We start from the raw sequence: 72,089 nt of genomic DNA, 5'->3' as shown, positions 1-72,089 counted from the left end.
CTCTCTCTTTTTGAACTAAATTAGTCTCCTTTCCTGGAGACCAAGGAGCACAGAGAATATTTTTCAGGAAGTATTAGAGAGTGAAGCTTGCCTCTTGCAAAATCTCTAATGGTTGCGGTTTGCTTTCTCTTCCATAAAACTTCCTTTTGCCACAATGGATACTAAGAGACAGTGCAGCAAAATGGGTAGAGCAACGTGATGTCCAGTCCCAGCTTCATCCCTTATTAGAGGTGCGGCTTTACTCTGGGCCTCCTTTTTGCTTTCCGTGCGCTGGAAATCTAGGCTCTTACAGGTCTGCTCTGAAGGCGAAAGAGAATGAACAGAAAAGGTGCGTACGTGATCTTGCCCAAAGAAGGTCAGCAGCTGGCGATCATTCTGGTCTTAAAAATGACTGAGAACTCAAAGAGCTTCTGTTCATGTAGTTCTATCTAACAATAGTTACCACACCTGAAGCTAAAATTCATTTCTCAATTAAATTTCTGATTGAAATACTTGGTTAGTAAAAAAAATCTGTATGTCATGCTAACACACACAGAAAGGTTCTTAAGAAAGATAACTATTTTCAAACTAACAACTCTTTAGTTAGAGTGACAGCGACAGTGTTTTCCATTTTTGCAAATCTCTTTAATGTCTGGCTTAAGAAAAGACAGTTGGGTTTATGGATCTGTCTCTGCATTCAGCCTGTTGTGATATCACACATCATGTAGCCTCTAGAAAACTCTGCCGTACACTGTAAAAAAATGGGAGTGAAAAATGCCAATAACATCTTAGTAGATTACCTAAATATTTTCATGTAGGCACTCCATAGCCTGTAGTGATATTGTTGTTTCCTGTGGACTTTTAAGTGGGAAGTTGGGGCCAGGCTATAGCAGCGTCTCATCCCAAATTTCTGGGTGACAAGTACAGCCTGAACCCAGGACACTCTAAGAGTTACCCTGGTCCTTGAGGAAAGTGTCTCACATGAGGATATGAGAGGTTTTACTCAGCTTTCCAATAACCTGATGACAAATTGTGTAATTGATGAAGGGAATCAAACGTGAAGTGAATCACAGCTGGAACAAGCCTAAGATCACAGGCCTCCTAATGTACGTCAGGGTGATGTCTGCCTCCAAATACCAAATAAAGAAGTCTTCAGAGAGCAGTTGGTTAAGCAAACATTTTATTTCAAATTAACATAAAACCTGCCTTTCAATGACTTTCAAAATGTTTCATTTCCTTCCTGTTTTTGATGAGGAGATGCACTGACTGTGTTTCCATCTCCTCCCCGGCAGGTGCCCGAGCCTGATGAATTCCCGTGCTAACAAACTGCTGCCTCCTGCAGAGACCTGTGTGTCTCCCTGGGGCTGAATTGCCCCGTGTCTGCCCAGCACAGCTCTGGGCACCCAGGTGGCTCCTCCCTGGGCCTCAGCAGCAGCACAAGATGGGCTGTATCCCTGCGTCTCTGTCAAGGGTCTACATTACATTGGTTGCTGGTTTCGTCTTCTTCCTCTTCCTACACTGCCCATCCTTGATTCTTTACAAAGCTCCCTCTCCTTGATGCTTTGAACTCCCTCAGACCTCTTTTTAATCCTTGTTTTCTCTCCACTAGCTTCCTCTGTCCACTTACCCTGCATCCTCCTGTCCACTGATTCAGTGCTTAAGCCTGGTCTAAACGCACCTCTCCACTTAGGTCCTTCTTCCTTCCGTCTCTCTTCTCCATATGGTTTGTCATGTGTCAGGGCCATGGTGCTAAATTGGTATATAATTAAGATATAATCTATAAAGTAAGTACCATTACACCCATTTTTCAGGTAAGAAAAATAAGGCACAAAAGAGTTAAGTTACTTGCCCAGGTTCCCCTAGCCAGTGATAGATGGAACCAGGGTGTGACCCCATTGTTGCCTGACTTTCCACCTCATCCCTGATGTCTCTTTTAAGTAGCTTTAAGCACCTTCCTTACTTGTCACTGTCCAAGTTCACTTGCTTTCCAATGTGCCTCCTTTGCTGGTCTCAACCCCACATCTCCCTACAATGTGCCTCCCCATGGCCTGAGCACCTGCCCTGGGTGCTGGGCAAGAGCAGTGAGCAAGCCTTACTTCACGGGGCTTTCCATCTTGTCCTTTTTGCATTGATATTTGGGCTGGTTGGGGCTCTGCTGCTTTGTCTGTAGAGGCATCTGCCTTTTTCCCAGAAACAGTTTCGTCTCGGGCAGATACGGCCTGGATAGAATTTCACTTAGTGTTTTGTCTTTGGCAACCCCTTCCTACCCTGTTCCCCTTCAAGGCCACGTTGCCTGCCATACCCTATTGTATTCCGAGCCTTTAAGAAGTGAGCTGGCCATGAGCCACTCTGTTTTTTCCTCATCCATACTCTCCATGCTATTACACGAGGAAGCCACATCTCTTCAGAGAAGCTGACCTCTCTGGCATCACTCACATACCCACACAGCCTCGCCCCTCACTATCTGCTGAACGCAGAGAACTGGCAAGGGTGTGCAAACAGCAGGGTGGGTGGCACCTTGGGGCTCTGCCTGAGATGCCAGGGCCCATTGAGGCCAAGAGCAGGCCAGGGGCCCCTGAGGGATGGACCTGAGCAAGGAAGAGCCAAGTTGTAGAAGGGGAAACTGAGACCAAGTGCCCCGTTCATTCATAGTCATTCCTTCAGTTCAGTCAAAATATTTATTGAGTGCTTTCTTCGTTTCAGGGACTATTCTAAGCATGGGATGCAGCAGTGAATGAAACTAATAAACCTGCCCTGAAGAAGCCTGCAATATATTGGGAAAGACAAACTATAAACAAATAAATATATAAATGGTCCCCAAGTTAAGATAGTTCAGCTTACGACTCTTTCACTTTACAATGGTGTGAAAGCAATTAGCGTTCAGTAGAAACTATACTTCAAGTACCCATACTGCCATTCTGCTTTTCACTTTCAGTAAAGTGATGAACAAATATATGAGATATTCAGCATGTTACCGTAGAATAGGCTTTGTGTTAGATGATTGTGCCCAACTGTACGGTAAGTTTCTGAGCACTTTTAAGATAGACCAGGCTGAGCTGTGAGGTTCAGGGGGTCAGATGTATTCAATGTATTTTTGACTTACGATATTTTCAACTTACAATAGGTTTATTGGGATATAACCCCATCATAAATTGAGGAGCATCTGTATGCAGTAATGTCAGATAGTGATAAATACTATAAAGAAAAATAAAGCACTGTCTGGGATGTTGAGGTGTCTGATGGAGATGGAGGGTGAGAACTGCTGTAGATAGCATGGTCAGAGAAGGAACTTTCTAGAGGGGTGGCATTTAATTAAAATATTAAATGCAATAAGGAAGTAGTCCTAGTGTATATTTAAAGGAAAGCATTCTGGGCAGAGGTAATAGCCCTTGCCAAGTCCCTGGGATGGGAGCATGCTTTCTGGTTTCGAGTAGAGGCAGGAAACCAGTATTGCTGGAGGGAGTAAGAGATATCATGGGGTTGGGGAACAGTGTCCTGGTCACATAGGAATGTATGAGCCATGGAAAGCAGTTAGGATTTGAATCCAGGACTTCTGACTCCACATATAGTGCTCTTTTCATTGTACCATGCTGTCTCTTCAATAGATTATCATACAAAAGAGTCCAATTTTGAAGGTGGGCAAAAATGGTGGCTTGGACTCTCGATGTTTGTGTTCACTTCCGTTTACTTGCAACCAACAAGCAGAGCAAAAATTATAAGATCAAGAATAGAGACAAAGTGAAGTTTGAGTCAGTGCAACCCATGGGGAGTGAGGGATCATCCTGCCATCAAGAGGAGCTCCAAACCATGGGCAGAGGAGGGTCCTGTTGCCCTCCAGGACTCAGGCTCCCAGGTATTGGTGCACTCTCTTTTGGGCTGAGTTGTGTTCCCCCAATTCACATTAAAACCCTTATTCCCAGTGTGACTGTATTTGGATATAGAGCCTTTAGGGAGGTAATTAAGGTCAAATGAAGTCACAGGGATGAAGCCCTAAAGTGATAGGACTGATGTCCTTATAAGAAGAGGAAGAGATACCAGAGAATGCTCTCTGTTGCCAAGTGTGTCCACAGAGAAAAGATCATGTGAAGACACAGCGAGAAGCTGCCATCTAAGAGTCAGACCGAGGCCTCACCAGAAACCAACCCTGTCAGCACCTTGATCTTGGACTTCTAGCCACCAAAACTGTGAGAACATAAACTTCTGCTGTTTAAGCCACCTAGTCATGTTATGATGTTGTAGCAACCTGAGAAAAGTGATATACGCTCCAGTGAGTCCCTTCTGAGGTCCATTTCTTATTGCACCCTTGGGCCTCTAGCAAGCCTGGCCTTGGCCTACCTCACCATCAAATTGGGGAGGGGATTCCCTCTGACTTCTAAGAGGGGTAGTCTTGTCTGCAGCAATGCTGGGTAGGGGTTGGTTTGGAATCCAAGATGCTTTAAATTGTTTATGCCTGAGCTTTTCATCTGCAATGCAGGAAATATAATATCAGTGCTTTTGAAGAAAGTTCTAAATATACAATTATATTCAATAAATAATTGCTGACATCATCTATGCACAAAATATTGTACTGGGAAGGATGCAATACAATTTATCCCTCAAGATACATTTTTCTCAGTAATAACGTATGTGTGCAAAATAGTTGTGAAAGCATTTTAGGCATGTGCCATTTTAAACTGAGTTTTAAAAATAATATTAACTGCTTCCCAGAACCCTTAGCCTTACATACTTTATGTTAAAGTGATCATAGACTTGTCCTCACAATTCCGTGACTTTCTCTTTCCTGCAGCTTTGTGGTGCAATGGAAACAAACAACATAAAATAAAATTCCAAACTTTTCATTTAAGGAAAGCGGATTTCAACCATCCCTAAAGAGCAGGAGGTCAGGACTGAATTCAACCAAGTTTGAGTTACTCATTATTTCCAGCACACAGTTTTGATAGTCTAATCATTCTCTTTTGAGATTATGGCTTTATTCCCGGATTTCTAGAAGTGCAAATATATTTATGGAAGAAGTTGTTTATAAATGTCTGCATTTGAGAGGAGATTACGGAGACCCAGAGTTGCTTTAACTCTGGGTCTCCTTAACCTGCTTTGAGTCGTAACAAGTTTGGTTTCCATGACACCACTTTTTAAGCAGAGAGGATTAAAGTCATTTGTTGCATGAACCCCAAGGGGCCATCTGGAGGAGTTTCAGAAGGCCTGCTTCTCCCTTATCACAAGGGCAGGTCTGACTTCTGAGCTTCCTTCTGTCCAGGGCTGCATTATGCTCAGCGTAATTAGTGCAAATCTTTTAAATAGGAACATGAGTATGCCTTATTTTCAGAACACACAAAATAGCAAAATTCAAACACAAAGAACAGACAAATTAGAGAATGACTTTAAGCACAAAATAATAATTTGCTTAAAATAATGATTCACTGATTACTTCATTTGTGTGGCAAACTCCCCAAGGGCATTTAAAATGTAGTTTGAATAATAAAAATCTTATTTGTATAACATGTCAAGTAGCATATGATAGTTTGCATTTCTGTAGAGTTTTATTGATGTGTTTCACAATTTATTTTGTCCTCATGACACTTTGCAAGATGGGGCCTGTAGTGTTATTGCCATGTGACATGGTTGAGAGGCTAAGTCAAGTCCTTTGCCCAAGGTTACACAACTGGAACACGTCAGAGGTGAGGCTAGACTTCAGTCCCTTGACTCCTTGTCAAATTACACTTTCCTCTAGATGCATACTTCTTTTTCAGATGTATGTTTTTGCTTGAAACAGAAGTCAGACATTTGAAAACTATTTTGGAGTATATTCAAATTTGAAATGGAAAACTATGTATAAAAATAATTTGACTTCCAAAGAGAGTAGTTGGAGATCTATAATGTTCTAAGAAGAAGATATAAAAATATACTTCATCAGAATCGCCAGTGACGTCTTTTGTATTAGTCAGGATTCTCTAGAAAAGCAGAATCAATAGGATATACATCTGTTTCAGTATTTATGTCTGTATTTATCTATGCATATAAAGAGATTCATTATGAGGAATTGGTTCATGCAATTATGGGGGCAGAGAAGTCCCATGGTACGCTGTTTGCAAGCTAGAGATCCAGAAAAGCTGGCAGGATAGTTTTAGTGTGAGTCTGATGGCCTGAGAACCAGGAGAAATGGTGGTATAAGTTCCAGTCTGAGGGCAGGACAAGACCAGCATTCCAGCTCAAGTAGTCAGATAAAGAGAGAGGGAATTCTCCCTTCCTCTGTCTTTTTGTTCTGTTCAAGACGCCAACAGTTTGGATGAAGCCCACTTACTTTGAAGTGGACCATGGGTTTTACTCAGTCCACTGATACAGATGTTAGTCTCTTCCAGAAAAAACCTCATAGATACACTCAGAAATAATATTTAACCAGACATCTGGGCATCCTGTGGCCTAGGGCCCAGTCAAGTTGACACACACAAAATCAACCATAACACTTAAAAAAACAAAACAAGACAAAACAAAAGCCCCAAAACAGATGGCCAGGCCAGACTACAAATATATTCAATAAGAATTTCCAGGTGTAGCTTTTGTTGTTTGCTTAAAATTTTTAAAAAAATTTTTTATTTTTCCATAGGTTGTTGGGGTACAGGTGGTATTTAGTTATATGAGTAAGTTCTTTAGTGGTGATTTGTGAGATTTTGGTGCACCCATCACCCGGGCAGTATACACTGCACCCTATTTGTAACCTTTTATCCCTTGCTCCCCCACTCTTCCCCTGAAGTCCTCAAAGTTCACTATATCATTCTTATACCTTTGCATCCTCATAGCTTAGCTCCCACATATCAGTGAGAACATATGATGTTTGATTTTCCATTCCTGAGTTACTTCACTTAGAATAATAGTCTCCAATCTCTTCCAGGTCACTGCAAATGCTGTTAATTCATTCCTTTTTATGGCTGAGTGTATTCCATGTGTGTGTGTATATATATATACACACACCACAGTTTCTTTATCCACTCATTGAATGATGGGTATTTGGGTTGGTTCCACTATTTTGTGTTGTTTTCTTTTTGCAAAACTAGCGAGTTGACAGCCCAAACTGAAAAGCATGAGCCCAAATGTGGCCAGACTGAGGCATGCTGAGAGAGTTGTAGATTTTCAAAGTGATTGTCTTCTGTGCTCAAACATTGTTCCATTTCCTTGCAGGCAAACCTTATAAAATCAACGTGTGCTCATCTCCTCTAACAGAGAAGAAAAAATGAATTATATGCAATTAAAGACAGTCAAGAATAAATTATGTTTAGCTTGAGGGCATGGTCATATATTTTTATTGAAAATACGGTCCATATGTTCCTTCCAGAGTCATGTTCCTTATACACAGCTCTAGTCATTATACTATTCCCCTAAGAAATCTCCCATGGCTCCCCATTGCCCCCTGAATTACAGTGTGTTCCTTAGCATGGCATCCACATCCTCCATGACCCCACCTAACCTACTCTTACAGCATCTTTGTGCTATGACTCTCCCTCTAGGGTCCTGCATGTCTGCCAGTCCACATCAGTGTGCTTACAACTTAAACAAAGTGCTAGATTTTATTTGTGTCTTTATGTATGTCCCTCAACTGAAATATCTTTCTCTCTCTCTTTTTTCCCTCATTCCTTAATTTCTGTCTGCTAACTTATACCTGTTCTTTAGGGGTTAAGCCAAATACCCGTTTTTTTCACAAAGCCATCACTTGAGTGAGAATTATTCCTTTTCCACACTCTGCTTATACTTTGTCTTCACTTCCTGAATTACACCTTGGTGTTTTATGTACATACTTTAAGTACTTTGCTAGGCCATATGTTAGCCATCCTTATACCCCTAAGGTGGCCAGCACAGTGCCTGACACATAATTGGCAGGTACACAGCAAAATAACTTGTGGAATTGAATTGAAAGGTAGTTCTTGTATTTTGGAAGTTCATTTCAAATAAAATTATGAAGGCATTCCCTGGAAGCATGACTTGGGAGAAGATGAAATTCTTTTCAATTTCTCTATTTTGTAGTCAAAAGAAGGCTGTGTCTAAATAGACAAATGTGACATATAGACTACTGTGGGTGACTTGGTAAACTGACTGAGCTGCTAAGGTTGGCAAAGAAAGAGGCAGCAGGGGAGACACAATCTTTATTGTAACTACAGATCAGTTGATACCTAGATATTCAAGTTTGCAGAGAGGACAAACCAGTGGTGGTGAAATTCTAAGAAAATATGTTCCTATCACTAGGATCCTTGGTTACTTGATGAGTGAAATTAGGCAGAATTGAGCTGCCAAAATGGGAGTTAGCAAAAAGTAAGCAAGGTATGGGATCTCAAAGAATAGACTCCAAACCAGCTTATGGTCCTCACTGATAAATGGACTGAACACACACACAGAAACACACACACATGCAGAGATGTGTAAGTCAGAGCCTGTTTGAAGGAGTAGATGAGGAAATAGGAGAAAAAACAAGAGATTGTTGTGTCACAAAGCCCAAGAAGAAAATGTGTTATAAGAATAATTAGTGGGCAACTGTGTCTAATGCAATACAGATTGTGTAAATTGAGACTAGGGAAAAGACCATTAGATTTGACAACATGGCGATCATTGGTGACTTTAGCAAGGCCACTTTGAGCACAGTGTTAGAAACAAAATCTGGATTGGGGGGATCAAAGAGTGAATGGAGCTAGGCATTCTCACTAGGAAAGCATGCCACAGATTCATATGAAATTCATATTAAAATCCCAAATAATTCAGAACCTTACTTCCTTTTGTACAAAGAAGCTAAAAAGCTTTAATTTATGATCATATGGAGTACAATATCCTCTAAATTTCTGACCTTATAAAAGCTATGTAATCTTAATTTTTAAGTGCACTACAGAGTGCAAAATGAAAAAAATAGAGAGAGGTGGAAAAGCAACATAAAAGTTTGAACCCTGAGAAATAGTGGAGGGCCAACAAATGCTTTCTTTATGAAATTACTTTCTAAACCCTAGTGAACTTAGGTGTTGTTATTTTTGATGACCTCATAGGATGAGGGAAACTGGACATAACGTTTAGATCCCACCCCAAATGGAAAGGCTAACAGAAGAGCTCTTGTTGTGTAACACACCACCCCAATACTTAGTAACCTAAATCAACAATGTGTTATTACATTATATGAGTTCACTAGGCTCAGCTGGTAAGTTCTCACTTGGGGAGTATCATGGGATTACAACCAGTGGAGGTTGAGGCAAGAGTCATCTGAAGACTTGGTGTCTACTCAGGAGGGCTCATTTACAGTTGAGCAGTTGATGGTGGCTGTTGGCTGGGAGCTCAGCAGGGGCTGCCAACCTAATCATCTTTACATTACTTATCCAGATAGCTTGATCTTCTTGCAGAATGATTGTTGAATTTCAAGAAGAAACATCTCAAGAGTTACTTTGAAAAGGCCCAGGCAGAAACCACAAGTCTCAATATGACCTAGCCATGGAAGTCCCAGAATGTCACTTCTGCTGTATCCCATTGACTAAACATACCATTAAGCCCAGCCCACATTCAAGAGGAGGGAAATCAGATTCTACTTCTTGATGTGACAACTGGCATGCACTTACAGGTAGGGGAAGAATCAATGGTAGCCATTTTTGGACAAGATCTTCTATACCCCCTAAGTAAACTAGAATACTGTAGACTTCACTCTTAGTATAAGGGCATATGAGAAACAAACCTATTATACAGAAGAAAGCAACAATGCACCTTGCCTGTCTGGACCCCTTTGTTGGGTAAGGGGAGAAAAATACCTGTCTTGGAAATTTTGAATCACAATCTGATTATTGGAAAAGTTATGGCCAGAATTTACAATTCCTATGTGATATTAAAAAATCAAGTGGTGAATTTAATTTAATGTAGCCCCAGGATTTTAATGCATCCCAAAACCTGGCAGAAATAAATGCAAAACCTCTCTGGAGGAAAGTCAAGATAAACCTTAAAAATTCCACTGATAGAGTTCCAAAGAACAGGGACTCATAGTTTAAAATGGCAAAATATACCAAGTCAGCATGGGCGAGAGACAGCAAAAATGATATACAGCAGGATCAGATTGACAAAGACTTTAAGATGAAATTATTAGACATGATCATAAAGTAAGCATATTTCAGTAAATAAAGATGAGACATGAAGAGATTAACAAGTACAAGAAACGATGAATTACAACCATTCCATTTGGAAAAAAATTATTTCTGGAAATGAAAAGTAAAATTATTGAAATTTAAAATGCAAAACATGGGTTTAACATTGGATTAGACACAGCTAAATCTAACTCAGGTTAATGGAAAAGAAATCTATACCTCCACATGTCACAGAAATCTTTTAGAACACAAAAGACAAAGAGAAAATCTTAAGACCAATCAGAACAAGAAGCATCTCATCTATGAGGCAGCGTTGCACTAAAGTTTAGTGTAGTAGATAAGAGGATAAGGGAGTTTAGTGTTAGGTGTGGTTGGTGAGAATTTGAGCTGTGGAACTGTACTGACTGGGTTTCCATTCTATTATTTACAAGTTCATCTTGGCAAATTGCTTCACTGCTATATGACTCAGTTTCCTCATATGCAAAATTTCAATTTCTTTTATTAATGAAAAAGGCACACATATTTTCGGAAAAGTGTCTAGCATTAATAAATGCTAGCTACTATTATGGAAGTAATGGTACTTGAATAGCTGACATCTTATCAGCAACAACAAAAAGTGGAAGATGGTTAATCTAGCTATCAACCCCAATCCTACATTTACACATATATTTATGCATATCTTTGTTCACTGTTTCTTCTTGCATTTCAGACTGTTAATCTATTAACATTTTTCTTTTGCCAAAAATACAACCTTTGTTATTTTCTTTTGTGAGGATTTATTTGTGTTTAATTCCTTAAATTTTATTTATATAAAGACCACAGTGAAGTCACTTGAAACCCGCCAGGTTTCAACAGGCTAAATGTCTGGCCATCTCAAATGTTTCCAAAAAGGTGAATCTGTAGGATTTTACATACATTGCTGGTAGAAGTATGAATTGGTGAAACCAATTTGAGAAAGACCTAGAAATGCTGATTGTGAACACATTCCTAACTGTATAGTATGGAAAAGGTTTTACATGTGTGCATTGAGAGACATGTGTGAAAATATTCATGGCAGCATTGTTCCTAATAGCAAAAAAGGAAAATAACTTAAGTCATCATGAACAGATATATGGATAATTAAGCTGTTACCATCACACAGGCTGCAGTATCATGATGAAATCTCAAAAAGATAAAGCTGAATAGAAATAGTTATATTATTCCATTTATGGAAAGTGCAAAAGCAGGCAAAGCTGAATAATACTTAGCTTGCAAATACATTTTTGTAGCAAAATTATAAATAAAAACAAAAGAATAACATAAAATTCAGAATAATACCTATCTCTAAGATCAAGAACACATAAATGATTGTGGCATGTGAGACAACGTAACAAGCACAAGAAGCCATGTTTGCTCATTTCTGCTTGCCAGCAGAATTTCACAAAGCCCCTGGCTCTGTGATGACATGCAGCTCCCCAGAGGGATGTTTTGAAGACAAAACAGGATAGAGCACATTCCCCCCTCGCATGTCTCTTGCCTGAGTCACTATATTCCTTAAGGAATAAATGACCCTAACCCTTGCCTTTTCCTACACATAAGGTAACATCTGACAGGGATAGGAATTATGACTGTAATCTATAACTAGATGTACTCTTACACTCAAACCTTGATGGGATTCTGCTTTAATGTAACATCAGGCAAGTTTGATGTGATTTTGCATGCACTAAACCTCCACAACCCATATGTAAACTGTGAGCTAAAAACACTGTTCTGGAGCACTCTGTCAAAACCTTTCTGAAAGGCTTCTCCCAGGCTCTAATTCTCAGGCTATAGTTCTCAGCAAGATCTCTGAATGAAACAAAGTTTAATTCCTTAAATGCTTGATTTGTTTTAAGTCAATAATCATGGCAACCATGAAAGAACTCAGAGAGTAGACTTTCCAGGGTCCATTGAAAGGACCTGGCACCTCAGTACCAGCATGAACACTCTGAGCCCCTCCAGCTCCTCCATGGTTGCAAATAACTGAGTGAGCCTCTCCTAAGTCTCAGAACTTTGATTTGATTGGTGGTTCTAAGTTTTATTCAGCAAGTTGCTTTTACCCCTTGAGGAAGGGGCAAATTCTTCCTTGAGACTTTTTATTTCTCAAGAAGGGGGAATTCTTCCAGTTAAAATATACTAGGAATAAATGGATATGTGAGGCTGTCTGATAGGCTAGGTTAAGCCAGTGTTTTCCCTTTCAATTTGATTCTATAAACAAGGTTCAGCAGGGAAGAAACTACTAAAAAATCTGTGAAGGATTGACCCGAGTTAACTCCAAAGACAAGGAACGCTTGCTCCTTCTAGCCGGGTTCTGATTTGGCATCTCTGGGTGACTGGAGATATCATGGAAATGTCAGAGTACAGTCTTCATGACATGCAGTGGTCCCATAGGAAATTCTTCATTACAAGTAATTAAAAATTGGCTCATTCAGGGACACAGACATAAGAGTCAGTCACCCAGTGCTCCTAGCCCCCACAATTGCTTTAGGCAACCAGAAGAAACAACCAAGATGTATAAGACAAGTAACAGCATTGGCAATGCTTGAAGCACCACACTTGACTCATTACACTTATCACTAGTGTTTCTGCTTTGCTGAGCTCTCACAATGGAACGTAAATCATCCCAGACTGAAAGAACAGGGAACTAAGCACCCAAGATCCAGCAGACTTCGTGACTTCATGTTTAATACATACAGAGCCTATATTTTCAAGCATCTCCCTAGATGGGAGACTTTACTAAGGGAATTTAACATTGAGACTTTTACACACAAAGGTATAGTATAGTAGTTTTTCTGGGACTCCAGTTAGCTCCATATTAGGGCTCGTTCTTATGCACATTTTAAATGGATGGGCAAATTACATCAAGAAAAATTCAGAACTCAAATATTAATTATCTCTGCAACTATAGAGTTAACATGTAAAGCCTTCTAAATTCTCTATGTTTTTCCTGTCTACTTTGAATCTGCTGACTTTTCTACTGATGTTGAGATAAAACACACTGTTTATGGTATTGCTAATTCAAAGTTACTTGTAGATTTTGTTTTTCTTATACAATTCAGCCATGTGAACGTTGAAAATTTAACCATAAACTCATTTGAAACTGGAAAAAAAAGGTTCAAAGAGGTTTTAAAAATCAAACTACCATGAAAATTGTTTTACCCAAAATTTTGTTCACTGCCCTCATCAGATTACCCATTGGGGCAAATAAAGTTTAGCCATATGAAAAGGTCCCAAATGTAATTTGGACCCAACCATCTTTTATAATCCAGTGAGTTTGTATTACTACCTCATGGCTCAAATTCTAAAATGAAAGCAATGATCTTTATTTGTGTGTGTGTATGTTTAGATGTGTTTATGTATGCATACATGTATTATGTTATAGGTGGTTGTCTAAATGGTACCAAATTGATTTGTAAACAAATGAGCTAATAAATTAGCCCAAATATTTTCAAACTTCATTGATTTAAGTAAAACTTTAATAAATAAGCTTGTTTTAAAATTATTGAGAAAAGTAAAATAGAAATGTCTTCAAAATCTTTAGCACACTTTTTTGCTTGGGTTTCCTGATGAGACAATTTTATATTTGTTCTTCTATAGATTTTAAAGTGCCATGGTTTGGCATGAAGTTTATAAACCCAGCCAAAACCAGAATGACATTCATTTGTGTAATTTTTTTTATAATTAAAGAACTAGTATAATATTGTTGGTTTTGTGGAACCAAAAAAGAGTACGAATAGCTGAAGCAACCCTAAGCAAAAGGACAAAGCTGGAGGCATCACATTACCTGACCTCAAATTATAAGGCTACAGTAACCAAAACAGCATGGTACTGGTATAAAAATAGACACATAGATCAATGGAACAGAAAAGAGAACCCGGAAATAAAGCCACATATTTGCAGCCAATGGATCTTTAACAAAGCTAGCAAGAACATACATTGGGAAAAGGATGCCCTTTTCAATAAATGGTGCTGGGATAATTGGATTGTCATATACAGAAGAATGAAATTGGATTCGTATCTCTCATCATATACAAAAATAAACTCAAGATGGAGTGAAAACTTAAACATAAAACCCCAAACTATACAAATACCAGAAAAAAAACTAGGGAAAACTCTTCTGAACATTGGTCTAGGCAAAAAATTTATGACTAAGACCTCAAAAGCACAGGCAACAAAAACAAAAATAGACAAATGAGACTTAAACTAAAAAGCGTCAGTACAGTAAAAGAAATAATAAACAGAGTGAACAGACAACCTGTAGAATGGGAGAAAATGTTTGCAAACTATGCATCTAACAGGGGACTAGTATCCAAACTATACAAGAATTCAACTCAACAACAACAACAAAAGATGAAATAATTTTACTAAAAAGTAGCCAAAGATCATGAATAGACATTTTTCCAAAGGAGAGGTAGAAATGGCCAAGTATATGAAAAAGTGCTCAACATCACTAATCATCATCAACTGCAAATTAAAACCACAATTAGGTCGGGTGTGGTGGCTGATACCTGTAATCCCAGCACTTTGGGAGGCGGATGGAAAAAGATTGCTTGAGCACAGGAGTTCAAGACCAGCTTGGGCCACACAGCAATACCTCATTGTCACGAAAAAGAAAAATAGAAATTTGAGCTTCCCTCATTGCTACCTGCCCCTTAAAAAAAAAGCACGCACAACAAAGATATCATCTTATCCCAGTCAGAATTGCTATTATTAAAAAAACAAAAAATAACAAATGTTGGCAAGGATGTGGAGAAAAGAAAACTCTTATATACTGTTGGTGGGAATTTAAATTAGTACAATGTCTATAGAAAACAGTATGAAGGTTCTGCAAAGAACTAAAATAGAATTATCATTCAATCTAACAATCCCACTACTGGGTATCTACCAAAAGGAAAATAAATCAGTATATAAAAAAGATATCCACATTCATATGTTTATGACAGTGCTATTTACAATAGCAAAAATATGGAGTTAACTTGTGTCTACCAATGGATGATTGGATAAAGAAGATGTGGTATATGTATACAATGGAATACTATTCAGTCATAAAAAGAATGAAATCATGTCTTTTGCGCAACATGGATAGAACTAGATATCACTATCTTAAGTGAAACAAGGTAGACACAGGAAGTCAAATACTGCTTGTTCTCAGTCATAAGTGGGTGCTAAAAATGGACAGAAGAGAGTAGAGATAGACAATGGAGACTCAGAAGAGTGAGAGGGTGGAGTGGAATGGATGATTAGAAATTACTTAATAAGTACAATGCATGTTATTTGGGTGATGGATAACCTAAAAGCCCTGACTTGACCACTATGCAATCTATGTATGCAAGAAAATTGCACATGTACCCCATATAGTTATATAAATTAATAATAATAAAAATATTGGTTTAGTGAAAACAGCCAAATCTTCTGAGTTACAAAGAAAATGCCCATATATTTCACTTTAAGGTTCTTACTTAGGTAAACACCTGATGTTCACAGACTATAAAATGATTAACAGGGGAATATCTTGTAATGATGACTAGCTTTGTCTAATATTTCAGTTTTTATAAGTAATGTAGATAAACTCCTGAAAACTAAGTAAATTAAATAAATGTAAATGAGATAAATGCTTGTAATGACCTTTTCATGTAGTTTAAAATCTTAATGTTATGCTAAATTAAATAGTAGATACTCATTAAATGTTTGGGTCATTTCCAATTAAGAAAAACTTATAAAGAAAGGTGTTTCTAAAAAATTATAAAATGTTTCTCATCTATAAAATACTGACATTAGGTTACTAAGAATAAAAATTATAATATATATAATTCTGTTCATAAAATGTACCCCCAAAATACGATGTTTTTAAGAACAAAGGTTATAAGAAAGGCATAAAAATGTGCACTTTATTGAGAAAAATAATAATTTTGTCTAATTTGTAGATTATTTATGAAGCAAGATAAAAAGGAAGCAGTCACTAGGGGAGAGATATGGGAAGAAAGTTATGGATATGAAAGATGTAATTTTGGTAAGGAAGGTAAAAAATAAGAGAATAATTTTGTATGAGAAAGGATCTTGTATGGTAAATTTTTATTCTAAAACAAAATGACTGGTTATTTAAGAAAGAGAAAGGATTAGACAAAGCAGAAAGTCCAAGCATGTTATAAATGGTTTGTGTAAGTCATAATAAAGTTTGTGAAAAGAGAATTTATAAAAGGAATTTTGTATGTGATTAACTTGGCTCTAATTTAAAAAATAACAGTTTTTCTAAAGATTGAGCTTTAATATTAAAAATACATTAATACAAAACTAACAATTTTGACCTTATATGTTAGAACAAGGTTTTCTTAAAGTATTGATTTGCTCTTTGTAAAATTACATGAGGTTTTGATTTTTAATCCTGAAATTTGTTTCTTTTTGAAACTTCTCAAACTTGTACCACAGAAGTTTTAACTTTTATTGTACCTCACTGCACATGATTTGCAGGTCATATATAATTGCCTCCTATTTTTGTACCCCTTGAGAAGGTATGTCTTTTTGCTTGGCTGGAATAACCCTCTCTTTTAACCTTTTCATCAACTCCTGTAACATTTTTTTCTCCCATTCTACCTCTGCTGCTGTGGCCTGATGCTAAAATGTTTAACTTGAAGGTCTAGAAAACCAAGGTTTTCCTCCACTATAACTTGATTTTGGGCTTTTGACCTTTTTTGATATGTCTAACTTGTTCCATATAACCAGGGAACTTCCCATGCAGTTACTAAGAGCATGTATTCCCTTGCTCAAGGTACTAGTTTCCTTGTTTACATTCTTCTAAAATATAGTGTTTACTCATTACCCTGGACACACTCTTCCTGTGTCTGATTAAATTCAAGTACTCTTTTCATCAGATTTGACTTCCAGGTTTTCTAAATGGGCTTCCCATAAGGAGAAGCAATCACACTGTAGGAGGTTTTTCTTTACCTTTTTGGGAACTGGCCTAACAACAAAGATTTTATATTCCATCAAGATAATTCCTACATTGTTTTTACTATGTTTTTGGTTACATGAGAAAACACAGCTTTAAAAGGATTAAGGTTTTTACATCCATGAAACTTTATGTATTACTTTTGAAGCCTTTTGATTATTTCTCTGGTTAAAAGAATACCTTATTTTACAATGCCTTGTGATTCTGTTTTGATTAAATGTTTTAAATCTTATGACCTCTGAGTCAGGTTCCCCAGGATGAAAATCATAAATTAAATCTTTTTTGGATGAAATGATGAGAATTATTTGGTAAATTGTATGAGAGGCATTATCAAATGATACTAGATTTTCTTTCAATTATATTTATAAGTGTGTTATAAATATAAATGTTCCAACAATTATATAAATTCATAAAAGTCTGTTTTCAGTCATAAGTTTGGTTATCATGTTAAATCTTTTCTAAAGTTATATTTGTATGAATGTTATTAATGTGATAAGCTCTATTCCAAAATTGTTTTTTTTTTTTTTTTGTGAAAAAAAGACTTTAATAAAGATGGGTACAAAAAGAGAAAATAGAACAATTAAAAAAATTCAAATGTATGTTCCAGTTTTGTTAATTGGTTATCATATTTTTTTCTGTCTGTACCTCACTTTAATGCTATTAAGTATACACTGCTATGCATAATCTGTAGTGTCCTTGTAATAGTTCTTTTGAGGTGTTGTGTTAGGCACAGGAAAAGGCAATGCCAGAAAAAAACAAGGATCATATTAATTAGAAAAATAGATGCAACCCAAAGTGTTTTCCAATAAATAGGCAAGTATGCATGTTGGGCCTAATGCTCATTTCTTACAACTGCAACTGAGGGATTAGTGACCTTCTCAGGAAAGAGGCTTTCTAGCTATGTGGGACAACCGATGTTGGTCCTATAAATGTAACTAGACAGTTGATTTATGAACAAAAGCAGAAATTTGTGGGATTGTGGGATCAAGTAGCAAATGTAAGAAGCCATGTTTGCTCATTTCTGCTTGCTAGCATAATTTCATAAAGCCCATGGCCCTGTGACAACATGCAGGTCTCTGGATGGATGCTTTGAAGACAAAACAGCTTACAGCACACAACCTCCCATGTCTCCTGCCTGCCTACATTCCTTAAAAAATAAATGACCCTAGTCCTTGCCTTTTCCCACATGTAAGATAATGTCTAACAGGGTGATATGGTTTGGCTGTGTCCCCACCAAAATTTCATCTTGAATTGAAACTCCCACAATTCCCACATGTTGTGGGAGGAATCTGGTGGAAAGTAATTGAATCATGGGTCGGGTCTCTCCAGTGCTGTTCTTGTGACAGTGAATAGGTCTCAGGAGATCTGATGGTTTTAAAAATGGAAGTTTCCCTGCACAAGCTCTCTTCTCTTGTCTGCTGCCATGTGAGACGTGCCTTTCACCTTTCACCATGATTGTGAGGCCTCCCCAGTCATGTGGAACTGTAAGTGCCATAAACCTTTTTCTTTTGTAAATTGGCCAGTCTTGGGTATGTCTTTATTAGCAGCATGAAAATGGACTGGCCAGGCACAGTGGCTCATGCCTGTAGTCCCAGCACTTTGGAAGCCCAAGTTGGGTAGATCATCTAAGGTCAGAAGTTTAAGACCAGCCTGGCCAATGTGGTGAAACCCTGTCTCTACTAAAAGTACAAAAACTATCCGGGCATAGTGGCAGGCAACTGCAATCCCAACTACTCGGGAGGCTGAGGCAGGAGAATCACTTGAACCTGGGAGGTGGATGCTGCAGTGAGTTGTGATCATGCCATTGCACTCCAGCCTGGGTGACAATAGTGAAACTCTGCCTCAAAAAATAAAAAAATAAATAAAAGAAAATGGACTAATACACAGGGTTAATGATTATGACTCTGTAATCTATAACCAGGTGCTCTTACACATAAACATTCATGTGATTCTGCTTTGATATAACTTCTGAGCAAGTTTGATGTGATCTTCCGCATACTAAATCTCCATAGTCCACATATGAACTGTGAGCTGAAACACTGTGCTGGAGCAGTCAGACAGAATCTCCCTGAAAAACTTCTCCAGGGTCATAGGCCCAGAATAAATAGAAACTTCTCATCCAGGCATCATACTTAATATTAAGAACATTAGTTTACATCAATTTATATAAAATTTTAAGCACCTGTCCCATTAAGCTAACGGGGAAATTCAGTCTTGGTTGTTACAATGGCTTTCAAATTTGTGAGCAATATGATGGTTTGTTTTTCCCTAACTTGAAGGTTATGCAAAGATCCTGAGGCCATACATGAGCCAGCTCATTAGGGAGACTCCTCTGATAGGCAACCACCAGTACACACTGGTCCACTGACCTAAGCTGCAGGTTCTCCCTGCTGTCACCCCACACTTGGGATGTAGGGGTCTTCAGGGGTTGGGGATGGAGGTTCTGGGGCTTAGAATTTAGCCTCCTCAGCACATCATGCAGCTACCTCTTCTGAGGCTTTTCAAACTCCCCAGAAAAATTAGCATCTGTGTCCAAGCTATTTATTTAATCTCTCTGTGGATTCTTATGCCAATGCTATACTTTAAGGAAACTTATTAGAGCTTTAAAATACATATTAACATTCTAACAAGTCTTTTTCTCATTATATTTCTCTTGGTGGCTTTTATTAGCCCCAAGCAGTTGCCTTCATCTGCTTGGGGATGAGATGTCTTCAGAGTAAGGATCTTCCATCAACCCATCCCTAGAGTTACCCCTGTGCCCACTCCCCACTCTCATTTTCCCCTGATTGGGTCTCTATTTTCAAATTCTTTTCAAAACAGAAAAATAAATTATCTATAGAAAGCCATGTCCTCTCCTAACCCATCTTTGGCCAGTTTGACATAATCTCTACTTCAGAATAAACTGAAAATCAGCTTAATCAAATCCAAAATAAAGAATTTAACACAGTTACAAAATATAATGGCATTTGCTTCTTAGGTCCCCATTGAGAAAGCACAGTTTCAGTCTCATAATTCCACCAAAGTTTACACGACAAAAATCCTTTCTCCCAGTTGAACAATGTATGTATTTGCTTGAGGAAATACCCACTCTCTTAAACAAAAAGAGCTGTGTCCAAAACCCCAGGACACTTTTGGCTTTTGCTATGGTAAATAAAGACTTCCATTTTGTTTCCTTTCCAAGGACATATCTCAACAAATAGGAGGCTTCACTCTGGCTGGAAAAAGGAAAAGCAAGTCATTACATCTCTCTCTGTCTCTCTCTCACACACACACCTTAGACACTAATAATTCACAACCCTCCCTTATTGCTCATCCTAAGGACCTTGTTTGCTCTGTTACTCCCAGCTTTATTTAGGCCACTTTGCCCTTGGAAAATTGTTAAGGTTTCTCATTGATAATTGAACATCCCTATGACTTCACATTCGAAATTCAAAATTTAACTTTTGCCCTTCTTCCTAGAGCCCACATTTACCCCCACCCTCCAAAGCTGCCCGGCTGCCTGCTCAGGTATAGGCCACACCCGGCATGGATGCCTGGCTGGTTGGCAGCTCTATCTCCACCTCATTTGCAGTACATATGTGGCCACTGCAAGCCCCATTTTACCCCTTTCCCAGCTGAGATTTCAGTGGGTTTCACCCCAACTACTTTAGGTGTGTACTGTCATCATCCTCATTCAGAGTAATCCATTCTTCATTAGTTTGTTTTAGAAACAAATAAGGAAGTAGCCTCAGGCTGCTTGCAGTCAGCTTGTTTCCATGAGGGGATTCACCCACATGGCAGAGCCAACATCTGGGGAAGAAGGCCCACAGAGGCCCTGGTTGAACAGGGCCTGAAGTCCAACTTCCCTTAGTATATTTCAGTTATATGAGATAATCAAATTCCTTTATTATGTAAGCCACTTGGGGTTGGGTTTTCTGTTACTTGCAACTGAAAATATCCCAAGTAACACATCAGATCTCCTCTAATCCCAGAAAGTGACTTTCCTCACCCCAAGAAAGGACTTGTCTCCCATGGCAGGACTAGATGGGCTTCTCTCAAGAATCGAAATCCAACTCTAGTCCTTTCCTGCTTTCCTTTTTTCTGCCAATGTTCAGTTTCCATTTCTGATGGCCTTTCCTGTCTTTTTTGTTTTTAAAAAACAACTCAGAATTAGTTTGAATGTTAAAATTTAATTTTAACTTAATTTTAATTTTACTTCAGAAATACATATTCACAAGTTAGGCAATTACACAGTTTTCAAAATGAGAAGTCCCCACCCTATCCTCCCACCCCCAACTTCTCCATAGAGGTAATCCCTGCCCATTCTTTCTTCTGCTTCTACCTGTATTTACCTCCTATTGCTAAATAATATGGTTGTACAGCTATTCATCATTTTCCAGCTTTAGTTATTATGCATTTTCTGTGATGGAATATGGCAACTTAGGTTTCTTATGCTTCTCCCACACATGTGCACATCTTGTCCCTTCATTTCCTGAAAAACAGGTTATATCACAGTATTTCACTCCAACAGCGCCCCCTTATCTGTGGGAGTTGCATTCCAAGACCCCCAATAGATTCCTGAAATCACAAATAGTACCAAACCCGATTGCTGTCAATTGGAACACATTTCTCTTCATGTCTTCCACCCATAAATGTAATACTTTTTCATCTTAACTAAGCATTTATTACACACCGTGGGGTGTAATAAATAATTTTTGCAACTTGAGGTACAATAGCAAAACTAGCACAAATTTCTTTTGCCTTCTTCACAATTTTACAGATGGATTTGTTCTTATTGTAGATCTTAGCAACTTCAGCATGTGTTTTTTTTTAGTCATGCTAAAAAAAGCATGACTTTTATTAAGTCAAGAACTTTCACCTTTTCTGTTAGAGGAAGCACTTTACAGCTTCTCTTTGGTGTATCTTATTTGCCAGCATCACTACTCTTATGCTTTGGGGACATTATTAAGTAAAATAAGAGTGACTTTGACACAAGCACTGCTATACCACAACAGTTGGTCTGATCAACTGGATAATGACTAAGTGACTCATGGGTGGGTAGCATATACATTGTGGATCCACTGGAGAAATCTCACACCATCCCACTTTGCCATGCCCAGAACATGGGTGGAGTGGGATTGTGTGAGATTTCAACATGCTACTCAAAAACAGTACATGTTTTAAAACTTAAGAATTATTTCTGGAATTTTCCATTTAATATTTTCAGACTGGTTGGCTGTAACTGAACTGCAGAAAGCAAAACCACAGATAATGGGGAACTACTATATTCACATTATCCTCTATGTAAATATTATTCACAGCTGAGCCATGTAGTGTACTATGGTTATATTTCCTCTCTAATACAAAAGTTTCTTTTCCTCTATCATTTAAAAACTGTATTGTGTTTTCACTTGCTTATTTTTCTATGTATTTGTCACTAGTTTATCTCAATCTCTGCAAGAGAAATCTAAATCCCTCTCAATGTGCATGAATCAATTAATTTCTTTTTTTTCTGGGAGACGTCTCTCCTAGAGTCCCTTAAGAGTCCTGCTCCAACATGAATGAGTTGCTTTCTAAGCCTGCTACACACCAACATCCTGGGAATTCCCTTCACTCTCACCTGTGTCAGATTCCTTATTTCCTACTTACTGTGTTTTTCTCTATCTTGGTTTAATCTCTTATTTCGGAGGACCTGTTACACTCAAAAGGTCTCTATCTACTCTCACATTTATTTGTTGGTGCCTTTCGTGTTAGGGCCTTTCCCTCTAATGTATTGTGTTCATTGACTGTTGTTCATAATTAAGAATGAGGCTCTGACAGGTTGACCAAATGCTGTGAGTGGAAGGGATTTGTTGCATTGTGGGCTTCATTGTCAGGTGAGTAACAGGGCAGATACCCAGTTTTTGTGTTGAAGGATCCTCAACTGTTCGTATCTGTCAGCCATTTTTTCAGATAATGCAGTTTCCCCATAGGTGGATCCTCCAGGGTCCTGTCTTGACAGGGTTTGAGTCTGTCATCATTCTGGTAGCTAAATAAGGAAAAGGTACTGGGATTTGTGCTTAGTATGAAGACTGACTTAGTCCCTCCCTACCTTCAGAATGCCATATCCCCTCCACCCTTTACTGTACTATGAGTCAACAACTCTAAAGAGAAACGCTTGGTTTTCTTGTGAGAGTGAGGAGGGGGAGGAAACTGGTAGGAGAGGAGACACTTTATTCAGACTTTCAACCAATCTTCCTGGAAGTTTACAAGGATAGCAGTGGGGAGAGCACCCAGCCTACACTTCTGCACAGAGATTTTTAAAACTCTTACTAGCTGTGTAAACTTAAAAAAGCTTCTTAATTTCTCTGAGCTTCAATTTCTTCAGCTGTAACATGGAACTCAGAGTTTTGGTGTGAATGTCAAATGGGATCAAAGAATGTAAAGTGCCTGGCATAATCTGCCCTGCAGGGGGACTGCATTCAATTGTTGGCAGTACAGTGGTCATGGTGGTAGTAGTTGGTAGTACCCTTAGTCTTGTTTCAGTGGACAGAAAGGAACCTCTCACACTATCTAGTGTTTTTCTATACTATCTCAAAAGGGAAGGCAGCATCACCCTGCTCATCTTCTGCCGAAATGTTAATAGAATTTCAGGAGTGCAACAACTTTTGCAATTTGCCCTCTACTCTATCCTTCCCTTGAGTGCCCAATCCTAACCCTCAGGGGCACCTCTTTTATTTTTGGCTTCCATCCCAATGAATTAATGGGAAGGAGAACTGCAGCAAGGACAGAAAGAAAATTTGAGATACACGTCCTTGATGCTCCCCCTTCCATTCTATACACAATTCTTTCATTTCCCAGGGCAATGCCTCCTCCTACTTTTCCTGTCCTTCCTAATACCCTGGCAAGAGAGAAACAATAGAAATAGTGTTGCCTTCAGTGTGTTAGAACCTCTCTCCCAGTGCAAAATGAAATTATTCCTTCCCCCACTTATCGCCAGTTCTCTTTTGCTCCAATCCTTCTCCCCTCTTTTCTCTCACTGTCCTTACTTGGGACTTGAAGTTGCTTTGTTATAGGACAGCCTTCCTCTTCTTTCCCTGAATCTTAGGATGTGCTTCTTGTCTGCTCTGGGGCTTCCAGTAGCGTCGTTAGTTGGCTATATCTCAGGGAATTGAAGAGGGCAGGGGAGCTGGGGAAGCTGGGGAAGTTGTGGCTGTTTTGAAGAATTCAGAAAGCCTGATGGGCCAGATATCTGGTTCAATATCTGGAGAAAAGTAGGATCCAATGTGCTTTGCATTTTTTCCCAGTCTGATATTTCAGCCCACAGGACTTTAGTAGGGATTTTTCCTCCTGTATCCCTCATTAAGACTCAACAACTGAAAATATACTGAATAAAATTTTTGAAGTCATTCTTATTAACAAAAGTCATGGTCAACTAAATATTAAGAATCAACATTTGTTGGGAATGATGTAAATACAAAGTCATTTGGCGACTATGCGTGAATGAAGATGGACACAATGATACAAGAACAAGTCTCATCTAAGAACTCCTTATACTTTTGTTTCCTTTCTCAATCACACACTAACAGGGAAACCACGCTTTGTCTTTGCCTTCTATGGATGGCCTTTTCGGAGTGCAGACCTTAGTCTGTCCTTAAAATTCTCCCCAGCAAAGTAATAGAGCAGAGGATTGAAGCACGTATTGGCTGCCGCCAAGGCCAGTGTGATAACCACAGCTTTATGCAGCCTGTCTTTGCATATATCCACTTTCCATGTCACCAAGTGAAGGGTCCTCAGTGTGTGATAGGGCAGGAAGCACAAGAAGAAGATGATCAAGGTGATGATGATGGTGGTCAGTGCCTTCCTGTGAGAAACCCGCAGCCCCGATTCTGGGACCTCCACTTTTAACAGAGCCCGAATGATCAGCAGATAACAGATGCTGAGTGTGAAAAACGGCAGCAGGAAGCCCACCACTAAGGCAATATAGTTCATGGTCTGCAGCTTAGTAATTGTGTAGAGATTCAGCTCTAAGCATGATATGACACTGCCCTTCTGCTCAGAGCCATTGTTGAGGAGCATTACTGAGGAAGCCATGGTAAAGATCCATATGATCCCACATAGGATCCAGGCACTCCTGATGCTGGTGACATGCAGAAGCCGAAAGGGGTGAACAGTTGCCAGGAAACGCACAACACTCAGCACGGTCAGGAAATAAATACTGCTGTACATGTTGACATACAAGGAATAAGACATAATCCTGCAGGCCAGGTCTCCAAATATCCAGTCGGAGCCTCTAAGATAATAGTCAGCCCTGAAGGGAAGTGTGCTTATGAACAGGAGATCGGAAATGGCCAGATTTAGCATGAAAACATTCACAGATGTGGACTTCTTATAAGGCTGCAGGAAAACATATACAGACAAGCCATTTCCCAAGACTCCCCAGACAAATATTATCAGATATACAACTGGGAAAAATTCTCTCTTGAAGTTTTCAATTGTGCAGTTTGTGCTGTTGTTGTTACTGCTGAAGGTGCCATTTGGTTCCATTTCTGATACGGAGATGGATGGATGCAAGGACATAAATTTTCTTTCCATGCTGGGTTAAAAAGAAACAGACATAAAAAGTTACTTTGTGAATTTCCCTTTTTCCTTCTTGCTTACCAATTACATCTCTCTAGGTTTTAATGAAACAGGGAGCAATACTATCTTTTCTTTGAAAGTTGAGTTTTAAAACGCTGGTTAAGTCTTTAATATATGCTGCATTACACTTCATAATAAATTTAAACTTCCTGCTTTTTGAATATAGAATAGCCATTAATTTGTTTGGTCGAAGTTGACACTTCAAACTTAGGGAACTTGTGACCTGGTGCCCATGTTGACATTAATACCTCCCTGTGATATTGCAGCCTAAAACTACTGAATAGCAGATTTCTCATCAGAAACTGTGGAGGACAGAAGGAAATGGCACATTTCTCAAATGCTGAAAGAAAAGACCTGCCAACCTAGCATTCTATGTCCAGCAAAAACATCCTTCAAGTACAAAGAGAAAATCAAGACTTTTTCAGACAGAAAACTGAGACTTTGTTGTCAGCAGATCTATCTTAAAAGAATGACCAGGCTGGGCATGGTAGCTCACATCTGTAATTCCAGCACTTTGGGAGGCTGAGGCTGGTGGATCACTTGAGGTCAGGAGTTCAAGACCGGTCTGGCCAACATGGTGAAACTCCATCTCTACTAAAAATACAAAAATTAGCTGGGCCTAGTGGCAGGTGCCTGTAATCCCAGCTACCTGGGAGGCTGAGGCAGGAGAATCGCTTGAATCTGGGAGGCAGAAGTTGCAATGAGCTGAGATCATAACATTGCACTCCAGCTTGGGCAACTAGAGTGAAACTCCATCTAAAAACAACAACAACAACAACAACAAAAAATAATGACTAAAGGAAGTTATCTAAGCAGAAAGGAATTCATACAAGAAGGAATCTTAGAATATTAGAAAATAAGAAAGAACATGGTAAGCCAAAATATGTGTAAATACAATAGGCTGTCCTTCTTTTTTAGAGTCTAAGTTACATTTAATGTTTTGAAATAAAAACGTTAATGCTGCCTGATGTGGTTTTAAATGGATGTAGAGGAATTATTAAGACAATTATATTATAAATGAGGGAAGGTAAAGAGATGTAAGAGGAAATAAGTTTTCTATACTTCACTTGAATTGGTAGAATGATGATGCTAATAGACTATCATAAGATATATATACACATATATATCTTTATATATATATCTTTATATATATATCTTTATGTATATACATATAGATCTTTATATATATACATATATATCTTTATATATATATAGAGAGAGAAAATACCTAGAGCATCCACTAAAATGATATACAAAGGGATACACTCAAAAACATTACAGATAAATAAAAATGGAATTCTAAAAAGCATTCAGATAACCAACAACAAGGCAGGAAAAAGAAGAGAGACAATAAAAACAGAAAACAAAAAATAAAATGGCAGACATCCCTGATTCATCAATAATTACATTAAATATAAGTAATCTAAATATACCAATTAAAAGATAGAGGAATGGAATATATTTTTTAAATGACCCAATTATGTACTGCCTACAACAAACACTTCAAATAGCAGTATTGGCTGGTTGAAAGTAAAAGGATGGAAAAATGCTTGCTATTCAAATCAAAGGAAATAAGGGATAGCTCTTTTAGTATCAAATAAAATGGACTTCAAAGCAAAGGACATTGCCAGAGACAGTGAGGGACACTATATAATAATAACAGGGTTTAACCACTAAGAAGACATACCAATTCTAAATGGGTATGCACCAAACAACAGAGTGGCAAAACTGAAGCAAAACTGATAAAACTGAAAGGAGAGATACTTGGTGACTTCAAGGACCTCTCTCAGCAATTGATGAAGCAAATAGACAAAAACTCAACAAAGGTATAGAAAAACTAAAAACACCATCAGCAAACAGGATCAAATTGACATGTATAAAACACTTCACCCAACAAGAGCAAAATACTTAAGCTTTTAAGTGTTCACAAAACATATACCAAGATAAACCACATCCTGGGACATAAAACAAGCCTCGATAGATTTCAAATAATTGAAATAATATAGAATGTATTTTCTAACCACAAGGGAATCAAACTAGAAATCAGCAGCAGAAAGATAACAGGAAACCCTCAAAACACTTGAAAACTAAACAACACACTTCTAAATAATCCATGGGTCAAAGAGGAAGTCTCAAGGGAAACAAAAAATATATTGAACTGAATAAAAGTGAAAATATAAATTTGTGAGATGTAGCAAATGCAGTATTAGGACAAAACTGTATAACACTAAATGCATACATTACAAAAAGGAAAAGTCACGAAATAAGAATATAAGCTCCATCCTCAAGAAAAAAAAAAGCAAGCAAAACGAAGGAAATAGTAAAGAGCAGAAATCAAGAAACTGAAAACAGAAAAAAATAGGGAAAAAAATGAAATGAAAAACTGGTTATTTGAAAACAATCAATACAATTGATTACAGGTGCATGCCACCATGCCCAGCTATTTTTCTTTTTTGTAGAGATGCTGTCTCTCCATGTTGCACAGGTTGGTCTTGAACTCCTGAGCTCAAGTGATCCTACCACCTTGGCCTTCAAAGTGTGAGATTACAGGCGTGAGCCACCATGCCTGGCCAGGTAACTTTCTTATAGTAGCAGAACAGATGAAGACAATAATGAACTAAAAATTGCATATATTAAATAAAATATTACATCTCCTGACAAATCTTTAGCAAGAGGTACAAAAAAAATAGAACAGACATAAAGTTCCATTGTCAGGAATAAAACAGGAGATAACACTATCGATAGATACCTGAGGCATCAAAAGAATAATGAGAAAAACTTTGAATAACCCTACAAACATAAATTTCACAACTTAGAGGAACTAGACTAATTCCTCATAAAATGAAAAATAACTCACTCAACATTAAGTAGATAATTTGAATATCCCCATAACTATTAAGGAAATTAAATTCTTAATTGAAAAACTCTAAAAAAAGAAACCTCCAGATTCAGATGGCTTCACTGGAGAATTCTACCAACTATTTAAATAAGAATTAACATCAATTCCATGCAGTGTCTTCCAGAAAATAGAAGAGAAAGGTGTTTCTCAATTTATTTTATTGAAGCTAAGTATTACCCTGATACCAAAATGAGGCAAAGATAATACAGAACAAAACAAAAGACTATGGATGAATATCCCCTGTGAATATAGGTGCAAAATATCCTTAGCAAAATACCATCAACTACAATTTAGCAATATATGAAAAGAATTATACACCATGACCAAGTAATCATATCAATTAATATTTTAAAAAGTGCATGACAAAATTCAATATCCATTCACAATCAAAACTCTCAGAAATATAGGAGTAAAGAGGAACTTCCTCAACCTGATAAAGAGCATATACAAAAAAACCTATAGATAACATTATACTTCACAGTAAAAGACTGAGTGTCTCCCCCATAAGATCAGGAGCAATGCAAGGATGTCCATTCTCACTGATCTTATTCAACATAGTGCTGTAAGTTCTAACCAGTGGAATGAGGCAAAAACACAAACAGGAAATAAATATCATATAGATTAGAAAGGAAGAAATAAAATACTTCCTATTTGTAGATGACATAATTACATAGAAAACCCCAAGAGACCTACAAACATACACACACATGCACACACACAAAACGAAAATCTCATAGAGCTAATAAGTGAATTTTGCAAAGTGGCAGAATACAAAATAAACAGAAAATCGATTATATTTTATATACTAGTAACACACATAGGAACACACTGAAGTTAACAATGCAATACTGTTTATATTCATTCAAAATTAAAATGAAAGACAGGTGTAAATCTCACAAGACATGTACAGGACTTGAATGCTGAAAACTACAAATTACTGGTGAAAAAAATTAAAGTTGTAAAGAAACATGCCATGTCATAGATTAGAAGGCAATGGAATAAAGATATCAATTCTCCCCCAGATTTATACACAAAATTATGCAATTCCCAGTAAAATCCTTGTAAGTTTTTTTTGTAGATATTGATAGGATTATTCTAAATCTTAAATGAAAAGGCAGAGGAACTAGAATAGCTAAAACATTTTGAAAAAGAAGATTGAAGTGGGAAGAATCAATCCATCTAATTTCAAGACTTATTTTATAGCTAAAGTGATTAAGATTGTATGGTATTGGCTGAAGGACAAACACATAGATCAACAGAAAAGAATACAAACCCAGAAACAAACTCACATAACTATGCTCAACTAATTGTTTACAAAAGTGCAAAAACAATACAGTGGAGGAAAGACAGGCTTTTCAGAGGCGCTGGAGCAATTGGATAGCCACAGGCAAAAAAACAAACCTTGAACCAAATCTCACACCTTATACAAAAATTAACTAAAATGCAGCACGGACTTCATGTAGAATGCAAATTTTAAAAAATTATTATTATACTTTAAATTCTAGGGTACATGTGCACAACGTGCAGGTTTGTTACATATGTATACATGTGCCATGTTTGTGTGTGCACCCATTAACTCATCATTTACATTAAGTATATCTCCTAATGCTATCCCTCCCCTCTCCCCCCACCCCATGACAGGCCCCAATGTGTGATGTTCCCCATCCTGTGTCCAAGTGTTCTCATTGTTCAGTTCCCACCTATGAGTGAGAACAAGTGGTGTTTGGTTTTCTGTTCTTGTGATAGTTTGCTGAGAATGATCGTTTCCAGCTTCCTCCATGTCCCTACAAAGGACATGAACTCGTCCTTTTTGATGGCTGCATAGTATTTCATGGTGTATACATGCCACATTTTCTTAATCTAATCTGTCATTGATGGACATTTGGGTTGTTTCCAAGTCTTTGCTATTGTGAATAGTGCTGCAATAAACATATGTGTGCATGTGTCTTTATAGTAGCATGATTTATAATCCTTTGGGTATATACCCAGTAATGGGATGGCTGGGTCAAATGGTATTTCTAGTTCTAGATCCTTGAGGAATCACCACACTGTCTTCCACAATGGTTGAACTAGTTTACACCAAGAGTGTAAAAGCATTCCTATTTCTCCACATCCTCTCCAGCACCTGTTGTTTCCTGACTTTTTAAAGATTGCCATTCTAACTAGTGTGAGATGGTACCTCATTGTGGTTTTGATTTGCTACCTCTCAGTTCAATCTCAGACTGTTGTGCTAGCAGTGAGCCAGGTGGGTCAGAGGGATATAATCTCTTGGTGTGCCATTTGCTAAGGCCATTGGAAAAGCGCAGTATTAGGGTGGGAGTGTCTCGATTTTCCAGGTACCGTCTGTCCGGCCTCCCTTTGCTAGGAAAGGGAATTCCCCGACCCCTTGTGCTTCCCAGGTGAGGCGATGCCCTGCCCTGCTCCGTGGGCTGCACTCACTGTCTGACAAGCCCCAGTGAGATGAACCTGGTACCTCAGTTGGAAATGCAGAAATCGCCCATCTTCTTCATTGCTCACACTGGGAGCTGCAGACTGGAGCTGTTCCTATTCAGCCATCTTAGAACCTAGTTTTCCCTAGAATGTAAAATTATAAAATTTTCGGAAAAAAAATTTTGGGATCTAGGACTGGCAAAGAGTTCTTTGACTTGACACCAAAAACATGATCCATAAAAGAAAAAGCTGATAAATTGGAGCTCATCAAGATGATAAATTTTTGCTCCACAAAATACTCTGCTAAGAGGATGAAAATATAAGCTACAGACTGGGACAGAATATTTGCAAATCACTTATCAAAACAGGATTATTTAGAATATATAAAGAACTCTTGAAAATCAACAGTAAAACAAGCAAACAAATAAAAAAACCAATTAGAAAATGGGCAAAAGATAGAAACAAACATTTCAGGAGATATACAGGTAGCATATAAGCACATAAAAAATTGTTCAACCTTATTGGCCATTAGGGAAATGCAAATTAAAACCACAATGAGATATTACTACATACTTATTAGAATGGCTAAATAAAAAATAGTGACTACACCAAATACAGAGAAACTGGATCACTCAGACATTGCTGGTGAGAGTGTAAAATGATATGGTCATTCTGGAAACCAATTTGGCTGTTTCCTAAAAAACTAAACATGCAATTACCATGCATTCCAGTAATTATACTCCTGGGCATTTATCCCAGGGAAATGAAAACTTATGGTAACATAAAAACCTATAAGTCAGTGATTACTGCAGTTTTATTTGTGATAGCCTCAAACTGGAAATAACTCAGTTAGCCTTCAATAGTTAAACAGTGGTACACGCATACCATGGAGTTCTACTCGGCAGCGAAAGGAGTGAACCATTAATACATTTGGTAACTTGAATAAATCTCTAGGGAGCTATGCTATATGAAAATAAAAACTAATCATACAGTGTGATCCCATTTATATAACATCCTTCAATTGACAAAATTATAGAAATGGAGAACACAGATTTGTAATTGCCAGAGATTAAGAAGGCAGTGGGTGTGGGAGGGAAGTAGAGGTAGCTAAAAAGTGAAGTTTGAGGCACCTTTGTGGTGACAGAAATGTTCTACATCATAACTGTATTAACGTCAATATTTGGGCTGTGCAGGAGTTTGAGATGAGCCTAGGCACCGTAGTGAGACCCTATCTCTATGAGAGAGAGAGAGAGAGAGAAAGAGAAAGAAAGAAAAGAAAGAAAGAAGAACGAAAAAGAAAGAAAGAAGAAAGAGAAAGAAAGAAAAAAGAAAGAGAAAAAAAGAGAAAGAAAAGAAAGAGAAAGAAAAAGAAAGAAGAAAAAGAAAGAAAGAAGAAAAAGAGGAAAGAAAGAAAGAAGGAAAGAAAGAAGGAAGGAAGGAAGGAAAGAAAGAGAGAGAGAAAGAAAGAAAGAAAGAAAGAAAGAAAGAAAGAAAGAAAGAAAGAAAGAAAGAAAGAAAGAAAGAAAGAAAGAAAGGAAAGAAAGGAAAGAAAATGAAAAAGATTAGCCAGGTGTGGTGGTGCATGCCTGCAGTCCCAGCTCCTCAGGAGGCTGAGATGAGAGGATCACTTGAACCCAGGAGATCAAGGCTAAGTGAACTGTGATCACACAGTTGCACTCCGGCCTGGTTGATGGAGCGAGACTCTGACACACACACACACACACACACACACACACCACACACACACACACAAACAAAGCCGAGTTCTGATATACCATGGTCTTGCAAGATGTTACCATTGGGGGAAAGGATACAAGAGATTTTTCTATTTTTTTTTTACATCTGCATGGGAATTTTTAATTATCTCAAAATGGAGGGAAAAAAAGGTGTGGCTTGAACAGAATACCCTGCAATTTTGATTGCAAAATTCCATCCACAAACTGCTCAGTGGTGCTTGTGTTTAGGAAAACACTTAGGTTTTCACTTAGGGAAGCTCTCCTTCCTCTCCCTTTCCTGACAACCTACCCACACTGTCTCTGTACACCTGGAGAGGTGATTCCTCAGGAAGATGAGAGAAGACTTTCAAAAGCTTTGTTGCTATTAGTAATAAAGCCAACTTGTTCCATTACAGGAGTGTTTTTGGTGGTCTTGGGCTCTGAAGGACTGACAAAAATGGAGTGTCATGAGATTCTTCTGAAGTCCTTGCTGCCTTAAGCAAGTACCCTTGACTCAGTAATGATGCATACATGTGGGACCCTGTTCATGGCTAGGCTCTGATATTTTGTTGAGAACTGTCAGCAATGTGTTTATTTTGTTTTCCTAGGAATAGATCCTCAGAGTCTTTCTAGTCTGTAAAACTTGTTGCAAATCTAGTCAGTCGGAAATATTGTTTTCTAGCCTCTAACATCTGTTCTATGATTTGTCTATTGTCCTGAGTGTTGTTCGTTTATACAAGGAAAAGCCCAAAAGGCAAGGACAAGCCAAGTCCCCATAAGTCTGTCCTCTGGCTCCAGGGACTGAGAATTCAGGACTCACATGCTTTGGACAAACTTTGGCCTTTGGATAAACTTTGTGTCAGGTCACCATTTAAAAACTTGTAAGGACTTCCTCTGTCTTATCTTTTTTTCGTTTCTCAGCCCTCATTGTAGACACTTGACTTTTGCCCAAATTCTGGAGACTCAAGATCGGAGAATCAAGGTCAGACAAGTTCACCTCTGATGGGCTCCACTCAATCTAAAACTGCACTTCTTCCAGACACCTGTTTCTTTCAGATTTCCGCACTGTAACACAAACGTGCATGTTTATCTCTACAGCAGGCACAGTTTCACCAAGGACAATCTGGAATCGCAATGGCCACGCTGAGGAACTTTGAATACAAACACGATGGTTTACTTTAGAGGCACTTTAGAAAAGTGAAGAAATCTTCAAGAGAAGACTGTTCTGTTTCACTAACAGTGATTCTTTTGTTCAAAGTTGGTGATAGCCCCTTCTTTTATTTCCATACTTTAGGAATTAATAAGTGCTGGTTAATTGATAAAATCGCCAAGGGCTTAAACCAATTTTAATGTCACTCTTTTTTTATTTCAAAATCTATTCTTTTACATAAAAACCTTCCTCCCTCTCTTTTCAGAGGGAACATAATTAGCCTTTTTTTGGGTGTTGATTTCATATTCATCTGCAGCAGATTCCCTTTACTTTCTTTTTTTCCCTCTATTCCCCCTCCTCTCTTTCTCTTTTCCCCCTCTTCAGAAATTAATCTTTACCTTATCAAATGAGCCATTCACTTTTTGTGTGCACATTCAAGGGATATCTAGTTCAGATAAATAGTCAAAATGTCTGAAAAAAAAAAGGGAAAAAATGTTATTAAACTGCATTTCTTTCTGTGGACACTAACAGTATATTTACATAGTAGCCTTTATTATAATTATGAGAAAAGAAGAACAAGCATTATATATAAGTTAAAAGATTACATGTTTGACGTGATTCAGAGTCTTCAAAAAATTACTTTAATACAAAAACTAGTGTCACTGCAATATTTTGGTTCCTACAAGGCCTGAGTTAAATTTTTTTTATTAAACTGAATTTTCTACATTGGTTGTATGAGTTCAACAAGATTCCACTATTTCTATAACTTGTCTAAATTTAGAATTTTAGTTTAATATATATAAAATTGTATTAAACTAAAGTGAATGATAATAATAAATGCCTTTATAATTTTTATAAAATTCTTACAATGCTACAAATCATAAGATTTCATTTGTTAACTAAAATTATAATTTCCTGATCCTTAGCAAACTTTAAGGACTTAGACAAATGGTTAATTGATAATAATCCTTTGGATTCCTAGACAATTTCTAAATAAGAAACATAAAAACAGTAGTCATTAAATACAATTACCTTTACTTCTTAAAATGACAATAGATTAACAAAATATGCAAATTCCTTTGAATGACATCATATATTTACATATTGAAACTGTTTAAATTGTATGCAATAAATACTAGTAGACCAAAAAAATATCTAAGTAAGTTATGTTTTCTCTCCTTTTTCTTTTGTGCCTAAAGAAAAGGAAAGTTGATTACTTTGGTTAAAGATGATAATTAATATAAATGCTTAATACAGAGAAACACAAATATGTATACAGGATAATAAATATCCTGCTGATTTTCTGTTTATTAGGAAAGTTGAAACCATTTATTCAGAGGGTAAATTTTATTTTGACATATATATTATTTTATCTAATAGATTTAATTTTAAAACTATAGTTAAAATGTAAAATTTAACGCGTATTATCTATTTGTATATTTACATATCTGTGTATGCCTAAATGTATACATGTAAAGGCACATTAATAAATTCTCTACTGTAGAATGTTACATGAATGATGTATAAAAAGAGTAAAGTTAGAATTGGAGTCTTTTTAATATACAAAAATTAAGTTATGCTATGCCCATATTAGTAAATATTTCTTTTTGTTAATAAAATATTCTGTTAACTTTCAGTGCTTTTTGGCACTTTTAAATCATTTTTAAAAAGACTCCTTGCTTTAATAAAATGTTGTTTCTAATGACTATTGTTAATTGCTATGTGTTTTTACAATGTTGTCTATTATTTATGGACCCTAGATACTTATGACTTACATCTTGTCTCCTGGAACAACTATTCTTGATTCCTTCCAAAATTCAGGCCCCAAATTCAGAATAATCAAGCTATTAATATGTCTTTTGTGCCTACACTATCTTTGGTTTTACTGTAATGGCTATTAGGTAACACAAGATTTGTTTTGTCATTCTATGAAAGGAAAGACAATGGGAATAATTAGATTTTCAAATATCCTTTGAATTTAAATTAATTTAAAATTAGTATGAGAGCTCTTTTATTTACCAAACTTACTAATAAAAGCTGATAAAAATATTTTTATTTTTTCTAAGTTAATTATATTTAAGTAAAATATGCTAATATAAACATCTTCTAAGGACTGTACCCTTTTTTGAGTTAAAAAAAGAATGCTCATGTTTAAGCACAAAGATTACTGTAATAACTGTGTATCAAAATATCTTTTTCCAAGATTCTCAATTAGCAACCCCACTTTACTTTTTTGTCATGAGAAGTCTGAAAAAAACACTAGGGGCTTTGACTCAATGACATGGGACTCATCAAAAATCTATTATTTATTTCAGTCTTTCATTAGCTCCAGTAGTCACAGCATAATTGTCTTGTCTAAGAGTTCTAGCAGCTGCAGCAAAGCTTGTGGAAGCTGGAGTGACTCAGTCAAACTAGTTCTAGGGTCTACACTAAACCTAATAATTCCCCTGTTTTATTGATAGATATAACTCAAGATTTTTCAGCTAGTCACTTAATCTCTGAGGAAATTGTTGGTTTCCCTTCAAATATCACTGTTCATCACTGTAACACTCTAAACCCAGTGACCCTCTCTCCTTCATCTGTAGAAAAAGAAGCTGATGATTGATTACCTCTGTTGAGGAACTCTCCATACCTTGCATGGACCTTCTATAGACTCCCTTGGATATCCATAATTTAACTTTGCTTGTTGTTGGTTCAGACTGAAAAAACAAACAAACGAACAAAAAGTAAAAATTGACTAGTAGGATATGCTGTCACTGACTTTGTGATAGCAAGTCTAGGTAAAGCTAGACTTAAATAAGTTCAGATGACAAAGTAAATTGCCCTCATTCAGACCTGCTGACAAAAGAAAAAAGAATACTTATACACTGATATTGGCATTTGATTTGGGATTAGTCCTGAATTCAAAATGCATTGAAAAAGAAGAGGTCTCCAATAACAAGTTCTGAAATTGAGGCAGTAATTAATAACCTACCAACCAAAAAAAAAAAGCCCAGGAGCAGATGGATTCACAGCCAAATTCTACCAGAGGTACAAAGAGGAGCTGATACTATTTCTTCTGAACCTATTCCAAACAATAGAAAAAGAGGGACTCCTCTCTAACTCATTTTATGAGGCCAGCATCATCCTGATGCCAAAACCTGACAGAGACATAACAAAAAAAAAAAAAAAAGAAAATTTCAGGCCAATTTCCCTGATGAGCATCAGTGTAAAAATCCTCAATAAAATACTGGCAAACTTAATCCAGCAGCACATCAAAAAGCTTATACACTACAATCCAGTTGGCTTCATCCCTGGGATGCAAGGCTGGTTCAACACACACAAATCAATAAATGTAATCCACCACAGAAACAGAACCAATGACAAAAATCACATGATTATCTCAATAGATGCAGAAAAGGCCTTTGACATAATTCAACACCCTTTTATGCTAAAAACTCTCAATAAACTAGATATTGATGAAACATAATTTCAAAATAATAAGAGCTATTTATGACAAAACCACAGCCAATATCATACTGAATGGGCAAAGGCGGGAAGCATTCGCTTTGAAAATACACAGAAGACAAGGATGCCCTCTCTCACCACTCCTATTCAACATAGCATTGGAAGTTCTGGCCAGGGCAATCAGGCAAGAGAAAGAAATAAAGCATATTCGAATAGGAAAAGAGGAAGTCAAATTGTCTCTGTTTGCAGATGACATGATTGTATATTTACAAAACCCCATAATCTCAGCCTAAAACCTCCTTCAGCAAACAACTTCAGCAAAGTCTCAGGATACAAAATCAATGTGCAAAAATTACAAGCATTCCTATACACCAATAATAGACAAGAAGAGAACTAAATCATGAGTGAACTCCCATTCACAATTGTTACAAAGAGAATAAAATACCTAGGAATACAACTTACAAGGGATATGAAGGACCTCTTCAAGGAGAACTACAAACCACTGCTTAAGGAAATAAGAGAGGACACAAACAAATGGAAAAACATTCCATGTTCATGGATAGGAAGAATCAATATCACGAAAATGGCCATACTGCCTAAAGTAATTTACACATTCAATGCTATCCCCATCTAGCTACCATTGAGTTTCTTCACAGAATTAGAAAAAAAACTACTTTAAATTTCATATGGAACCAAAAAAGAGGCCATATAGCCAAGACAATCCTAAGCAAAAAGAACAAAGCTGGAGGCATCATGCTATCTTACTTCAAACTATACTACAAGGCTACAGTAACCAAAACAGTGTGGTACTGGTACCAAAACAGATATATAGACCAATGGAACAGAACCAAGGCTGCAGAAATAACACCACACATCTGCAACCATCTGATCTTTGACAACCTGACAAAAACAAGAAATGGGGAAAGGATTCCCTATTTAATAAATGGTGCTGGGGAAACTGGCTAGCCATATACAGAAAACTGAACCTGGACTCCTTCCTTATACATTATGCAAAAATTAACTCAAGATAGGTTAAAGACTTAAACATAAAACGTAAAATAATAAAAACCCTAGAAGAAAACCTAGGCAATACCATTCAGGACACAGGCATGGACAACGACTTCATGACTGAAACACAAAAGCAATGGCAACAAAAGCCAAAATTGACAAATGAGATCTAATTAAACTAAAAAGCTTCTGCACAGCAAAAGAAACTATCATCAGAGTGAACAGGCAACCTACAGAATGGGAGAAAATTTTTGCAATTTATCCATCTGACAAAGGGCTAATATCCAGAATCTACAAGGAACTTAAACAAATTTACGAGAATAAGCAAACAACCCCATCAAAAGTGGGCAAAGGATACGAACAGACACTTGTCAAAAGAAGACATTTATGTGGCCAACAAACATATGAAGAAAAGCTCATCATCACTGGTCATTAGAAAAATGTAAATCAAAACCACAGTGAGGTACCATCTCATGCCAGTTAGAATGGCAATCATTAAAAAGTCAGGAAACAACAGATGCTGGAGAGGACATGGAGAAATAGGAATGCTTTTACACTGTTGGTGGGAATGTAAATTAGTTCAGCCATTGTGGAAGGCAGTGTGGTGATTCCTCAAGTATTTAGAACCAGAAATACCTTTTGACCCAGCAATCCCATCACTGGGTATATACCCAAGGGATTATAAATCATTGCACTATAAAGACACATTCACAAGTATGTTTATTGCAGCACTACTCAAAATAGCAAAGACTTGGAACCAACCCAAATGTCCATCAATGATAGACTGGATAAAGAAAATGTGACACATATACACCATGGAATACTATGCAGCCATAAAAAAGGATGAGTTCATGTCCTTTGCAGGGACGTGGATAAAGCTGGAAACCATCACTCTCAGCAAACTGACACAGGAACAGAAAAGGAAACACCATAGGTTCTCACTTACAAGTGGGAGTTGAACAATGAGAACACATGGACACAGGGAGGGGAATATCACACACCAGGGCCTATTGGCAGGTGGGCAGCTAGAGGACAGATAGCATTAGAAGAAATACCTAATGTACATGACGGTTTGTTGGGTGTAGCAAACCACCATGGCCCTTGCATACCTATGTAACAAACCTGCACATTCTGCACATGTATCCCATAACTTAAAGTATAACCAAAAAAAAAAAAAAAAAAAGAAGAAGAAGAAGAGGTCTCCTGACACTACAAGAACACCTATAAAATAGATGAAGTCTCAGATACTTGGGAAGCTGAGGCAGGAGGATTGCTTGAACTCAGGAAGTCGAGGCTACAGTGAGCCGTGATTGCACCACTGGACTCCGGAAAAATACATCTGCTGAGGTCCTTACAAGTCTATCAACAAACTCTAATCCTTGAGGAGTGAGAACAAAGATTGGGCCTATTCTGGGTAAAAATAGTTACTTGAGAGACACTCCAGCCTGCTTAGCAGGACTTGTTTGACTTCACTGAAGGAATTTTCCCATCTCTAGTGACACTGCCTCCACCACGACCAAATAAAGAAAATGGTGAATTCCTGTTGTAATTAACAATTTTTAAATTGCCAATATTAATACAGTTTCTGCTTCACCAGGACAGTCCTTCTTATGTGGACATAAGGCTTACGGTCACCTGCCACACACTAACTTTCCTGTGTATTCAGGAAAATTGTTAGAGAATTTCAGTTGTTTAAAACTACCACCCCTCCAGTGGATGTTGTTTCCCTAAAAAGAATGCAAAGAAATCTCAAAAAAACTCAAGCACAGTCTACTTGAGATAACTCTTCAGACAGAGGGCTGCATTCTTGTGTTGCATACTATGTGTTTTGGTCAGGGTTCTTCAGACAGACAGAACCAATAGGATATTATGGAATTATAGATGATAGATAGATGATAGATAATTGATAGATAATCGATAGATAATAGATGATTGATAGATAAATGATAGATTATAGATAACTGATAGATGATAGATACATGATAGATATTTGATAGATGATGGGTAATTGATAGATGATAATTGATAGATAATAGATGATTGATAGATGATTGACAGATGATAATCGGTAGATACATAATAGATAGATAGATAGATAGATAGATAGATAGATAGATAGATAGATATTTAGATGAGAGGAGATTTATTAGGGGAATTGGCTCACACAATTATGGAGGTTAAGAAGTCCCACAACAGGCAATCTGCAAGCTAGAGACCCTGGAATGCTAACAGCGTGCTTCAGTTGGCCTCAGAACTAGGTGTAATTCTCAGGCTGAGTTTGAAGGCCTGAGAACCCGGGGACCCACTGGTGAAAGTCCTGGAGTCCTAAGGCCAGAGAGCCTGGAGTTCTAATGTCTAAGGGCAGAAGGAGAAGAATGTCCCAGCTCCAGGAGCAAGAGAGCAAATCCCTTTCTCTTATTTTTTGCTCTATTCTGGCCCCAAGCCAATTAGACAGTGCCCACCGATTGAGAGCAGAGGTTCCCCACACAGTCCACTGATTCACACAATAATCTCCTCTGGAAACACCCTCACAGACATACGCAGAAGTCATGCTTTACAAGTTATTCAGGTATTCCTTAATCCAGTCAAGTTGACACTTAAAAATGACACTATACAAGCAATGACAGCTACAGCTGGAAAGTATCACCTAAAACTTGTCTCTGAGCCTGAAAAAAAGTCATAAATTATACTACTTCTGCTCTGGAAGCCTAGGTTTAAATTTAAATTTGTAAGGCAGAGTTGTCATGGATTATCACGTAGCCTTAAATCTCTTCTTAGCTAGCTAAAGAGAAATTTGTGCTAACCACTTCTTGCTGCACATGTATAAATACTACGGAGCAGCCCATGACTGTGGGAGGAAAGCCTATTGGACAGCTAGAAAAGAACACACAAATTTGGGGGGACATATTTTCATTGCTTGGGTACGATAATCTGGGTCCCTGTTTTCAGAGTCTGTTAGAAGAACTAAAAACCACATTTGCTTCTGCAAAGCCCTACTTCCTGGAATATTATCCTCAAATTACCTAACATGAGCACAAATCTTATAGTATATATAATTCCTGACTAACAACCTTTCCTGAGACACCGCAGTTTCCAATGGTGTGCATTTTCTCTGGATACAAGAAGTCCATGAACCCAATTTTGTTAACGACAGCCATGTCCCTAATGGCCTTTGACTAGAAGACCTTGACCCTGAGAATCCATATAATGATCTAAAGAATAAAGGGGGTATGGTAAAGCAGTAGTTAATTTAACCTATCCCAAAAGGTGGTTTGTCAACATATTTCTGATGCAGCAAGAATATTTTTCAATTCTTCTTTAGACATCTATGTGAAGATAATACTCAAAAAACATGGTTGGCATGTAAATGATGTCAAAAAAAGAAAAGAAAAGAGTTATTAATCCTTCAAGTTAGCACTTCCCACAGTATCTCCCACTAAACACGAATCCACGAGATGCTCTGTAAAGAAAAGACTTTCTTGGTCAAATCAGCCTGAGAAACACGGCAAGCTCTAATATGCCCCTTTTAGAGATTCGCAGTACATTTTGAAGTTTCTATGAGGTCCTACAGAAAAAAAACAAACAAAAAAGCCTGATTTACACAGAATTTCGCTGTCTCTTTTTTTCAACCTTGAAAACTTTTTTTTTTTTTTTTTGCATGCTAACAGTCTAACATCTCATAGAACTAATGTTCTGCACAATCAGACTTGGGAGAATGCTGATGTTGTTATGTAATTTATCTTGAAGATGTTGTCATTTGTCTAGAATATGATGTTAACAGAAGAGAAAGGGAACCAGCACCTAATAGGCTAGATCAACCAGCAAGGGAGTAAAGGAGCATGTGGTTCAAGAGTTTGCAGTCAGGGAGCTCTAAGAAATTGCAATTGGGTAAAGCAGCATTTCCGAGCATACCTTACTTCATTTGGAAAATGGAGGTTGTACTAGTTTCCTAGGGCTATCTTAACAAAGTATCACAAACAGGGTAGCTTAAAACAACAGAAATTTATTCTCTCTCACACAATTCTGGAGGCCAGAAGTCTGTAATCAAGGTGTCAGCAGGGGATATGGTTTGGATCTGTGTTCACCCAAATCTTATGTTCCATTGTAATCTCCAGTGTTGGAGGTGAGGCCTGGTGGGAGGTAATTGGATCATGGGAATAATTTCACATGATTGGTTTAGCACCATCCCCTCGGTGCTGTTCTCGTGATAGTGAGTGAGTTCTCATGAGTGTTTAAAAGTGTGTAGCACCGGCCGGGCGCGGTGGCTCAAGCCTGTAATCCCAGCACTTTGGGAGGCCAAGATGGGCGGATCACGAGGTCAGGAGATCGAGACCATCCTAGCTAACACGGTGAAACCCCGTCTCTACTAAAAAATACAAAAAAACTAGCCGGGTGAGGTGGCCGGCATCTGTAGTCCCAGCTACTCGGGAGGCTGAGGCAGGAGAACGGGGTAAACCCGGGAGGCAGAGCTTGCAGTGAGCCGAGATCTGGCCACTGCACTCTAGCCTGGGTGACTCCGTCTCAAAAAAAAAAAAAAAAAAAAAAAGTGTGTAGTACCTCCCCCTTCTCTCTTCCTCCTGCTCCTGCCATGTAAGACAACTGCTCCTGCTTCATCTTACGCCAGGAGTTAAAGTTCCCCGAGGCCTCCCCAGAAGCAGAAGCGGCCATGCTTCTTGTATAGCCTATGTAACCATGAGCCCATTAAAGCCTCTTTTCTTTATAAATTACCCAGTCTCAGGTCTTTCTTTATAGCAGTGTGACAGTGTACTAATACAGCAGGGCTGTGCTTCCTTAGAAGGCTCTGGGGAAGAATCCATCCTTGTCTCTTCTAGCTTCGGGTGGTTACCAGCAATCCTTGGCATTTCTTGCCTTACAGACATGTGATTCCGATCTCTTGACTCTGTCATTATTGGCATTTTCCTTGTGTCTCTTCACATTGTCTTTTCTCTGTGTCTCTGTGTCGTTTCCTTTTCTTATAAGGACACCAGTCATATTGGACTTAGGGTCCACCATATTCAGTATGATTTCATCTTAACATTACATCTGCAAAGACCTTATTTCCAAATCAGGCCACTTTCACAGGTACCTGGGGTTAGGACTTGGACATACCGTTTGGGAGTGCATAACTCAACCACAACAAGGATATGTAAGATCTATTTCATAGAGTTGCTGTATTATATGAGAGGTAGAGAGACAGTGTGTGCTTCTCAGGGTACTTGGCACTAAGTGCTCCCTCATTGTTCCAACTTTGTGAATGAATGTAGGGATGATCTAACTTCAACACCTGTCTTCTCATTAGCTACCAAGGATGAGTTGATGGCATCAACTCTCACGTTCACATAAGGTATAACAAGTAAACTCTTGATGCTTGCTAGAAAGACATCAAGAGGAGTTTACTTTTTACACCTTATGTGAATGTAAGAGTTGATGCCATCTCTCTATAGAAACACGGATTACTCTGATTATTCTGACATGCTCATAATGAGAATCTCTCAAGTTTACTCCACTCCTTTACTCAAAGCCTGTTTCTTCCATGGAACCCTCTGATAACTCATCTGCTCAGGGAAGTTTCTCTGGAAGAGGGACTATGGACCTGTCATCCCAACATTTTGGGAGGCCAAGGTGGGAGGATCACTTGAGGCCCAGAGTTCAAGATCAGCCTGGTCAACATAGTGAGATCCCCCCATCTCTACAAAAAGTAATTTTTAAAAATTAGCCAGGCATGGTATTGTGTACCTATCGTCCTGGCTACTCAGGAGGCTGAGGCAAGAGGATTGCTTGAGCCCAGGAGTTTGAGGTTGCAGTGAGTTATGATCATGCCACTGTACTCTAGTCTGGATGACAGAGTGAGACTCTCTGTCTGTAAAATAAATGTTTTAAAAAAGTGACTATGGATTGTGAACTGTAAGAATGCAATAAAAGGAAAGTTGGATACCCCATTATAATCCCCATTCTAAATTTACCAAACAGAATTCTGGGTTAAAAATTAGTTCCCTGTCTGGCAAAGATTTCATGATGAAGATGCCAAAAGCAATTACAACAAAAGCAAAAATTGATAAATGGGATGTAATTAAACTTAAAAGCTTCTGCACAGCAAAAGAAACTCAACAGAGTAACAGACAACCTACGAATTGGAGAAAATTTTTGCAAACTATGCATCTGACAAAGGTCTAATATCCAGCACTTATAAAGAACTTAAACCAACCTATAAGAAAGAAAACTCCATTAAAAAGTAGACAAAGGACATGAACAGAAACTTTTAAAAAAGAAGACATATTATACATGTGGCCAATAAGCATATGAAAAAAAGCTCAATATCACTGATCATTAGATAAATGCAAATCAAAAACACAATGAGATAACATTTCACACCAGTCAGAATGGCTATGATTAAAAAGTCAAAGAAAACAGATGCTGGAGAGGTTGCAGAAAAAAGAAAATGCTTATACACTATTTGTGAGAGTGTAAATTAGTTCAGACATTGTGGAAAGTTGTCTGAGGATTCTTCAAAGAGCTAAAAACAGAACTACCATTTGACCCAGCAATTCCACTACTGGGTATATGCCCAAAGGAATATAAATCGTTCTATCATAAAGACACATGCACGCACATGTTCATTGCGGCACTATTCACAATAGCAAAGACATGGAATCAACCTACGTGTCCATCAATGGTAGACTAGATAAAGAAAATGTGGTACATATACACCATAGAATACTATATAACCATAAAAGAGAACGAGATCTTGTCCTTCGCAGGAACATGGATGGAGCTGGGGGCCATCATCCTTAGCAAACTTACGTAGGAAGAGAAAACCAAATACCACAAGTTCTCACTTATAAGTGGGAGCTACATTATGAAAACAGATGGACACAAAGAGAAGAACAACAAACGCTGGGATCTACTTGAGATCTGGATGGGGGAGAAGGGAGAGAATCAGAAAAAATAGTTATTGGGTACTAAGCTAGGTACTTGAGTGACAAAATAATCCATACAAGAAATCCCTGTGACACGAATATACCTATATAACAAACCTGCACATGTACCCCAAATCTATAACAAAAGTTAAAAAAAATTAGTTCCCTATTAGTTCTGTGGGTGTAGTTCCCTATGAGTTCTATGGGTGTAAGCTGATTTCTTGAGAAGTGATATGATGCAATTTCTCATGTGCAGAGCTAAGCATCCAATCCTATTTCTGAGTTGACTGCTGGGGCCTTAGTTCTGATTACATGGATAATGGCTCTTTTGTTTTGATGTATCTCAACAGCAAGTCTGAGGTTCCTAGCTTAGATTGTAAGGTGAATGGTGAGGCCATTAGCTGGAATGGGGACCACATACTTTAGAGCTCAGGAGGCAGGTCAGGGTGGCATATATAATTCAGGGAAATAGTCACATAGAGGCTGGAACTCTGTGAGCCTGACTCAGGAAAGTGAATACAACAAAACTGGAAGCTTGCAGATAGTGTCTTAACTCAATCTTACAGTGAATTATACTTTCTGTCAGTTGGCAGGGCCAGGACAGCAGGACTAAATGCACAATCAGAAGGTACTCCGTTGGAATACTAGAAGTGGTACAGGCAGCTTGCCCAAACCAGGTCAATAAAGAAAATGTGGAGCCGGATTAACGTCATAATTACGTTTCAGCTCTGGATGGGCAGGGCACTAGAACCAGAGTTAACACACAGAGCCTAGGGGACAAGGAGACAAGGCGTGAGAACTAAGACTGATATGGAATCAGTCAGAGGAATTTTTACATAAAGATTTCATTACAAATGGCCTTTTATTGAAAAGGACATTCTTGTCCATCCACATGGCCATATAGAACCTACTTTAGTCTTAAAGAACCTGACTTTAGAGTCAAGATTCTGTTAGAATCTTAGGGAAAGCTTACAGTTTAAGAAGTTAGAGAAGGGGCTGAAAAAGTATTTGAAAGCTTTGATTTAACTCTTTGACCATGAAGACCACCACTTCTTCTATCTCAAGATCAATAGGGCTGTGAATTGCAGTGAAAAGGGCAGCTCAAGACAGGCAGGACCAAGCCCTGGACTTCTCCCTTGCTGGAATATAGCAGGCCCTCAGGGACACTGTAAGATACAGATGCTGGGGTAAGTTCCTTGTCAAAGGCAGGACATGAAATCCAGCAGGCATGACCACAGACAAGAGGTCACCAAAACAACAGTAATTGGTCATCCACCAAGGATTTGAGGGGAGCAGGTAGACCAAAAACAGACCCCAGCAATAAGGACTTCTTAAGCAACTGGGGAGGAAGGCAGACCTCATTGGGGAAGTCCGTTTGTAAGCAGCAAGGCCCTTACTACCAGGCCACAGTGCAAGGAGAGAACTTCAGACTTAGGAGGAGGCATGGCTAGTGCAGGTGGGCCCTCAGTCCCGAGTTCTGAGTTAGATAAAGCCTTGAGCGCAGAGACTCAGACCAAGAATGCCAAAACAAGGGTCCATTTCCCCTAATGAACTGGGAACAACATCTCAGGAACAAAAGAGAAGTTTAATGTTAGAATTGAGGCACAAGATCAAGATCAGAGCAACACCAAGGGCAACACTGAGTTCTAGAATTGTTTCAGTTCCTCTGCTTGAGGTTGGGGTTGGTTCTAGGCCCCACAGTGGGCTGGATGGGAATGGGAAACAAGAGTGATAGATGGTTGTCAAACAGCCGCAGTTGTAGGGAGAGTATAATCACAGAAGCCAGAGGCGTTGATACTAAGAGCATCTTATTCCCCAGAAAGCTAAACGAAAAAAAAAAAAAAATACACAAACATCCTTCCTAGAAACCTCATGTAGCTAAAGGCTACCAGCAAAAAGCAGGGCCAGCCCACATTCCAAATTCCATTTAGCTCAACACTGTCTCTTGAGAAACCTTTAAAATATTTTGATTGTACTTTCCTGCCAATATAAAATACATTTGACTACACCACACTGCAACATTTCACTAGACTGAAAAAAAAAAAAGAAAGAAAAAGAAAAAAGAAAGAAAAGAAAAGAAAATTGTCTGCTAGATGTGACTGTAAAAATTAGCCAGACCAATGAAGTATGTGACAGGAAGCTGAGAAATATATGAAGAGGTAAATTCAAGGGAAACTGGGAAATAATTTGGCAGCATAATTTCCACGGCCTTAATGGGAAAGGAGTAAGCATGTGCACAGCTTACTGTACTGAAAGGGGATTCAGAACAAAGACAGAATTAAGACTTCATCTCCTGCAGCTTTGCTGGTAATTAAACAACAAAGAAGAGACAGGGAGCAGCAGCAGCAGATGGAGATTCCATATTTGAGTTAGGAAGAAAACCAAACATGCTGCGTGACCAGTTAAAGTCTGATGAGGGTGAATAGCTTACGTCGATGCTTAGAATGTTGTCACAGTGATAGCAAAGCTGCAACTGTTCCGGATCTCACAGATGTTATTTTTATTTATACTTAGAAAAATGTATCTTTTGATACATTCTTATGGGATCATTAGATATTGGCACAGACTCCTCCCCCACTAACCCCTCTCCGTCAACACTGACTATGAGCAGATGGGTTTGCTCACCTTTGGTTCCCAGATTTGAATCTGTCCTGCCCGCGGAGTCTGAAGATGCATTGACACAAACAAACCCAGAATAGCCACAAGCAGTGTGCAATTAGAGGACGAGCTACCCTGACTTTGTGGCAAATTGTTACAGTGCAAATAACCTGGAGAACAGAGGTTGGTGCGCTTTGCAACATCTTAACAAGGAAATAATGATAGGCTTCTGTGTAGAGCAGCCCTGAGACAGAGGGGGAAAACTGGTAGACCTGCCATGCGGAAGCCTCCCTAGTTGCTACTCAGTGACCTTCTGAGTATACTGTTTGCCCACTGTCTCTGCCATCTGTAACTCCCACATTGGAAACCCTTCAGGTAAACTGGCATCGAGGTTCTTGACTTTCTGATTGCTACCCTCAAGACTCCTCACTTCAAGCTATCTGTCTTGGTCAAACCTGCCCAAGGGCTCCGGGGAAAGGCATTTTCTTTATCAACCCACCCCACCTCAAGCCACAGATGCTCCTTCATCCAACAAGGGGCAGCAACAGCGAGTTGTACTCTGTTACTCTGTGCCAGGCACTCTGCCATGCTCCTTATGTTACTAACTCAATTAGTCCTCAAACAATCCTTGCTACTCTTACTTGATAACAGCTCTAAGTACTCTGATTTGATCATTGTATAGATGAGAAGACCAAAGTGCACAGGCATGGAATAACTTGTGTGCCCATATTCCCTTGCAAGTTAGTGGTAGGATGTGGCTTGAATCCAGTTGTCTGCTCAATCAAAACACTGTCCTGCTTCTCTGCGCCACATATATTCAGCCTTGTGTATATGACAGTGAAGAAAACATGATCTCGGACCAAAAGGAACCTGTGGAGTGGTGACTGGGTCAAACAAGTCAACAGGACAAAGCTCTATGAGGAAGAAGGGCCCACAGATAGAAACCTCAAGAGTGCTATGAGAATGCAGGGGAGGGACCACACCAGCCTTGGGGAATGGGGGGGGAGATTTTTTAAGGTTCTGAGGGAGACGAATTGACTAAGGAGAGAGGGACAGGGACTTTGGGCAGTGGAAAACGATGTACAAAGGCCCGAAGTTGAGAGCACATGGCAAGTTGGGGAAGTGTAAGTAATATACTGGAGACTAGGTGAGGCATGCAAGGAGGATGGGTGGGCAGAGAGTGGTTCCTGCGGGGCCTTTCTCCATACCAAGGCGTTGGGGTTTCATCCTGAGGGCAGTGAGAGCCTCTGAAAGGTGGAGAGCAGACCTGCACTTTAGAGAGGTGATGCTGGCAGCAGATGAGGACAGTTTGAGAGGCAAGCCCAAGTACAGAGAGGTGAGTAGGGGTGCTCTTGTGATTGTGCAGGACAGAGAGGCTGCACAGACCTGGATGGGACTGAGAGCTATAAAGGAGTGAGAACTGACCAGACTGTGGGTGGACTAAATATAGAAGGTCAGGGAAAAGGGAAGTCAAGGTTCATCTCAGGTATTAGAGGAAGGAAGTGGTGCCTTTCATGAATAAAAGGAACCTATGGAAAAAATGCTGATTGGGCTGAAGAAATGGGGAGTTTAATTTGGGGCATTTTGGATTTGAGGCATTCAAGAAATAGGCAAATGGAGCTATCCTGTTGCTCTATATAGCTGGGGAGGAGGAACTAGGTGAACCTGAACCTGATAAACGTAAGGCTGTCAGCACTTGATGGTAACTGAAGCCAGAGGAATGCAGAGGCTCACACAGGGGGGTGTGAGAACAAAGGAGGATTGAACCTTGGGGAACACCAACAATTAAGGGACAGGCAGAGAGAAGAGGCTGGAACGATGATTGAGAAAGACTGGCCAAATGATACAAGAAGAGTCAAGAACACAATGCCAAGAAGGCTGAGAAAAAGACTCCTTTAAGGAGAAGTGAGTGTTCAATGGGAATAAAAAGTAACAGGTGGACCCAGTGCGGTGGCTCGTGCCTGTAATCCCAGTACTCTGGGAGGCCGAGGTGGGCAGATCACTTGAGGCCAGGAGTTCAAGACCAGCCTTGCCAACATGGCGAAACTTCATCTCTACTAAAAATACAAAAACTACCCTCTCTATACTTGGGCTTGCCTCCACCAAACTGTCCTCGTCTGCTGCCAGTGTCACCTCTCTAGAACACAGATCTGCTCTTCACCTTTCAGAGGCTCTCACTGCCCTCAAGATGAAATCCCAATTCCTTGGTACGGAGAAATGTGGTGGTGCTTGCCTATAAATCCCAGATACTCAGGAGGCTGAGGCACAAGAATAACTTGAACCCTGAAGGTGGAGGTTGCAGCAGTGAGCCGAGATTGCGCCACTGCCCTCCAGCCTGGGTGATGGAGTGAGACTCTGTCTCAAAAAAAAAAAAAAAAAAAAAGTACCAGGTGATTCAGTAACAGGAAAGTTATCAGTGATCAGAGGGGTTGTGTAGAAAGCTGAAGGCAGGAAGCTAATTAAAAAAAAAAAAAAAAAGCAGCAGTTGAGACAGTGACCTCAGGAAGGAGAGAGGATACCTTTGAGTTCTGCAGTTACTGCAAAAGGTTTGTTGCTGGAGAAAGACTTTGAGTCAGGGAGGGAGGATGTGTACTTCTTCTCCCTGGGTCACCGTGACTCTTACTGGCAGTGCATCTTTCTCATGTAACTTCAGTTTCTTCCTCTGTTCATCTCTCCTCCTCTCTGAACATCATACACCTGAGCCATAGTGTGGTAGAATGTACAGTCTACCAGAAATCCAGGAGACCAGGCTTGACTCTCAACCTTCCCACTCTGTAGCTGTGTAACCTTTGCTCTCTGAGCACCAAATGCTAGTGATTCCTCCTACCAAACTCTGTGACCAACTGAAATTCTGTACCATTTCTTCTTGTTGTTTTGCACCTAGACACCCTGAACCAGAGGACTCTGGTGTTGTTTCTTTGTGATTATCTTCTTCCTAATCTACAGCAATACGCCTTCCCTGCCCCATGCCCTCCACCTCAGAAGAGACCCTCCTCAGAATTTTACATGACTAAGATTAAGATCATTTGTCCCTGCTCTGCAGCCGGTTCTACTGGTCTTTTCTCAAACTCCTTTTTCAGTCACTCTGTAGACTTCAATTCTCACATCTTCGAAACCTCCACTCATCTGACTTCTGTAGCCCTGAGGCCTCATGGTTTTCCATTTCCTGACTGCTGGCCCTTCTGACCCCCAGTCATTTCATCTTTACCCTATTGTGGACACCCACTGGAGCCCCATCTTTGTCCTCGGCTCACCTCTGTCTATATTTCCTCAAAGGGTTTACCCACCATGGAAACTTTGTACTGTTTCTTTGCCTCTGCCTCCCAGATACGCCTTTTGACAGCCCATATTTTTGTTTTATAGTTTGCAAATAATTTTCTTTTCAGATATCTCATTTGCTCCACTGGCTATCCTTGAGACAGGCTAAACTGGCATTTTTATCCCTATTTTACAAGTAAAGAAAAAAATCTGGGACTAGGAGAACTCAAATGGCTTTTCCTAAATTCTAACTTGAGCTGTAGTTCCAATATTTTTAGTTGCCTACAGAATAGTCTTATTTGGAGATTCTGCCTCTACCTCAAACTCTATCTGAATTTATCCATCTCCTCAAACTGATCTCACTCAGTTGGTAGCCACTATTGGGATGTTTTCTTTAATTCTTCTCTCTTTTGTACTTCACAATCAATTGGCTGAGTTATCTCCATTGTTTTTATATCATATTTCTTATACTTTATCCCTACTCTATATGTACAATATCACCATCCTAACCTCAGACTGTTTAGCTGATGCCTAGAAACCATGGCATCATCTGTTTGTAGAGATTTAACTAGTAAAATCCGCACACCATTGCTAGATGTTACCAATTAAAATGCAACTTTCATTTCACTCGGAGAGTGTAATTGCCTATCAGACCAAATGGAAATTCCTCAACCACAAATATAAGACTTTCCACTACTTGATCCCAATCATATCTGTATTCTCATATATGAGAGTCAGCACCAACTAGTGGAGCTGTATAATAAGGGAACAGATGGCAGAAAGAGCACAGAGGCCTTGGATAGAACAAATTACTTAACTTCTTTGAGGGAAGCTTATCTATAAAATGAGGATAGGGTGACTGGCAAGATGGCTGAATAGGGAGAGTTCCGCTCTGCAGCTCCCAGTGAGACCAATGCAGAAAGTAGGTGATTTCTGCATTTCCAACTGAGGTACCCAGCTCATCTCACTGGGACTGGTTAGACAGTGGGCGCAGCCCATGGAGGGCAAGCAGAAGCAGAGTGGGGCATCACCTCACCTGGGAAGTGCAAGCGGTTGGGGAACTCCCTCCCCTAGCCAAGGGAAGCCTTGAGGGACTATGCCATGGGGGATGATGCTATCTAGCCCAGATACTACGCTTTTTCCATGGTTTTTGCAACCTGCAGATCAGGAGAATCCCTCAGGTGCCTATACCACCAGGGCCCTGGGTTTCAAGCACAAAACTTGGCTGCTGTTTGGGCAGACACTGAGCTAGCTGCAGGAGTTTTTTTTCTGTACCTTGGTGGCGCCTGGAAAACCAGCGAGACAGAACCATTCACTCCTCTGGAAAGTGGGCTAAAGCCAGGGAGCCAAGTGGTCTTTCTCAGCAGATGCCACCCCCACAGAGCCCAGCAAGCTAAGATCCACTGGCTTGAGTTCTTGCTGCCAGCACAGCAGCAGTCTGAAGTCGACCTGAGATGCCTGAGCTTGGTGGGGGAGGGGTATCTGCCATTACTGAGGCTTAGATAGGTGGTTTTCCCCTCACAGTGTAAACAAAGCTGCCAGGAAGTTCAAACTGGGCAGAGCCCACCACAGCACAGCAAAGTTGCTGTAGTCAGACTGCCTCTCTAGATTCCTCATCACTGGGCAGGGCATCTCTGAAGGAAAGGCAGAAGCCCCAGTCAGGGACTCATAGATAAAGCTTCCATCTCCCTGGGACAGAGCACCTGGGGGAAGGGGCAGCTGTGGGCACAGCTTCAACAGACTTAAAAATTCCTGAATGCCGGCTCTGAAGAGAGCGGCGGATCTTTCAGGACAGCACTCCAGCTCTGCTAAGGGACAGACTGCCTCCTCATGTGGGCCCCTGAACCCTGTGGGTCCCTGAACCCCATGCTTCCTGACTGGGAGACACCTCCCAGCAGGGGTCAACAGACACCTCATACAGTAGAGCTCTGGCTGGCATCTGGCAGGTACCCCTCTGAGACAAGGCTTCCAGAGGAAGGAGCAGGCAGCAATCTTGGTTGTTCTGCAGCCTCTGCTGGTGATATCCAGGCAAACAGGTCTGGAGTCAACCTCCAGCAAACTCCTCTGTTAGAAGGAAAACTAACAAACAGAAAGTAATAACATCAACATCAACAAAAAGGACACCCACACAAAAATCCCATCCAAAGGTTATCAGCATCAAAGATCAAAGGTACATAAATCCATGAAGATAAGGAAAAACCAGTGCAAAAATATCAAAAATTCCAAAAACCAGAATGACTCTTCCCTCCAAAGGATCACAGCTCCTCACCAACAAGGGAACAAAACTGGATAGTGAATGGGTTTGACAAATTGACAGAAGTAGGCTTCAGAGGGTGGGTAATAATAAACTCCTCCTAGCTAAAGGATCATGTTCTAGCCCAATGCAAGGAAGCTAAGAACCTTGATAAAAGGTTACAGGGATTGCTAACTAGAATAACCAGTTTAGAGAAGAACATAAATAACCTGATGGAGCTGAAAAACACAGCATGAGAACTTTATGAAGCATACACAAGTATCAATAGCCAAATCGATCAAATGGAAGAAAGGATATCAGAGATTGAAGATCAATTTAATGAAATAAAGCATGAAGACAAGATTAAAGAAAAGAGAATGAAAAGGAACAAACAAAGACTCCAAATATGGGACTATATGAAAAGACCAAACCTACGTCTGATTGGTGTACCTGAAAGTGACAGGGAGAATAGATCTAAGTTGGAAAACATACTTCCAGATATTATCCAAGAGAACTTCCCTAACCTAGCAAGACAGGCCAACATTCAAATTCAGGAAATACAGAGAACACCACTAAGATACTCCTCAACAAGGGCAACCCCAAGACACATAATCATCAGATTCACCAAGGTTGAAATGAAGGAAAAAATGTTAAGGGCAGTTAGAGAGAAGGGTCGGGTTACCCACAAAGGGAAACCCATCAGACTAACAGCGGATCTCTCTGCAGAATCTCTACAAGCCAGAAGAGAGTGGGGGCCAATATTCAACATTCTTAAAGAAAAGAATTTTCAACCCAGAATTTCATAGCCAGCCAAACTAAGCTTCATAAGTGAAGGAGAAATAAAATCCTTTACAGACAAGTAAATGGTGAGGGATTTTGTCACCACCAGGCCTGCCTTACAAGAGCTCCAAAGGAAGCACTAAATATGGAAAAGAAAAACCAGTACCAGCCACTGCAAAAACATACCAAAATGTAAAGACCATCGACACTGTAAAGAAACTGCATCAACTAATGTGCAAAATAACCAGCTGGCATCATAATAACAGGATCAAATTCACACATAACAATATTAACCTTAAATGTAAATGGGCTAAATGCCCCAATTAAAAGACAAAGACTAGCAAATTGGATAAAGAGTCAAAACCCATTGGTGTACTGTATTCAGGTAACCAATTCCACATGCAAAGACACACATAGGCTCAAAATAAAGGGATGAAGGAATATTTACCAAGCAAATGGAAAGCAAAAAAAAAAAAAAAAAGCAGGGGTTGCAATCCTAGTCTCTGATAAAACAGACTTTAAACCAACAAAGATCAAAAAAGAAAAGAAGGGAATCACATAATGATAAAGCGATCAATGCAACAAGAATAGCTAACTATCCTAAATATACATGCACCCAATACAGGAGCACCCGAATTCATAAAGCAAGTTCTTAGAGGCCTACAAAGAGACTTAGACTCCCACACAATAATAGTGGGACACTTTAACACCCCATGGTCAATATTTGACAGATCAATGAGACAGAAAATTAACAAGGATATTCAGGACTTGAACTCAGCTCTGGACCAAGTGGACCTAATAGACATCTACAGAACTCTCCACTCCAAGTCAACAGAATAGACATTCTTCTCAGCACCACATTGCACTTATTCTAAAATTGACCACATAATTAGAAGTAAAACACTCCTCAGCAAATGCAAAAGAACAGAAAACATAACAAACTGTCTCTCAGACCACAGGGCAATCTAACTAGAACTCAGGATTAAGAAACTCACTCAAGGCTGGGTGCAGTGGCTCACGCCTGTAATCCCAGGACTTTGGGAGGCTAAGGTGGGCAGATCACGAGGTCAGAAGATCGAGACCATCCTGGCTAACACAGTGAAATCCCGCCTGTACTAAAAATACAAAAAATTAGCCAGGTGTGGTGGCAGGTGCCTGTAGTCCCAACTACTTGGGAGGCTGAGGCAGGAGAATGGCATGAACCCAGGAGACAGAGCTTGCAGTGAGCCGCAATTGTGCCACTACACTCCAGCCTGAGTGACAGAGCAAGACTCTGTCAAAAAAAAAACCCCAAAAACAAAAAACAAAAACTCACTCAAAACCACACCACTACATGGAAACTGAACATCTGCTCCTAAATGACTATTGGGTAAATAATGAAATTAAGGCAGAAATAAAGAAATTCTTTGAAACCAATGAGAACAGAGACACAATGTACCAGAACCTCTGGGACACAGCTAAAGCAGTGTTTAGAAGGAAATTTATAGCACTAAATGCCCACAGGAGAAAGCAGGAAAGACCTAAAATCGAAATCCTAACATCACATTTATAAAAACTAGAGAAGCAAGAGCAAACAAATTCAAAAGCTAGCAGAAAACAATAAATAACTAAGATCAGAGCAGAACTGAAAGAGATAGAGACATGAAAAACCCTTCAAAAAATCAATGAATTCAAAAACTGTTTTTTGTGAAAAGATTAACAAAATAGGTTGATTGCTAGGCAAACAAATAAAGAAGAAAAAAGAGAAGAATCAAATAGACACAATAAAAAATGATAAAGAGGATATCACCACTCATCCCACAGAAATACAAACTACAATCAGAGAATATTATAGAAACCTCTATGCAAATAAACTAGAAAATCTAGAAGAAATGGATAAATTCCTGGACACATAAACCCTTCCAAGACTAAACCAGGAAGAAGTGGAATCCCTGAATAGATGAATAACAAGTTCTGAAACTGAGGCAGTATAATTAATAGCCTACCAATAAAAAACAAAAGCCCAGGACTAGATGGATTCACAGCTGAATTCTACCAGAGGTACAAAGAGGAGCTGGTACCATTCCTTCTGAAACTATTTCAAAGGATAGAAAAAGAGGGACTCCTCGCTAACTCATTTTATGAGTCCAGCAACATCTTGATACTAAAACCTGGCAGAGATACAACAAAATAAGAAAATTTCAGGCCGATATCCCTGATGAACATCAATGTGAAAATCCTCAATAAAACACTGGCAAACCAACTTCAGCAGCACATTAAAAAGCTTATCCACCACGATCAAGTCGGCTTCACCCCTGGAATACAAGGCTGGTTCAATTTATGCAAATCAATAAACATAATTCATCACATAAACAGAACCAATGACAAAAACCACATGAATATTTCAATAGATGCGGAAAAGTGCTTTGATAAAATTCAACATCCTTTCATGCTAAAAACACTCAATAAACTAGATGTTGAAGGAACATATCTCAAAATAATAAGCGTTATTTATGACAAACTCACAGCCAATACCATACTGAATGGGCAAAAGCTGGAAGCATTCCCTTTGAAAATACACACAAGACAAGGATGCCCTCTCTCACCACTCCTATTCAACACAATATTGGAAATTCTGACCAGGGCAATCAGGCAAGAGAAAGAAATAAAGTGTATTCAAATAGGAAGAGAGGAAATCAAATTGTTTCTGTTTGCAGATGACATGACTGTATATTTACAAAACCCCATAATCTCAGCCAAAAACTCCTTAAGCTGATAAGCAACTTTAGCAAAGTCTTAGGAAACAAATCAATGTGCAAAAATTACAAACATTCCTATACCCAAATAATAGACAGAGAGCCAAATCATGAGTGAATTCCCATTCACAATTGCTACAAAGAGAATAAGATACCTAGGAATACAACTTACAAGGGATGTGAAGAACCTTCTCAAGAAGAACTACAAACCACTGCTAAAGGAAATAAGAAAGGATACAAACAAATGGAAGAACATTTCATGCTCATGGATAGGAAGAATTAATATCATGAAAATGGCCATTCTGCCTAAAGTAATTTATACATTCAATGCTATTCCCATCAAGTCCCATTGACTTTCTTCAAATAGTTAGAAAAAACTACTTTAAATTTCAGATGGAGCCATAAAAGAGCCCATGTAGCCAAGAGAATCCTAAACAAAAAGAACGAAGCTGGAGGCATCACACTACCTGACTTCAAACTATACTACAAGGCTACAGTAAGCAAAAGAGCACAGTACTGGTACCAAGACAGATGTATAGACCAATGGAACAGAACATAGGCCTCAGAAATAACACCACACATCTAAAACCATCTGATCTTTGACAAATCTGACATAAACAATCAATGGGGAAGGGATTTCCTATTTAATAAATGGTATTGGGAAAAATGGCTAGCCATATGCAGAAAACTGAAACTGAACCCCTTCCTTACACCTTACACAAAAATTAACTCAAGATAGATTAAAAACTTAAACATAAGACCTAAAACCATAAAAACCCTAAAAGAAAACCTAGGCAATATCATTCAGGACATAGACATGGGCAGAGACTTCATGACTAAAACACCAAAAGCAATGGCAACAAAAGCCAAAATTGACAAATGGGATCTAATTAAACTAAAGAACTTCTGCACAGAGAAAGAAACTATCATCTGAGTGAGCAGGCAACCTACAGAATGGGAGAAAATTTTTGCAATTTATTCATCTGACAAAGGGCTAATATCCAGAATCTACAAGGAACTTAAACAAATTTACAAGAAAAAAAAACAAACAACCCCATCAAAAAGTGGGCAAAGGATATGAACAGACACTTCTCAAAAGAAGACATTTATGCGGCCAACAAACAAATGAAGAAAAGCTCATCATCACCAGTCATCAGAGAAATGTAAATCAAAACCACAATGAGATACCGTCTCATGCCAGTTAGAATGCCGATCGTTAAATAGTCAGGAAACAACAGATGCTGGAGAGGATGTGGAGAAATAGGAATGCTTTTACACTATTGGTGGGAGTGTATATTAGTTCAACCATTGTGGAAGACAATGGTTTATTATTATATAATGTCCTTCTGTGTCTCTTTTCACAGCTTAACCTGAAGTCTGTTTTGTCTGATACAAGCATAGCTCCTCACTTTTGATTTCCATTTGCATGGAATATCTTTTTTCATCTCTTCACTTTCAGTCTATGCATGTCTTTACAGTTTAGGTGATTTTCTTACAGGCAGCATATAGTTGGGTCTTGCGTTTTTAAAATCTGTTAAGCTAGTCTCTATCTTTTACATGGGGAATTTAATCCACTTACATTCAAAGTTATTATTTCTTGGGAGGTGAGGACTTCTATCATTTTATTGATTCTTTTCTGGTTGTTTTGTGTATCTTTTGTTCATTACTACTTCTCTTATTGTTTATCCTTGCAATTGAATGGTTTTCTGTGGTTATAAGTCTTGATTCCTTTCTGATTCTCCTTTGTGTATCAGCTCTACTAGTAAGTTTTATAGTTTCGCATGTTTTCATGAAAATGTTTATCATCTTTTCACTTCCAGATATGACTCCCTTGAGCATTTCTTTTAAGGCTGGTCTAGTGGTGATACATTGTCTTAATTTTTGCTTGTCTGGGAGAGATTTTATTACTTCTTCATTTCTGAAGGATAGCTTTGCTTGGTATAATATTCTTCATGGACAGGTTTTTTGTCTTTTTGTATGTTGAATTTATCATCCCAACTCTCTCTTGGCCTCTAAGGTTTCTGCTGAGAAATCCACCCTTAGACCAATGAAGATTCCCTTATATGTGACTTGATGCTTTTCTCTTGCTGCTTTTAAAATTTTTTCTTTGACTTTTTACAGTTTAAGTATAATGTGACTTGGGGAGAATCTTTTTGGGTTGAATCTATTTGGAATTCTTTTAGCTTCCTGGACCTGAATGCTCATCTCTCTCTCAAGACTTGAGAAGTTCTCTGCTATTATTTTATTAAACATGTTTTCCCACCCTTTTCTCTTCTCCTTGCCTTCTAAAGCACCCATAATATGAGCATTTCTTTCCTGAATGGTGTCCCATAAATCCTGTAAGCTTTTTTCATTCTCTTTTATGTCTTCTTTTTTTTCTTCTTTGTCTGCCTGTGTTATTTCAAAAGACCTGTCTTCGTGTTTAGAAATTTTTTCTTCTTGGCCAGTCTGTTGTTGAAACAGACTATTGTATTTTTATTTCATTCATTGAATTCTTCACGGCTAGGATTTCTTTTTGGTTCTTTTTTATGATAACTACCTTTTTTGTTGAACTTCTCATTCAATTATGAATCATTTTCCTGATTTCATTGAATTGTCTATCTGTATTATCTTGTATCTCACTGAGTCACCTTCAGATTATTATTTTGAATTCCTTTATTTGCATTTCATATATTTCCTTATGATCTGGGTCTGTTACTAGAATTATTATTTTCCTTATGAGGTGTCATGTTGCCATGCTTTTAAATATTTGATGTGTTCCTATGTTGATTTCTACACATCTGGTGGAAAAGTTGTCTCTTTCAATTTTATGGAGTAGGTTTCACAGGACAAAGTTTATTCATATAAACGTATCCTGGAGTATCAGCTCAGTGACGTAAGTAGACCTTGGTTCTAGGTAGACATTTCAGTGTAGTCTTCATGTGGTTTCTTTGGCTGTAATCCACATTAGCAGCATTTGCAAGTCTCTCAGTGGCCTAGGCTATAAGAACTTGTAGTGATAGCCAGATATGGGCTTCCAGGGCTGTTTCTCAGGTAAAGGTCATGTGTGTACACATGATGGGCCAATGAACTATGGGGTAAGTTTGCTTAACTATGGGTTAAGTATGGGGTTAAGGCCATGGGACTGTTACCCTGGCTGGGAGTATGTGAATGCAGTTCACATGTAGTAAAGGTTACAAAATTACCACTAGATGGGAGGAATAAGTTCTAGTGTTCCATACCACTGTAAGATGGCTCTAATTAAAAATAATGTATTAAATAGTTTCAACTAGTTTGAAGGAGGATATTGAACAATCCCAACAAAAGGAAATGATAAATATTTGAGATGATGGATATGCTAATTACCCTGATATGATCAGTATACATTATATGTATAGAAACATCAATATATACCCCATGAATATGCAGTTATTATTTGTCAATTTAACAAATAAGTTAAAATAAATAGAAATGTTCACAGGAGACAGTTGGTGTAAGGTAGCAGGCCACATCTGCCACTAACTGGCTGTGAGATCTTCTCTGAGATCTGTTATTGCAAAGGCTGACAGAATAAGCTCTCTGAAGTTGTGCAGAAGTGACCTATCTTCTCTGAGCCTCAGTTATGCCATCTACAAATGGCATAATGAATGTGAGTTGTCTCATACAGGGTGAGTGCTCAGTGATGTTAACTACTATTATTAAACCTCAGAACTGGGACCTAGAACAAGTATTAAGGAGGCAAAATTTTCCCAGGGGACTAGTAAATATGTAAAAGCAAGGCTGAGAAATGATTTAGTGATAAAAAATGGTGAGAAGCATGACAGGTGTTGCTCTCAGCTGCAGGGAAGCAGTAGTAGAGCGGCAACCTCAGGATTTAAATCCTGATTTGTTCATGGACTACCTCTATGACCATGGGAAAATGACTTTATCTCCCTGGGCATCAGCTCCTTATCAGTAAAACGGGATAATGCAGCCAGGCAAAGTGGCTCACGCCTGTAACCCTAGCACTTTGGGAGGCTGAAGCTGGAAGATCGCTTGAGCCCAGGAGTTCAAGACCAGCCTGGGCAATAGAGCAAGACACTGTCTCAGTAAAAAAGAAAAAGAAAAAAAAGATTAATTTAAATCAATAAATAAAAGAAAGGGGATAATGCTAATAATAGTTCTTACTTCATAGGGTTGTAAGGATGAAGTGAGATAATACATGAACGGCACTTAGGTCAGGGCCTGGACCAGAGAAAGTGCCATATAAAGTGTTAGCTGTTGTTATTGCAAAGGCTGACAGAATAAGCTCTCTGAAGTTGTGCAGAGAAGATTCTACAACACATTTGTTCCTCAAAATCCCAGAGGCCCCAGAGTGCTGAATTAACATGGCCCTCCAGAACAGGGAAGAATCATTGAGAGTCTATTCTTGAGATCCAAGCTGACAACTCAGAGTTTATTTGTAACAGGCTCCAAATGTCATGTCAGAAATGCCAAGCTTTCTAGACCTTTCTGGCCTTCCAGGAATGGTCTTGTGCTTTCAGAATTTTTTTTTTTTTCAAAACGATAAGGCGAATGAAGTTCTTGGAGATCGAAACAAAAACACAGTTAAAAGGAACTGAAATTGTGACGTATTTTGAATGTGAAACGGAGCCGGTCTCTGAGCTTCCAGAGGAAGTGGGGTGGAGGGGAATCAATCTCACAGGGCCCTGTTTTCATGGACTCAGTGTCTTGGAAAATTTTGCTGCACTGATTTTTCCTCCACCCTGTCATCCACAAAGTGCCTCAAGGAGCCCCCAAAGTATGAGTCACTTCATTGGCCACCAGGCTAGTGACCCTTTGCTTTCTGAATGCCATTTATTTCCACAGGCCACTTAACTGTGAAGTCAGCACCTTGGGCCATTGGTGAAGAGTTTGCTGGCAGATCTGCTGCAAACTGGTACAGTTAATAAGGATTTATGGCTCTGGAAGTCCCCTGGGGAGGAAATTCTCCAATTCACTTTCTCTCTATTGCAGAGGTTCTCTTCAACAGCTCTGGGACAGGGAAGGACTTTTCAGCCAGAGTCCAGGGGCCTGATAATTCACCCTGCAGGGAGACGAAAGTTTCCCCTCTGGGGCCTGTGCAGCTTTAATTGCCTCATTTTTACCCTCCTCTTAGCAGTTCCTTTAGTTAAGATGCCACATTTGGAAGTCTCAAAGCTCACAGGGTCTTCTCCCCTTGAATCCCAACTAAACAGAGCCTGACTTGCCCTGAAGCTCAGCAAACAGAAAATTTGGTGAGTTGCTCATAGGATTCTGCAGATTCCTAAGAACAGCTTGAAGTCTCTGAGGAGCAGTCTCTGAAACTGTTCCGCTCTCCACTGGGGGAAGATCTGGGTCAACCCTTGTGGCAAGAGTGGGTTGGCTTTAATATGCAATTGCCACAACAGGGAAGGGTCCCCATGGGGAAGCTAATGGATTGAGCAGTTACTCCCTTGTAGTTGCCTTATCAAATTGGCTTCTTATATAAGCAAATGTTCCAGCCTCCCTTCTCCATCTCTCCTCAGATTCTCAGGAATCCACCAGGATTTGTGTGTGGGTGAGGAGGATATCAGGGATGTTGGGAAATGTTGGCTATCAGTTCATCTCTGTAACCTGCCTCCTGACTAAATCCCAGAATGCACAGAGAAAGTTTAGAAACCCCCCAAATTACTTCTGAATTTTAAAATATTGGTTTCTTATTTTAATTCTAAAGTCCTGATATGCTGTGTTGTATATTTAGTTTTCTACTTAGAACTTTTTTTTTGAAATCATATTAGTTGGGTTGCCAACTTTTCAGTACTTCCCCCCAGCTCCTGATCCACCCTTCAGCTTGTGTCTGCCTCTTACTCTTTCTAGAATGTTCTTTGGCTCTTGAGATCTTATAGGAACCACCTTCCTTGCCTGAACTCTCCCTGGGGCTGCTGGTCTTGTTGAAGCACTGACTCTTGGGCCTAGTTTGGAGTGGGTGGACGTGCAGTGTGAACTGGCTGTGGCCTTCTTCCACTGAAAGGAGAACTTTGCCCAGACCACCAAATGTGTGGTAATAATATCCTCTGCCACAAATGCACACAGACAGATGGAGGAAGAGACACCTCAAAAAGCTGTGTACTGTCAGAGCGCCATTAGGACAAAGATTTGCATGGCTGAAAAATGACAGCTTGGAAAGTGTCTGTGTGGCCAAAATGTCAGATCCTATAAGTTTCACCATTGTCTTGACAGTATAGCAATAGATGCTTTTTTCTCTATCTTGCTGACAAGTTTTTTTCCCTCTGTCATTTTGATTGATCAATTTGTACATTATCCAATGAAGTTTCTTTCTTTCTCTCTCTCTCTCTCTCTCTCTCTCCCCCGCCTGCCTGCCTGCCTGCCTGCCTTCCTTCCTTCCTTCCTTCCTTCCTTCCTTCCTTCTCTCTCTCTCTCTTTCTTTTTATTTATTTTTTGACAAGATCTCACTCTATTACCCAGGCTAGAGTGCAGTGGTGCGATCATGGCTCACTGTAGCCTCAACCTCCCAGGCTCAACGATCCTCCCATCTCAGCCTCCCAAGTAACTGGGACTACACGTGCATGCCACCATGCCTAGCTAACTTTTTGTACTTGAGACAGGGCTTTGCTATGTTGCCCAGGCTGGTCTCAAACTCCTGGGCACCACCCACCTGGCTGCCTGGGTCTCCCAAAGTGCTGAGATTACAGGTATGAACCACCGTAACCAGCCTCACTGAAGTTTCTGTCTTGAGAATTTCCTTGTGCAGAAAAGGTGCCTATTGATTATGAACACATTCCCTTAAAATGGGAGTTCTTGTACAATTTCATTCTTTCTTGTTTTATTTTGAAGAGATAATGCTCCCAGAGAACAACTTATCCCCAGGGAGGTAGCAGGGATTGAAATCTAGCAGAAGTTTGGCATCCAAGCATGCCAGGGGACACCTCCGCCCTCAAGAACAAGATGCATGGCATTACCTCAGACCGCCTTCTTCCCATCTCTGTCTTTACTAACTCTCCTTGTTTCCTTCTTTAATAGACTCCAAAAACTAGCTTCTCTTGCACATCCATCCTACCACTAACATTCAGCCACCAAATAAACAAACAAATAAAAACTCAACTCAACAAAACAACATATATGAAGAGCTCTGAGTTCCTTAGAGACACGGCTTCACTTTGTTTAGAAACACTATTTTGACTAAATGTTGCCCTCTCTCTGGCTCTCAAAACTTTCCTCAGCTCTCCTTGGTTAATATAACACATGAGTCTGATGCTGATTATGAATTTAATTTTGCGTAAAAATCTCAACATATGTTTTTCATTTTCTAATGCACTTCATCCTTGTATTTAGAAAGGTTGGAGGTATCTGTTATTAACCAAATGTCTGATCTAAGGAAACCACAGAATCACAGAATTGTTTTCTATCTGAGTCTCTGATTTCCAAATCTTCTGATTTCCAAGACAGAAGAACAGCAAGTGTTATCATAGAGACATTGTCCTGCTTATTCCAATAAATCCCTACGAATTGGTCAACGTTAGGGTCCTCCCTGTCCATAATCAAGGTGACTAAATGACATAACTCAGGGGCTCCACACAAGCCCATTTATTCAAATTAAAACTCCCACTTGTTCTCATTTCTCCTAGACAGCATTTCATATTCCACTATTAAATTCACTTCTTAGAGAAAAGAAATTATTTACAAAGGTAGTTTGTTAAACATCATGTGTATTTCCTAAAATGATAAAGAGATATTGGGATATCATGGAAAACCTCTGGAATAAATCCCAACTGAACCCAAATCCTAGCTCTTCCCTGTGCAAACTGTGTGATCATCAGCAACTACTCAACCTCTCGGAGTTATTGAGAGGATCCCAGGAGGCAGCACAGGTGACAGCCAGGGATGCAGCTGCACTGTGCCTGGCACCATGCATTGTCATTACTGTTGCCATCCCACCTGCTGCCAGTGGCATGAGGGCAGTGGGTATCTGGAACCTAAAGAAGAGAGGGCCAGAAGCAAAAGTAAACCATGGGCTTTCCTCCTCCCCTGCTTGTCCTGCTGCCCAGTGTCTCCTCTGTGGCAGACCTGGCCTGTTTACCCAGCAGGCTCCACCAACTCCCTCCTTTCATCTCAGGGATCAGCTCAAGACCGGCCTAGTGCAGGCTGTCATCTTTCACCTGGACAGTGGGCACAGCCTCCTCAATGCCTCCCTATCTCCACTCTGGCTGTTCTCAATTCATTCTTCACACAGTGGCCAGAGTGACCTTTCCAAAATGCATGTCTGACCATATTACTCTTCCACTTAAAACCCATTATCATCTCAGAATCAAGTTCATCTCCAGGCTTTTCACAGTATCGATCTTGTTATCCAGCATATTCTCTCCCCACCATCCCCTCAGTAAAGAATACTCAGTCTCATGAAGCTTATTTCAAGGCCCTGAACACAGCAAGCTCTCTCTTGCCCATTTCTTCTGAGCTCAAGCTCATTTCCTGGCATTGCTTACCCAATCTCAGGTTTCTTTCTAAACATCGCTTCCTTCAGAAGACGGCTTCTCTGACCCCTCCACGTCTTGGCTGTTCGCCGACCCTTGGGCTTCCCATCCAGCATTTACCCAAGGGGCAGCAGTTGTCTCCTGTCTATCCCTACCCACCAGACTGTTTGCCCATGGAAGGCAAGCACGTGTCTACTGCTGTACCCCAGGCCCCAGCACAGCATGAGGCACATGAATGTGCTCAGATCAATAAATGAGCTAATGAAGCTGTTATCCAACGCCCTCATTTTATGCCTTACAGTTAATATCTTCTGGGGGCAGGGAGGAAATAACTCACATGGTCTTTTACAATGAAATGATGTTAATGTGTTTTTCCTTGAAAATTTCCTTTTCCTGAAATTCAAATCTAAAGTCTGGGAACAGGAATATAGGGTCAATGGTCAATGGCATGGCATGGGAGCAGAAGGCAGCCACAAAGGGTACCCAAAAGGTGCTCTGTTCTAAACACTGTAGGAAGCAGCACCCTTTATATCTTGGAGGGTAGCAAACTGTCTGTCTGACTCTCTGCCAACAAGCTCCCAATAGGGATTTCTGCCTCTTACGACTAACAAAGGGAGTCACCTTCATGTCTCTCAGTGAATTTACAAGATAACAGAGTTATTTTTAAGGTAAGACTCAAAATAAAAAGAAACCAACTTACCTAAAAGAATCTGGGATACAATGTTATTCAGGTGATGGTTACCCTAAAAGCCTTGACTTGACCACTACACAATCTATGCACGTAATAAAATTGCATGTGTAATCCATAAATTTACACAAATTTAAAATACTTTAAAAATAATAATTTGACAAAAGAGAAAAAAGAATCTAGGATGCCTTCAAATACTCTTTAGATGATTGTTTTTCTGTACTAGAGGTACAAACAAGGTAAGATGCTGTTTCTACAGCCTCATGGGAGGAGACTTATATGGGAAATTATCTTTTTTATAATAAAAAATATTCTTATTTATGTAATGTACAGTATAGGTAATAATGGTGGACTAAATTATTTTAAATTACCCCAGCTTAATATTTAAACTTCCAGAGTAAACCGGCTCCCTTCCCCTCTGTTCCTCTCTCCTTTTCCATCTCTTTCCCTCCTCTTCAATCTCTTTCCCTCCTCTTCAATCTCTTTCCCTCCTCTTCCATCTCCTTCCTCCTCTCCTCTCTCCTCTACTCCCTTCCTTTCTCTCCTTCCTTCTTGTTCTTCCTATAATCAGCTTCCTATACTTTTTTGAAACCTCTCCCTTAAGGATTTCACACTGAAGAAGCAAAAAAAGTCTACCTCTGGTCCCAGCTCTTCCTAAGGACCCTTCCAACTTTGGAATTTCTTGACTCCAACTCACTGCTTAGACCCTTATCCTGGGCCTTTCAAATAATAACTAGATTTCTTTGTCAAAAGACTCTGACTATACTGCCACAAAGTCATCAATCCATTGGAAGAGGTTTTCCTTTAAATTCTGTCAAGATTATATTTTCTCCATGGGTCAATTAATATAAAGAGGTTAATAAAGTTCCACAGAGATAAACATTAGCTGTAACTAAAGTCTGCATTCACTGGTGAATCGATTTATTTACACAATGTCTTATTCTCAATGGAGTTTATGTGCTAGCTTCTATGCAAGGACTCCAATGTCCAAGTCTTAGTCCAATAGAACCTACTGTACATAAGTAACTGCAGTACAAAGGAGGCAGTGGCCAATACCCTGATAAATAAAGAAATACAGTGCTAGGGGTTTCTGACATGGATTTCAAAAAGCTCTCTAGCAAAGCTAAGCATCCACAGCAAAATACTTGTCTTTCTTTGTATTACCCAGTTTGGCTGCCGCATTAGCCAGAGTTCATTGGGTAATTGCACAATCCCTTGTGAGGCTTTTATCTTAAAGCCTTACCCTTGGGGAACTAGAGTGCCTCAGATATCTGGTGCATAGAGCAAACTATAGAAAAGCAGAAAGGATCCTTGATTCTGGAGTACACAGGAAATCTTAATGATGCCCAAAGTAACCATCATGTATTCATGTACACAGCAATGAGTAGTACACTGAAAAAATATATCATCTTTCCTCCAAAACGGAGGCTGCTCATGTGATCCCAGGTGGATGGGAGGCAGATTGATATAATGAATGAAACCATGTGCTTTTGAGTTAAAAGGGTCCTGGGTTTAAGTTTCAACTCTGCCTTTTAGTCTCTTTTATTACTGCAGCCTTCTGAGCTTCAAACTCTCCTCTGCCAAAGGAGCACTAGAGTAAGTACTGATGAAAAAAAAATGGATGTGAAGTGATTAACTTGGTGCCCAACACACGCGAAGAATTCAGCCAGTACTAGCTGACAATCACAATAAAATTTGTGACAATAATGTACAAAACTCAGAGAATTAAATAGCAGCCTTCTTTACGGCCAAGTGAAAGAAGATGGGGTCATTTCATCTGGAGAAGAGCCAACCAGAAAGACATGAACAATTCTATTTACTTTCCTTTATTTTTATTACACAAGTAGTCCACGTTCGTGGTAAAAAAAAAAAAAAATTACAATGTAATACAAGCTGAAATAAACTTAAATTATGAACTTTACCACCAACCAGACATATCTAAAATTTCACATATATGCTTATTTTCATCTTTCTTGAAATATATATTTTTAAACAAAAATGAGCGCATTTATAACGCTGTTTTATATCTTGCTTTTTTCTTATTTCCATGCCATGATCACCTTTCTTTGCCAAATAACAACATCAATGTCATCATCTAACTGGCTACAGAATAACCAATTATATAAACATTATGAAATATGTTTAACCAATTTCCCACAATAGCTATTATTTAAGTTGTAAGAATGGACCATGTGCCCTGGGCTAAACCAGATTGGACCAGTTCTGGTTCCACCTGGAAAAGATCCTATGTTCTCTCGGTCTCATCTTTACCATCTTTAAAATAAGAATTACTCCAGTTCTTAAGGCTAGTATGTGGATCAAATGAACTGATGCATGTAAACGTGTTTTGTAAAGTACTATGTGAATGTTTACATTCATTAATGAAGGTACTAAACAGGTGTTCTCCACTGAATCAAAACAAGAAGAAATTTGATTAACATGCTGTTGGTCTTGTTGGGATGATTCCTGGCTTGCAGCAGGCTAGGAGTGCAACAGCAAATGCTTCAATGTGGTTTAGGGGCTCTGGCTCTGTTTCCAGTCCCCGACGGGAGAAACCAGAATGCAGCCCTGGCATAAACTCTGTCCACTTTCCTCCTGAGGACATGAGGTCCAGAGAAGATAAGTGCCATGTCTATGGGGCTCCTGAAAGCCAGAGTGAGCCACCTTCTGCCTCCAAATCCAATGCCATCGATCTTCACCGTGCCCACAGTGTGTTAGTGACTGGCCAGCTATTAAATGCCCACCTTGTGTTTAATCTTGAAGATTGCAAAAGAAAGGAAACCTGGCTGCCTTGGCAGATTCTAGCAGATATGGGCGTGATTCAGGTACATTCAGAACATACTACAGCCTCAACTTCTCTAACTTTTAACCATCAAAGCACTGGAAACAAATCCACCTCTTTAAAACATTAGTAAATCGAAACACAAGTAGATTCTCATCTCAAGAGTTTATGTGGCTGAGGTAGATGATAGAAATTTCTAGAAGTCTTATGTTTCCCCGCAAATTATTCTATAATTTGCATTATTTATGTAGTGTTGAAAGGGAGATTTGGTTGGCTTGCCTGAAATTATACCTCCCTTTCTCCTAATACATACTCTCAGGTATATGTCGGAGACAGAAAAATACTTTGAATGACGTAGGTCATCTGTTTTTATGCCGACCACCTATTAGAATCACCTGAGAAGTTTCTGGAAAACAAGACAAAATACTGCAGATGACTTGCTGATCTCTAAAAGTTAAGCTTCAATTATTCTAGGGGTAACTTTCTAATCTCCTCAGAGTCAGGTGATTCTGGCTTGATGTGCAGCCAGAGTTGAGAAACACTGGTTAGGGTCCCAGTGGGGTAAGGAACAGATTACATGCTCATGATCTCACATACTCTTTCACTCTCATTGTGCCTCTGAGCAAAACCATTGAAATATATGTGCTCAGATTCAACTTCTTCTACCCCTAAAACAAGACCCTGAATAAAAAAAAATCTTATATAATAAAAGGACCCAAACTATGAAAAATAGGATAACTGCTATACAGCCAAAAATGGAGGAAGTAAAGTTCCTCAACGCAATATTATGCAGCAGCTTTAATTTATGATTACAAAGAATTCACAGCAACATGGAAAAACCATAGACTGAAATGCAGGAAATGAATATAAACGTGTCCATAGTGCAGGGACGCAACTATGAAAACTAAAGTTATATGTGCATATACACATTCACAAACACACACACACACACACACACACACACACACACACACGGAAAACCCCCAAAATATCAATAGATGCTATCTTGGTGGAGAATTTGGCTTCCTTTAACATTTTTGTACTTTCACAGTATTTTTTAAACTACCATGTACATGATAGGAAAATAACATTTATAGTAGAACAAAACAAATTTACTTTTCAAAAGTTACTCCTCTATTACATGATCATCAAGTCATGATTCTCAACACTGAATTAACAAAACAAAGATTCAAATGCCCACCTGAAGTTCTCTGTCTTTCAGCTGCCCTGGCTTCTGCTGCCTCTATCTCTTCTGCCTTTCTCCTCCAAGTAATTCGGATTGCTCATTTGAAAGAAAAGGGAAACAGCAAATTATATTTATGAACAATGCCAACCAATAGCAAGAAAGTCAGGAAGTGTAGCAGGTCATCTGTGCTTTTTAGAAGCCAGTATAGATGTCAGTGCAAGATCTCTTCTCAAGAAGGGGGAAGATTTCCAGTTAAGGGCTACGTCTAAAAAGAAGAAACCTAAAATTGCCCTGCCCCTCTAATGACTGGTTTTTGTCATTATCTTTCTCAAGAGATCAAGCAGATATAATGGGTTAGAGTCAGGGATTTTAAGTGGCTTTTAGTTCTCCTGAAAGGTTTCTGTTTCCATGGCAACAGAAATAGCAACACTGCCTTACACACACGGCACTTTAGATTTGTTTAAAGCACTTCCCTCACTCACTTATATTTTCAATTCACTTGCACTCTGGCAGAGACCTTATCCACTCTGCTGAAAATGTTCTGTCAGAGGTTACCAATAACCTTGTTGCTCACATAAAGAATCCTTTCTGAGTCCTCACCTTCCTTCCTGTCTTGTTTGCATAGTTGACCACTGCCACTTTCCTGAAACTTCTTCCTTGTTTCTCTGACTTTCCTGGTTCTTTTTCTCCCCCTCAGATTGCTCTTCTTTGCCTCTCTTTCTGATGCCTCTTCTTCCATTCCTTTTCTACATGTGAGCTTTCCCCAGAGGTCTGTGTTCTGACTTCTTCCCTCCTTCTCTTGCTTTTATCTATCTGATGCACAATCATGGCCAAATTTAATGTGACCCAGATGGACCTTTTCTCTTCCCCTCTTAGTCCTGCATCCCCCCATCTACCCTGTCTAAACAGTGGCACCACAATAATTTAGCCCATCCATAAACCTAGAAGTCACTTTTAACTTCTCTCTTTCTTCCACCACCCACTTCTGAGCCAACAAGTTCCATTTGTTCTGCCCATAAAATATGTCCCAAATCCAACCATTGCTCACCTCCCCATCACTGTTCAAATCTTCATTTCCTGGATAGAAAGCTGCAGTAACATTAAGCAAGAAAAATACATAAAAGGGATCCAAATTGGAAATAAATAAGTAAAATTATATCTGTCTGCAAATGATAAAATTTTATACGTAGGAAAACCTGAAGATTCCATACACACACACACACAAAACCCCAATAGAACTAATAAGCAAATTCAGCAAAGTTGCAGGATAGGAAATCAATACACAAAAATCAGTTGCATTTATATATACTAACAATAAACAACCAAAAATGGAAACTAAGGAAACTGTTCCATTTAGAATAGCATCAAAACGAATAAAATACTTTGGATATATACTCAGTATTAGGGTTACTGAATCTTGTTGAGATCTCTGCACACTCATGTTTACTGTAGCACTATTCACAATAGCCAAAATACGGATCACCCTAAATGTTCATCAACAGAAAGATGGATGAAAAATGTATATATTCACAATTGAATACTATTTATTGATTTAAAAAGAACAAAATTTTGTCGTTTGTGGCAACATGGATGAGCTTGGAAGACATTATGTTAAGTGAAGTAAGCCAGGCATAGTAAGATAAATACTGCATGTTCTCATATGTGGAAGCTAAAAAAGTTGACCTTATAGAAGTAGAGAGTAGAATAGTGGTTACTAGAGGCTGGGAAGGGTAGGAGGCAGGGAGAGATAGACAGAGGTTGATTAATGGACACAAAAGTTGATCAGTGGACATCTAGATAAGAGGAATGTGTTCTAGTGTTCTACAGCACTGTAGAGTGACTGAAATAAACAACAATTTATTGTATATTTTCAAATAGCTAGAAGAGCAAATTGTGAATGTTTTCAAAAATAAATGCCAAATGTTTAAGGTGGGGAATATGCTAATTACCCTAATTATACAGAAGAGTTGGCAAAGCCTGCAGCTGCCCTTGTCCTCTTCCCACTCCCAGCTCCCTCCCACATATGAAGAGCTCCACACTTAGGCATGGGGAATTCTAGCCCTCACGTCCATGTCCCCTCTCCCCTCAAAACAGCTGCTCTTGGCCACCTGTAGGATGTAGGGCTACACAAACTGTATGATCTGATGCAACTAGGGAAGAGGCCATAACCTTTGAGGACAC

At 39.1% G+C, this 72,089-nt stretch overlaps 1 protein-coding gene across 2 annotated transcripts; it reads right to left on the bottom strand.

Annotated features, from left to right (window-relative positions):
• Positions 1–24,250: 24,250 nt before the first annotated feature.
• Positions 24,251–70,206, bottom strand: CYSLTR2 (cysteinyl leukotriene receptor 2). Of its 2 annotated transcripts, XM_025364645.1 has the most exons (4): positions 32,991–33,044; positions 32,189–32,193; positions 31,005–31,105; positions 24,251–25,588 (listed from the first exon to the last, which is right to left on the bottom strand). In XM_025364645.1, exon 4 carries the CDS (start codon positions 25,585–25,587, stop codon positions 24,607–24,609), a length of 981 nt encoding a protein of 326 aa, XP_025220430.1. In that variant the 5' UTR covers position 25,588; positions 31,005–31,105; positions 32,189–32,193; positions 32,991–33,044; the 3' UTR covers positions 24,251–24,606. The 2 variants fall into 2 exon arrangements, with proteins under 2 accessions (XP_025220430.1, XP_025220432.1); XM_025364647.1 differs by lacking the exons at positions 32,189–32,193; positions 32,991–33,044 and adding an exon at positions 69,924–70,206 and having other exon boundaries at positions 24,607–25,588.
• Positions 70,207–72,089: the final 1,883 nt, after the last annotated feature.

The sequence above is a fragment of the Theropithecus gelada genome, chromosome 17, assembly GCF_003255815.1.
Source record: "Theropithecus gelada isolate Dixy chromosome 17, Tgel_1.0, whole genome shotgun sequence".
In the NCBI taxonomy this organism is placed as follows: Eukaryota; Metazoa; Chordata; class Mammalia; order Primates; family Cercopithecidae; genus Theropithecus; species Theropithecus gelada.
Note: the sequence above shows the minus strand (reverse complement) of the source record. Positions and strands in the feature narration are given on the sequence as shown.

Bases quoted from the DNA above. Each gene is read 5' to 3' on its own strand.
- CYSLTR2 (XM_025364647.1), bottom strand. From the start codon at position 25,587: ATGGAAAGAAAATTTATGTCCTTGCATCCATCCATCTCCGTATCAGAA.